Source organism: Meleagris gallopavo, chromosome 22, assembly GCF_905368555.1.
Source record: "Meleagris gallopavo chromosome 22, MGAL_WU_HG_1.1, whole genome shotgun sequence".
NCBI lineage: Eukaryota > Metazoa > Chordata > Aves > Galliformes > Phasianidae > Meleagris > Meleagris gallopavo.
The window spans coordinates 4,771,287-4,842,474 of record NC_139425.1 but is presented as its reverse complement, the minus strand read 5'-3'; the positions used below and the strand labels follow the sequence as shown (position 1 = coordinate 4,842,474).

The following is a 71,188-nucleotide window of genomic DNA, read 5'->3' as shown; positions in this document are numbered from 1 at the left end:
ACCCATCAGTAGATTAATTGAAGTGATGCTAAGTCAGACATGAACATAGCCTGTAATATTTCAAAATATTAAAAACAAATCAAACTATTCCAACTGAGCAACTTGTCAAAAACTGCTCAGAATGACAGAGTTGGATTATTTGGCAGAGTTTGTTTTTCTGTTACAGATATGCAGGTATGGGCTCATGCACACACAACATGCAGTCCAGCATAGCTAGATCCTCTGTACAGGGCTGGCAAACCTGCTTAAGATAGAGAGATGCAGGTGGCATCAAAGAAGGTGAGAGCAGCTGTCACACCATAGGAAGGACTAGACCCCACGGCAGATGAGTTACTTGGGTCAAGCAGTGACAGGAATTGGTGCATACTGAAGCCAGAGGGCTGCTGAGGGAGGTGGTGGAGTTACTGTCCCTGGAGGTGTTTGAGAAATATTGAGATGTGGTACAGAGGGACATGTGTTAGTGAGCATGGTGGGATGGGTTGGGGTTGGACTTGATTGTAGAGGTCTTTTCCAAGCTCTATGACTCTGTGATTCTATTCTGTGATTCTGAGTATCCAGCATATCTAACCACAGTAGATCACATTCCTCCAGCAGTTGTTAGATAATTTTAAAAGATTCCAAGCTGGAATCACTTTGCACGATGCTGTTTCAGACATAAAGATGTCCCAGCATGCAGCACCCTTACCACAGTGACAGCCACACCAATGCCTGCATCAATAAAACTCGTTGGTGTTTACCTTGAAAACTCTCCAGTGTGTCGATTTGCATTGCCTCCTATTTCAGGGCTAGGGGAGATGTGTTCCAACTGCTAGGCCTCAGCCTCGTGAAATATTATATGGTGAAGCTAAATATGTGTTTATTTTAACAATAATGGTTCTACATGAGGGGAACCCCTGATGGACCTATTCAGCAAGGCTGCTGGCTGTGCAGTAGTGAAGAACACAGCCATGCCAGGGCTTTGCTGCACTCATGGGTGAGGTACTGGGGCTGCACCACTTTGTACCAGCAAGGCTGCATCCTACTTTTCATCCCAAACCACATCCTTCTAGCACCATGATCATGATGCCAAAATTTTCCATCAAATTTGCTCAGGTTGTGAATTACCAACTCAGCCCTGGGCCCTTCAAATAGCAGCAGCATGGCTCAGCCCAAGTGCTCACAGAGAAGCTCACTGGCCTCCACTTCCCATCTTGGGATTGCAAATTCCTGCACATGGATTCCCAGTGCTTTGACTGAGTTTGGGCTCCTCTCTTGTCTTCAATACCTAATGCAAAGGGTCTACAAGCTTAAAGTTGAAGCTTGGAGTCAGTCTCACAAGTTACCCCACATTATGTTGAACTCAATCAACCTTTGAGAGGAGTTTTTCAAATCCTAACCAGAGAGAGGCAAACTTCCAAAAGAAGTGAAGTTTGATTTTGCTGTGGGGAGACATCCAAAAAACTTGGGCATCTCTCCAGAGTTTATCTAGCCCAAACAAAACGGGTCTCTAACCTGGAAAGTGAGCAAGTGATCCCAAGATGCCAGCTGGATTTGGAGCAAGAATACTCTCCTGGGTGGTAGTCTTGGACCTGTAGTTTTGGCCTAAGTCAGCAGCCATGAGCCCAAAGGTGATCATTTTGTCACCTCATAAAAATGTCAGTGTGAGCCAAGGCTCTGAACACAGGCAAGATTTCTGAACACAGGAAAGGTTTCATCATTTCCTCGAATGGAAAAACCAGAAGGACACATTTGTTTCCCTCAGGTGACCTCCTGAGGGTCAAGGGCAGCCTGGAGCCAGCCCTGGGCACCACTGCTGCCAGCAACGTGTGGCTGAGTGGGGAACAGCTAAAAGGCTGAAAAACAGCTTCACTAAAAGAGCAAGGATTTGGATTTGTGCGAGGTGGGAAGAGCAAAGTTCCAAAGGCAAGGTGTGGGGGAGCAGCTAAGGGCACATGGTGGTGACACCTCATAGCTCTCCTTTAATCTGATAGAGGGTACATAGGGAGGGAGATGAGTGCTTCTTTTCTTTATTCGTTCATCCCCCAAAGAAATCATCGACCTAAATCATAGCAGATGGGTATTGGGGAAATGGTACAATTTATAGGCTTGGAATAATCTGCCCAGGGAAGCCATGTTGGCTTTTTTTCCAGAGGGGAATTTAAAGAAAGTTCTTCCTTGGGGCTTTGCCAAGCTGTCTGCTCTCTAGCCCAGCCCTGAAGAGAAGGAACAGAATGAGGATGTTTCATTGTCCTACAGTCTGAGGCAGGATCAGATCTCCACAATCACCTACGTGGGACTGTGCCTTTATTTCTCCTTGGATCGCTTCCATTTGCTTCCTTCTTTTCTTGGAGAGCTTAAGCCTGGGAGTTGGGGCCCTGTGCATTTACAGATTATTTCTTTCAAAACTGGAGTTTAGATACTTCTGTTGCTAGAAAGCTGCAGCTTATTGGTGTCAGCTCACCTTGTCCCCAGCCGAGGACTGCTGTATGAAGAACACAACCAGCCTGCAGCACCACTGCAACCAGACAGGATCACAGGCTGTGACAGAAGCGTAATCTAAGTAAAAACACTGGATATGTCTGTTTATGGATCTAATAAATTATGTTGGAATTGTGCAGTTATCAATCCAGGCTGTCCAGTAAACCCAACAACTAATTTGTCAGTTTCTCATCTAGCAATCTGAATCTCTGCTGCAATTGCTCAGCATGCAGATAACAAGGTGCCTTACAAATCTCTTGGTTAAATGTCATTTGTTTCAGTGCCATAACATGCTATGGATCATTGCTCACACACAGTAACCCAATTATATTAACCTGTGCAGCAATATGGTGTAATGACATGACATTAATGTGAGCACTTCAGAGGTTTCCGACAATTTGGTCTTTCTTCCAAAGGTGTTTTCTTTTCTCCTTGAGCAACTTTCTCCTTCTTTCCTCCTTCCCCCAATGCTTAGAGGCAAAGCAACATATCTCTCCAAACCAAACTAAAATCGTTGTAATTTCCCAAATAACTGAATCTCTCTCACAGCTTGGAATGTGCGATTGAGCCGTGTTACGTGTTGGAATCTCTCCAAATCAGAAGTATTGCTGTTCCTTCGGCACTGACATCTCTTTGGCATTTTTATAAGAACACCTTTTAAATACAAAGCCTTACATTTTGTCAGTATTCATCTTGCAGTGGCAGGGGAATACGCAGGGAAGAAATTAAAAAACAAATCTACTTTGAGATGCAATCATTAATATTTTCCAGCAATGGAAGGAAAGCTGGCCAAATGTGCTAGCAAGTGGCCTGGCTGATCTGCCTTCTGTTTGCATTGCTGCCATAGGCACTGAGTAACCAAATAGTGATAAGAAGATCATTTTGAGAAAATCACATCATTCAGGCACCTCAATGGCATAGAAGTGGTTAAAGGTTTGAAATATTGCAGAAAATCCCTTTTGCTCTTTTTTTTTTTTTTTTTAATTTTATTTTATTTTATTTCACTTGCTGTCACAGAAATAACCTCCCTCATGCCATGGGGAGGGCACACCAGTCAGCAGTGCAGAGAGGGCTGCAGGGCTGATGATGGAGGTGGAGGATTTACAGCTCTGTGTCCCGCTGTCACTGTTTCACATCATTACAGTGTATTGGTTGGATACTGATCCTTCGGTGATGCTCTGCTCCCCAAGTGGTTTGCCAGTGAAGGTGACACAAGAGGAGTAATGGGCCCACAGTCTGTGCTCAGAATATGCTCCTAAGTTTCTGTGTATTTATGGCTTTTTTTCAGCTTCTGCAGAGAATGCAAGTAACCCTATCTTAAGCGTCAGACTGAACTTGCTGATATCAGCTAAAGCGAGCCCCTTCCTGTAGGAAGAGTTTTAGTAAGTAAAGAAATAAAGAGGCTCATCTATGTCAAATCTTACCTGACACAAAAATATTTTGATCAGCCCGACACGATTTAGAACAAGCACATCTAAATATTATGGAGAAATACGTGGTGATCAGCTCCAAACACACGGCTGTAATGTACACTTGCTAAATTCTTTCCATTGTGCTGTTAAATGCATCCAGCTGTCCATACGTTAAAGTTAAATATACTGTACTATAAAACTGAACAGAGAGTGGAAACTATTAAAATAAACCTAGCTATTTCCCTGTTCCTCCACTTCTTCCCAATCGAGTATATTTTACTTAGGGAAAGAGGAGAGTTAGAACAACAGTTCCTGGATGTGGTGCATGGCAATGGTGAGGGAGAGGGGAGGGAACAGGAGCAGCCCTATCTGCTGAGCAGAGAGGAATGGGGAAAATGTTCTGATTGATCTCAGGGGAGACAAAGGCTCCTTGTGAGAAGCAAGGAAACCTCTTATGGGCAGTACAGGTTGATGCCTCAAGTCCCAGCATGAGATGAATATCAAACAGAAAACTTCTATCCAGGGCTGGAGCAAGAGGGACGTGATGAAAGAGCAGTAGTCTACTAAGAAAATAGCTAACTTTCATCCCATTTTTCTAAGGTGTTGGGGCTCATGTTGTCTATTTATCTGATGTACAATTTCTATATTCACAATTCTGTGATTCTGTGATTCTGTGATTCTATATTTTGTTTTCCAAAATCAGCAAAAAGCAGACACCAAACACAATGCTCCTGCTGGAGGATAGGTACCATTGGGCTACTTGCCCAGCCAACAATGAAAAGAATGTGAGAGAACTGCTTTCACTGGAGAACAAGTCAAAACCCATATTGCATCTTCTGTTCACTGTTTTGCTGAGAGCAATCCCACACAGAACAGGGAAGGCTCTCCTGGGCTCTCTCCCTGCAGAACAATGAGGTCCCACCTGGGATGTGCCTAGCACTGAAAGGATGAACCCTGCTCCCTATGTTCTGAGACTCTCCATTGGACACCATCACTTCACTTCATGGTGAATTTGCCAGATGTTTAATTATGTGCAATCATGCTGGCTAACATGCTTGCTTGGAATCACATAGGAAAGCAAACCTGGAAAACAGAGAAGGAAAATGTGGCTGTGAGCAACAAAAGGAATTGGCTGCACAACTCTTACAGCATTCCCCTTCCTGTGTGTGTGTGTTTCCAGATGAAGGTTCACACTTAAACACTCTGCCTGGATGAGTGCAAATTGGTTTTGTCCTGCAGCACTTCTCAATGAGTAACAAACATGAAACTGAAAAAAAACAACCACTCAGAAGCAAATTCAACATTACTTTTGCAGCACACCAGATGATGCTCTGTGGTGTTTGAGCTTTATGCCACTGTAGTGTGATGCAAACATTGGCTGCATCATATCTGTACAGTTGTATCAGATATAGGGGAGTGTCAGTACACCATCAGACACATGGTGGAATTAATTGAATTTCAGAAGATATTCAGACTATTACAGACACTTTGGGAACCTTGCTTTCAGGTTGAGATTTCAGTCTGGGGTTCTAAGTCACTCTCTACAAATATCTGAAAAGAGATTGTGGCAAAGTGGGGTTGGCTTCTGCTCCCAGGTAACAGTGATAGGATGAGAGGTGATGGCCTTTAAGTTGTGCCAGGGGAGGTTCAGGTTGGATATTTGGCACAGGCTGCACAAGGAGGTGGTGGAGTCACCATCACAGAATCACAGAATCATAGGGGTTGGAAGGGACCTCCAGAGATCGAGTCCAACCCCCCTGCAAAGCAGGTTTCCTACACCAGGTCACACAAGTAGGTGTCTAGGCAGGTCTTGAAGATCTCCAGAAGAGACACCACAACTCCCTGGGCAGCCTGTTTCAGAGCTCCATCACCCTCACCATAAAGAAGTTCTTGTGCACATTTGTGTGGAACTTCCTATTCTGCAGTTTCTGGCCGTTTCCCCTTGTCCTGTCTTCACACACTGCTGAAAACAGTCTGGCCTCGCCACTCTGCCCCCCAGAGTGATAGATATTTATAGACCTGGATCAGGTCCCCTCTCAGTCTTCTTTTCTCAAGGCTAAACAGACCCAGTTCACTCAGCCTTTCTTCATGGGGGAGATGCTCCAGGCCCTTCACCATCTCTGTGGCCCTCTGCTGGACTCTTTCCAAGAGATCCCTGTCTTTTTTGTACCGGGGAGCCCAGAAGTGGACACAGTACTCCAGATGAGGCCTTACCAGGGCAGAGTAGAGGGGGAGGATCACCTCCCTCGACCTGCTGGCCACGCTCTTTTTAATGCACCCCAGAATGCCATTGGCGTTTTTGGCCACGAGGGCACACTGCCGGCTCATGGCCAACCTGTCGTCCACCAGGACGCCCAGGTCCCTCTCTGCAGAGCTCCTCTGCAGCAGCTCATCCCCCAGCCTGTATTGGTGCATGCAATTATTCCTCCCTAGGTGCAAGACTGTACACTTGCTTTTGTTGAACCTCATCCAGTTTCTTACTGCCCAGCTCTCCAGCCTGTCCAGGTCTCGCTGAATGGCAGCACAGCCTTCAGGCGTGTCAGCCAGTCTTCCCATCTTCATATCATCAGCAAATTTGCCGAGGGTGGCCACTGTCCCCTCATCAAGGTCATTGATGAAGGTGTTGAACAAGACTGGACCCAGCACCGACCCCTGAGGAGCACTGCTAGTTACAGGTCTCCAACAGGACTCTGCACCACCAATAATGACCCTCTGTGCTCTGCCAGTCACCTCCATCTCTGGAGGTGTTCAAGAGCCATGGGGATGTGGCACTGAGGGATGTGGTCAGTGGGCATGGTGGGATGGGTTGGGGTTGGACTTGGTGGATCTCATCCCCAGGTAACAAAAATCAGATGTGGAAGTGGAGTTATGCTCTATTCTCATGGAATCATTTGGCTGTTTTCTTGTTTCCTTTTCATCACAAAATTCCAGAACTGCTTTTTTTGTTGGTTTTGTTTTTTGTCTGAATGTGAACTTTTGCAAAAAAAAAAAAACCAAACCAGCGCAAACCAAAAAACTCCACAACAATCTATCTATAAACAAGATTAAGCATTATGAGAGAATCCATTTGAAGAACTATTTTCGTATCATGAACAGACCATGACTGAAGCCAATGTTCTTCATGTCTAAAGAGGATGAAAATAATCTCTGGGTTGGCTGTCAGTAGGTCAAGAAGCAGCAGGGCTAAAATACAGCAGGATTTAGATGAAGCACAAAGGGCAGCCATACAACATATCTGAACCCTGAAGCACGCCTGCCTGGTGGCTCACTATCCAATACACCAACACTGCAAAGGTCATGGCCTCCAAGGTGCTGGAGACGAAGAGGAGACCATGGAGGAACCTTTAGGGATGCTGGATAAATAGCTGCTGTATGCATGAACATATGGGCACAGAAAGCAGCTCCGCTGTTGAGATTTTGCCAAAAATGAAGGGAAGGTGGAGGGAGATATTTCTCATAGGAGATGTCCAGCATATATCATTGGCACTTTGCTTTGGCATTTTTTAAAATAGATATCCTTCTGTCACACTTACGGATTTGGGGTGCACAGGAATAGCAAACCCAAGTCATGTTAAAATGTCCTGGGATCACACCAGCAGTGATATATCTCAGGTCTCCGATGGCCTCAAATCCTTCTCCCATGTCACACACTTGAGATGGGAGTGCAGTGCACTGCTTGCAGGCGTCAGCTTTCAGGAGGATTTGGTATCAGTCTAAAACTATCAGAAGCAAATTAAAGGTGAACAGAAGTAATGTGTGCAGTGGAGAGTGTAAATGTGTGAGATAAGAGGGCTTTGACGCCAGTCCAAGTCGGTTCCTCCCTTTCCTTCCTCCCTGGTTTAGGAAGGAAAAAAACAGCTTTCAAAAGCTGTTTCTAGTCTTATCTTGTAATCAGGTCTAATTTTCCCTCCTCTTAGAATCATAGAATCTTTTCAGTTGGAAGGAGCATTTAAGGGCCATCTTGTCCAACCCCTGCGCAATGAACAGGGACACCCACAGCTCCATCAGGCGCACCCAGCCTGACCTTGGGTGTCTCTAGGGATGGAGCATCCATCTCATCTCTGGGTAACCTGTGCCAGTGCCTCACCACCCTTATTTAAAAAAAAATAATCTTTATATCCAATGTAAATTTCCCCTCTTTCAGTTTGAAACCATTTCCCCTATCACAGCAGACCCAAGGCACAGTGCTGGCTTGTATCCAGCTTGCCACCCACCAGTACCCCCAAGTCCTTTTTGGCAGTCCTTTTCCTCTTGCTACTGATTCCCCTGCACTCTCTAGTTGATTTTTCTACTAGGAGAGATCTTTGCTTTAAAATCAACAAATGCACTTTGCACTTCCAGAACTGGTTTGGATCCAGTGATATTTAGCAGCTTCATGGACAGGCTTCCAGCACCTTAGGGCTCTGATGATCTCCTGCCCATCCACGTGAGATGCAGCAAGAGCAGGTAGTGCCCACGCCATCCTGTTGGGCTGGGCTTTACAAAGGTATACAAATATGTTTGTTGACCAGTACCCACTAAAAACATGCAGCAATCAGACATCATTTGTTCTCTGATTCTGCTGGCAACCTCATCCCTTGAAGGGTTAATAGCCGTGCTTGCCTTCCCCAGCTTGATGCAATGGATGTATAAGAGATGCAAGAGCCCACTTCATCTTTTTTTTTTTTTTTTTTTTTTTTTTTTTTTGTTAAGGTCTTGCAGCATTTACTAGAATTAAGTAATTTGACAGAGTGGGGATTGTTGGCCTTTGCTCAGCCAGGAGGTAAATGAAAGCCTGGCTCCCTTTTTTTTTCTGCTAAGAGTAGAATGAAGTACTGACAAAGGGCACAATGTGTGCTCACCTCTGTTCATCTCGACTGTTACTCATTTCCCTTGAAACAAGAGGATTCCCCTGCTCAGCTGCCTTGCTAGAGACCCAACCTGCAGGTGTGGGGACAGAAGAGCAGAGCAGCGACGGAAGGAGCAGGAAGAACTTGGGCCATTAATAGCCAGGCCATGGGGGTCATAGAAGAGTGTTCAATGAATTCACAACTGGCATTTCCCAAGTCTGTGTCTGCCCTGTGGGTGATCCTGAACAAACATACACCTATACCTACATCTCGCCTGCATCTACACCTATATCTACATCTGTGCCTACACCTATACTTACACCTATACCTACATCTGTGCCTACACTTACACCTATAGGTATACACCTATAGCTACACTTCCACCAACATCTGCATGCCTCATTTTTTTTCCCATTCCCTCCAGGGTTGTCCGTTTGGTTGCCATGCTAACTCGCATGCTCTACCTACAGGGTGAATCTCTGCAGTCTGAAAAACAAGATGAGACCAGAGCCTAATCTCCAGGGTGATATTTTGGGATGGCTGTGGTGAAGCCCCGCAGGCACGGTGCCCATCTGTAAGCAAATACTTTCAGATTAGATTCCAGGGGAGCCCATGTGATGTCTGCAGGCAGCTCAATACCCCACATCCACTCTGAGCTCTGTTGGCAGAAGCTGGACACTTGCAAAGATATGTTTTTGCCAGTGTAACTTACGATGCCTTCCTTGCTAGAGGTCAACATTTGTAAGGAGATGATTCAGAAGTTTAGTCCCAAAGCAACTACTAAAGATCTGTTAATGACAGTGGAAAATCTGAGAGATAAAGAGACGTGTATGAGTTTTTTTATTTTTCCTGCAGTGGTACTATCCAGAGGGAACTTTCTCCCTCCATAAACACTTAACTTGCTCTCAAGGCCCACTGGCCACCTTCCACCTATTGGCTGATTTGCGCCTGGACTTCAGCAGAGCTGCACTGATCGCCACCAGCTCCAGACTTGGAGCACACTCAGCAGCTTCGCGCTCCATGGGTATTCACATGCTCCAAGCAACTACCAAACCTTCAGTTTACAGCTGCCTTGTAACTGAATATCAACCTTTTTTTAAATTTTTTATTTTTATTTTTTATTCTGCATGAAGTTACGTTTCTGCCTTTTAGCTGGGAAGTCACTTCTGCAGACTCTGTTCCTGCTCCATTCATGCAAAGGGACCAAGAGGGAAGGAAAAGAAGATGCAGCCACTTCAAAACAAAGCAAAAGGAATTAAAACTCCCAAGTGGCTGTGGTGCAGATTCCTGCTGTCCTCCTACACAAGCTGCCTGCCCTTGACGGATGGATTTTATTTATCTGTCTGTTTTGTGGGTGCTTTTTCAGAAAAGCTAAGGGAAGCAAGCTACAAAAAGAAGTGCTGTCACTGGGAAGTTAGTCATTAACCGCCGGGTGTCTCCCTGACATGACAGAGGTGCTGCAGCCTCTCTGAAGTTTACGTGTCTTTACCGAAGGATGTCATGATGTGACAGACACAGGGATTTAAGACAGATCTTTTCCTGCCTAGGGTCTCCTTTGCTTCTGCAGTGTTTACATGGGATCACTGAGCAATATCGAGCTTTCAGTACCAAATGCATCAGTACTGTCCACGTGCATCGCTTGTCAAGAAAGATTAAGTTTGCTCTGCACAGCAGTGCAGAAATACTTCCAGAGCAAAGCAGGATGCCCCAGCAAAGATCTTTCTTTTTTCTTTCCCCACTCTTCTCATTAAAGCTGTAGGTGGCTGATGGAAATAGCTTACCTAGCAGGGAGACAAATGGCCAAGAGCTGATGGGCTGCACGAATTCACCCCGTTATGGTTCTGGATAGAGCAGAAATGTGGTGGCACTTTGCAAGTGCTTAAATGACTTTGTTGAATCAGAATTAGATTTAACACGCAGTCCATCAGGAATATAATTCCCATTATTTTGTACTGCATCTGACCCTGAAGGCATAAGCAAAAATATCCCATCTCAGCCCAGATCCACAGAAGGGTTTTACATCACTGGGAGGAAAGCTGGGATCCCCATCTCATGTAGGAGTTGGACTCGGTGGTTCCTCTGGGTCCCTCCCAACCCAGGATATGCCATGGCTCTATGATCTTGCTGTGGAGCCGTCCTGCAGTGTCACTGCTGCACTGCCCATGCTGGGGCACGCAGCCCTAAGGAGCATCGGGTTCAGGGGTGCTGGAGTGCAGAGACACTGCTACTGAGATCCACATCTCCTCGGTGGGCTCAGGTGAAGAGAAGGCCCTCAGTGTAAAGCTGTGTTACTGCACACCATTCTGAGGAGCTGAAGAACAGACTCAGTGATGTTTTTCTCTGGGCGAGCTCCATTATCTGAAGTAATTTAATCAGAGCAAGTTAATGAAACTAGGCCTCAAAGACTAATCAATAATCAATACCAGAGTGTGCTAATATTGTGTTCCACAGACCTAATACACACGTTTTTTTTCCATGCTTTATTTCATTTTTCTGCACTGTTTTCTCTCCTTACACAGAACAGCCAAGGAGGATCTAGCATCTCCTCCAAACTCCAGTAACATTGGAAAGGTCCTTTTTTGGTAATATTTCAGTGATGATTCACTATGAGTAGCCATATAAAAAATTAACACATGGCATTTCAGAGCAGAGCTAAAAAAAATAAGGAGACCTGAGTTCAGGGACTGAGCTGTGCTGAGCTGCTGCTCTCACCATCAGTTCTTCTTCTGTGAGCAGCCCAGAAGAGAAGCAGCCCACGAGAGAAGCAGTGTTTTGAAGGGAAGGACGAGCACTTTGCACCAACAGGTTGTGCAGAGGGAGTGGAGGAGGCAGAGAGAGTTTGCTGTTTGATGCCCATAATCCTGTTATCTGTAGAGGCATCTCAAGGTGGGAGTGGAAGAAAATGGGAGCAGACAAAAAGACTTTATTTTCTTTATGCCCTTCCCGAAAAGCTAAATCCATCTTTTTTTTCTATGTAATCGTGCTTACACAGAGAGCATGGATTGCATGACAGCAATGACAATCTTGGATACATCACTCATGCAGCAGAGATGGGCACCCAAAACTTTGCTCCTCATCTCCTCAGAGACTGATGACCCCCGGGTACCAGAACCACTAATCAAAGAATCCAGATCATGCTTTGCCTGTAGTCTGCATCTGAAATTCATTCTTCTAGAGCAATTTCATATTTCAAAAAAGTTCCAGCGTTCAGTGTGGGAACCATGGAGCATCTTGGTCCTAATAGCTGTCTTAGACTTAATCAGGAGGAAGAGCTTTTCCCCTACTCCACCTTTACTCTTCACCTCAAGCAGAAGAAGTTCCTCAGCCACAATTGCAAGCTGGTGAAATGCACTTGAAAAGGCAAAGAAAGCCTATATTGCTACACATATAACTTTAACCCACCACTCCTGGTGCACCTGAAGCTCCAACATAAAGCTCCCTGTAGGATGATGCCAACCAATATCAATGCACTTAGCTCAGTGTGATGAGTTCTGGATACGAACAGAAATAATGGAACAAGCCTCCTTGCTTCAGTTACGTAGAATCAATCCCTCCAAAAAAAGCTACCACCAAACTTGACTCATTTTTTTTAAAGAAAAAGGCAATTTTTCACATTTTAATAGCTTTCATTCCATGTCTTAATAAATGCATGTTTGTTGATTTGTGTAAGCATGATGTAGGATTCTGCAAATGAATGTAATCTGCAACAAGGGGATAGCTAACCACTAGCTAACACTTTTGAATAATGAATCCCTACTGTATCAGATGGACGCTATTCATAATAATTCCTTGCTTTTCTCATTTTGTCGTGTACAGTAGCGATTAATCAATTTGCAGTGTTATGTCACCCGCAACAAATTGCTAGCACCAAGACAAATTTATTGCTTTATGATAAAAGAACTTGTTTAGGTAGAAATAAATTAAATTTGGGGGTTGTTATTTGAGTTTGATGTTTACATATATGACCCATGCTGCACAGGCTGGCGGAGCTAAGGGTATCCAATTATTACTCCAGTGTTCTGAGGATAGTTCAAAGAGATACGGAAGCTAATGGCACGTTTGTACAGCTAACTAGTCCTTGAGGACACCAAGTCTCCCTGGGAGCTTTCTGTAACCTGGATGAGGCTCTTCACAAGAATTTGGAAGGGTTGTCAAGTGGAGTTGTGTGTTGGAGGTTTGTTCCACTGAAGATGGCTGGATGTTCTTCATTCTGGGGGTCTAGAGGACAGGCAGCTCCCAGCACAACATATTGCATCTATGGATCTTCTTGTGAGAGTGGTGCTGCTTTGTGGGAATGGACTAAGCAGAAACGTGTCTAGTTTTGCAGGAACAGCTCTGCCCTCCCATAACTGGGCACAGACTCTGGAATGCTTCATAGATGCTTGGTGGAGATGCCCAGCCCAGGGTGAAAAACCTGCTTAGCTTCCAGCAATAAGAATGCTCAGATCATTTTTTATTTTTTATTTTATTTTACTGTTATTTTTTATTTCCTTCAACCTTTGGCAGACTCTGATCTCCTGCTCCCCCATCAATCAGCTTACTCTTCTTCACACTTTCTCCTTCCCACTGCCTCAGAAATCACTTTGACTCTTTCTCCCTGGGTTAAGTACTGTTACTTCTCTTTCTTTGTCCATTTCTTCCACTGTTCACTTTTTCTCATTTCTAGTACTCCTGACCACGCACTTTCTGTAGCACTGGATAATGCCTCTCCCCTCCCTGCTGCTCCCCACTAATGTCCTTGTCAGCCTTCCCCTGAATCATCACTGTACCGTTCCAGAAGATGTTTAACTGAGATTATCCCTCATTGGAATCACAGAGCTGAGAAAAACCAAATGTATCCAATGCTCCAGTTCATCAAGGTGCCCCCAAAGCCCTGAGAAAATAGCCCAAAGGATGGAGAAGAGAGGAGAGGAGAGGAGAGGAGAGGAGAGGAGAGGAGAGGAGAGGAGAGGAGAGGAGAGGAGAGGAGAGGAGAGGAGAGGAGAGGAGAGGAGAGGAGAGGAGAGGAGAGGAGAGGAGAGGAGAGGAGAGGAGAGGAGAGGAGAGGAGAGGAACGTTCCCTCCATTTGTCTCTTTATCTCAGGCATGTATACTATGTGAGCAGTTGTCCCACAGTGAGCACACACACCATTCAGATGTTTTTGTAGACATAGCCTGAAAAAATAATATGCTCCTACAGTTCATGTCAAAGTCTATCATTAAATCCAGACTTCACCACACTTGGAGATTTTCTCCAGACTTGCTGGTGTAACTAGTCTCAAAGGGTTCTAATGTTAGTCAATGGCAGCACGGTAATGATCTATTAATTAACCAGTTTCTATCAACACCCGCCGTGCAGCTTTATTACCTGTGACAGCAACCAGGCTTCGATAGCAATCTGCCCTCAGAATCAGGTGAGGGAGCTTTCATGCTTGCTGAATAGTCATTATCTCCAGCAGTATCTTACAAAATCAGATGGTATTTCATAAAGCTTTCACACCATCAAATATTCCTGAATCAGGGATTAGATAGGGAAAATTCCAAACATGCCAAATAGTGCCTTTTTTTTGTATCTGGTACCAGTATGGGTTTATTAATCAGCTCCCACTGCACTGAAACCTGGTGCTTCCAAACTGACACAGCCATACAAGAACAGAGAGCTGGGGATTGTCTGGAGAAATCGGATTTTTGGTCTGAAGAATCCTAAGCACTATTAAGCACTATTATTATATATTTTCTAATTGCGTGATGGCAGTTTTGCTGTGTCACAACCCAAACTTAACATCATCATGCCAACCACCATACGTCGTACGTGGTATACTTTTATCTGAACTGCACTGTGAGGTATAATGTGGGCAAGCATACTCAAATCAATTTTAGATAACTGCCAATCTTGCACAGCAGCTAATTTCAGCATGGATTGGCCACTGAGTACTTAACCAGCATCCTGGTAGGGCTCCAGCAGCCTGCACCTGGGTGCTGCCCCATCCTGCCAGCTCCTGGGGACTCTTGGACATACCGATAATTCTTGAAAGTGTGGGAGCTATGTTTTTTAATGCTTTTTTTTTTCTTCTTTCCTTTTTAAAGAAGGTAACCATCGTTTTCAAACTGAGAAAATACAGAGGGAGCGCTGGAGTATAGAGGTGGAAAATCACAGCTGATTCACTCAATTAATGGGCAATATTAAGTCCCATAAAATAAGTGAAAAAATACATAAAGTGGGATTATCTTTATGCACGTTAGCACGGGGGGGTGGGGGTGGAAGGCACTGTGCTACTTCTAATGTGAATCAATATTTTGACAAAGCTGATATTTACGCTTGCACATTTCCTCTCCTTTGATGCCCACGTGGGAAGTGGCCTCACAAACACGGGTTGCCAAATGCATATTCATTAGCCTTGCAATTGGCTAATCCAATAAAAGAAAGAAAGAAAGAAAGAAACAGAAAGAAAGAAAGAAAGAAAGCTAAAAAAAAAAAAAATCCATGCCCTGATAGCACGCTTATGGAGTCATTTATTGCAAACATGATCCAAGCAGCTCATTTCGGGTGTGCTACTAAAAGCTTAAAAAATACTGGCACTGCTCAGCCCCAAGCCAAACCCTGTTCAAAGGAAGGGCCTTCAGCCCAAGCCAAATGGAAAAAGGGAATTAGAAGGATGTTACTCATTCATTACTGCCACTTTAATCACTTAGAGGTCCAATTAAGAATAAATCATTAGTATTAAGTTACTTTATCCAAGACTCCTTATAACACACATGGCTGGGTTTGGAGGGCTCTCAGTGGCATGAGCTGAGAAAGGCAGGCAGACGCTGGCTCCCCCCTCCCCTTCCCTTTCCCCCTTGCTATGAAATTGATAAATGAAGGCTGCATTCTAGGTGCAGCAGTAATTTCTGTAGTGCAGTCAAGTGCTAGGTCCCTTGTCTCCCGCGAGCAATGAGGCCGCCGTCCCCTTTAATGCCGCAGCCTCCCCCTGGGCTGCCAAAGGGCCGGCCCAGAGCACGGCCAGTTTCATTTCACCCCACCATGTGGGAACCCTTCCTTCATTAACAGATCCGTCCTTTCCAGAGGCAGGGGCAGAGGGAATGGAAAAGCCGGGAGGGAAAGTGGCAGCCATCCCACCTGGCTCCTGCCCACCGCCACTGCCCGCCTATTGCTGGAGAAACGATGGAGCGGCATCATCCCGGCATCCCCTTCCTCTTCCCATCCTTCTTCTCTCTTTCTTCCCAAGGAAGGAATTTCCCTGGTGGCCCAGACCGCTATCTGAGAAGCATATTTCCTCCTAATCGGTTTTACAGCTCTTTTAAAGTAATATGTCAGATCATTTTCTCCATATACATAGTTAATGAAAGTAACCCTACAAATTCATTTTAAATAGATGGAAGTTGTTATAACCCTGATCTGGAATTTATTACATTCATTACAATCTTGCTGAAGTAGGTAATGTAATGGACTATTACTTTTATTATCTTTTTAATCCCTCAAAATTATTAGGAACTGACTAATATTTGGCATCACCCTGTTAATGTTTAAACAGAAATTGATATCTTCATTCATCTAATAAATGATGAGGTCTTTTTTTTCTTCGCAGAACTAAAGCTGGTGACTTTGTCTTTCAATCTGTACTAGGCCAGGAGTAAAATCGTAAACTGACAATGTCTTAATTTTATGAAATCAGCCCTTTTACCAGGTTATAGGAACACTGCAGAATTACTTCCTGGGGGAAGCCTGGGCTCCTTGGTTTCTATGAGGAATGGGTTAAGGTTTTGCTTCAGCACTCAGCCAGAGTTTTGCTCCTGACCAACAAAGCAAAGCACAGAAATTGTGCTAAATCTTTCCCTCATCATGGCAAACTTTCTTTAAAACTCTGTGCAGTGGCAGTGCTCCTCAGGGGTATCCTCAGATCAGCTTCCTCAAAGCACAGCTTCCCTGCACACAACTTTTGGTTCCATCCCACCTCTTCAATACCAATGGCAGGCAGGTAGCCCCATCTTAATTCATCATTCCTTTCCAAAAATACAGGCATGTCCTTCTCATCTCCCTTGCTCTTTAGTAGTGACACTTGCAAATTCACTGAGAAAAGTTATTTTTGGGCTTCAGGAAGAGGCCATGCATTTCATCATCTATGCTAGATCTGGGAGTATTCCAGGACCTGTTTCAGGGCAGCAGATGGGAATACCAACATGTGGTAGGAGCCAACCAGGGTCTACGCATGCTTTCCTGTGTGAGGCCACCATCATCTATTAGTAGATGCAATATTAGAAGTGTTCCAGCAGGATTTTGCTATTTTCTGTGAATCCCAGTGGGCTGGGAGCAAAGTCACCAGTAACTAGTGGCAGGAGCAGAGTTCAGCCCCATGCAAATGGCTTTTCTCCGTTTCCACCCAGAATCTATCACTTGGACATTGCTTAAAGGTGAAGTCCTTTGCTATGTCAGTAACTATTGGTCACAATTTCCAAAGAAAACTAAGTGGTGAGTTTCCAATTTGGAAAGTTATTTAGATAGAGACTGTAATGTGCAAACAAGTTTCTAAAGGAATTTTCAAAAGCACCTCAACTTTATTTTAAATTGGCAATGATGCAGGTGCTTTGAGTCTTGCAGAGAATCCCTGTTTGTACTTTGACATAACTTTGTAGAGCTTTACAAAGAGGAATCCAAGTCACTTCTAAAATTGCACTACGAATCTGGCCCTTTGGCACTTCAGCAGCGTTACCCAGCATGCAACCTTTGAAAACATCCAAGCTATGTTTTAATGCTTTTAATCTGCACCTCACCTTACAAGTGTTATTAATATTCATTATAGATTAAGGCCAAAATGAAGATAACAAAGAGTTCTTTACAGTTTCCTTTGAGTTAAAACTGGGTTTTGCAGCACAGTGCAAAGGAAAGCAAAGAAGTTTCTTTGGACAGTTGCCCTAAAAAACTGTTCCAGAGATGTGTGTGTATACATGTATATGTATATATATATATAAATATACATTTGTATATATAAAAGACTTTTTTGTTAGCATATAGGTGAAAAAATGCAGAGAGTTGTTAGCATGATGAAAGAACTACAAAGGGGACTCACGGTGTCATTTATTTTCATTTGAGATTAAAAAAAAAAAAAGAACAAAAATATAAAAATTTAGATGTAGCCTTAAAAATGAAATATCTTCTGCATACTGACCCAGCAAAATGAATATTAGGTAATACGTATTCCCTGAAGTAAAGAACTCTGAGACAAAAAAGGAAGGGTTAGTGCGAGCTTTTAGTGAAAATGATGAGAGCATCAGCAGGAAAAGCCTGCTTGTGCTGCATTCCAGGAAGCTTTGGTAATCTGTCAGAAATAACCAATCTGCAAAGGATTACCTGCAATATTCACATATTTAAATACCAAGTTGTGCTCTGTATTCTGAGAGGAGATGAGGTCAGAGATGTAGTTGGGCTCTTTCTCTTGGTTACAATGGACCGATGGCAGTTTTTACCAGCTAAGGGTCTGTTCTGAACATCATCAGGTTTTGAACTCGAATGTCCTCTCAAAGATCAATTACCATTTTAATCTTGTAACGCTGAACCTGCTGCAGGTACCTGACCAGAATAATCACTGAGCCGTGCCCCTCTCTGAGCCACAACCTGTTCCCAGCTCACAGACCAGACGCCCACAAAAAGATGCAGCAGAAGGATGCTATTCAGTAGGACTTCAGAACTCCTACATCAATAAATAAAAAAAAACATTTGCTTTTTGCCTTCCTACTAATTGTGAATGAGCAAATAGCCAAATGGTTTTGGTAGCTGGTTCACAGCTCTCTCAGTCACACACGAATACCGATACTTTCTTGCTTTGCGTGAATGCTGTCTGTGTTTTATGATCTGCTGCTGAGGCAGAGGCAAAGAATCCCTTTTATCATATTCCAAATACTGCTTTAATAAGACTGAAACTCTCCCTCTTTCTCTCCTTATAGCCCTACAGCAAATAAATGGAGGTGTCAGCCCAACACCCTTGTAGGTTTAAACTGAATGGAAGTGTCCTTTTGAAAAGCTTGTTCTGTCTGACAGTCCTGAATGTGCTCCTATTGCAGTTCCTTTGAACACCCATCTTTTCTGTGTTGGTACTCTGCTGACATGGCTTTTCGTTTAGTTAAAGATTAACAGAATGCTACAGAATGACAGGACTTTGTGATAACTTAATTGCACAAAACATAGTTGTTCCTATGCAAATCGGAGGATAATTGGGCACTTAGAAATTACTCCCCCTGTATAAAGATGGCAAAGTGGATTTTGGACACACATAGGGAATAATAATCTATTACCTTTTATTATATTTGGAAAAACATAGTTCATAGCTTTTATGATGAGCGTTAGACATGCGTTTAATAGCATGAGGATATTCGATTATGTACTTTAAATATAAAGTCTGGAAGCTCTAAAGTCTCCTTAGCTTTAAGTATACTTTAACAGCTGACATTGAAATTAACATAACAATGTGGGAGCTTTGCAGTATGATCATAACCTGTGAATCATAACGAATATTCCTCTCAAAGGTCCCAGGGTATTTGCAAACGAAAGAGAACACGGAGGACACTCTTTTAAATGAGAAAACACAGCAGAAGCTTCCTGAAATTGTTTCTTTGTTATAATTATCTTTGGGTAAGAGTAAGTATAAGATTACAGCATCATCTAAACAAACATCATAAACCAGATAGAAAAATGATATTATAACTGCAGAAGGGACAATCCCAGGGCAATTGATGCAACCCAGAGTAAAGGTCTGGGGCAAAGAGCAGAGTGTAGAAAAGAAGGGTAAAAAGAAAAGTGATGTGTGATGGCTGTGGAACTGGTGGTACTATTTACGAAACTACTGAAGACTCACCTCTAACAATAGCGAGGCACCATAAACTGAGGTCCGTCAGCTAAGCCCAGTCTCACGTTGAAAGGGCAATTACAGTGCACCACATCCTTCTCCCTCAGTGTTTCGCTCCAGATGCTCAACACTTTAGGAATTCTAAAGCACAACAAAATGGAAATGGTATTGGAACAGAAAGAGCCTCCCGAAATGAACTGTACGCAGCCCGTTGTGTTGGCATGATTGATACTGGAGCATGTAGGTGTAATGAAACTGATGCTGTCTCTTCTGCACCTGTGATTTATTGAGTACAAATTTAAGATGAGAAAAGGCCCCATACCAGGAGCTGCATCTTCCCCCTCAAAGAGGGTATGGTCATCCATCACCAGCCATTGCAAAAGGCCCAATAGTGAGCGGCTCATCAGATGAGCCAATAGTCTCTTTGTTGGGATTCCTAACAAGTGTTGGATCAGCAAAAGTCTATTTAGGCTGGTGGACCTTTCAGGACCAATTTGTAGTGGGTCACTGATTCTGCTAGTGTATTATCTTCTTTACTACTAGTACCAGTTGGGCAAGCAGCAAAGATTAATGATTTTAGCTGCTGACTGTTTGTGGCAATCTACTGCTTCTGAACCAAAGATTAAGATTTTTTTGTGCTTTACTCGAAAGGACACACCTTTTATCCAGGATCCTCTTTTATTTGCTGAGTTCTGTACAAATAATAATAATAATAAAAAATAATGGGCACCCGAGCTGCATTTTTTAATGGCAATAAAAGGGATTTTTGCTGGTGTATAGTGCATCAAGAGAGCTTTGCAAGGGAATAATAAAACTCAAAGCCGAGAATAAGTTTCAGTCTTCTTGGGCTGGAGAATATGGCACAGCACAGCTCTTTTCTCCATCCCACAATGCACTTTGCTGGGAAAGAGAAAAAGAAGTGGGGCTCTCCCCAGCAAGAAATAATTTGTTTTCCTATGTTAATCTTTCATAATTTTTCACAGCGGAAAAACTCATATTGATGGATTTAGTGATAGTGCAAAATGAGGGCAGCCTGGAGCTGCTGGGATGCTGAGTGCATTTGGTCACTTTTTCAGCCAGTTCCTCTGTAAAAGTACTCAGAAATGACATTGCTGTGACTGCGCCATCCCCAAGGCTACCAAAGCTGGCAGTCCTGTTTCCCATGGGAGTACTGACCAGCAAACAGAGATCCTGAGCTCAGAAGGTGGTGCAGGACATGGGACATTTCCAAAGAAATGCCAGTGGCTCCTTGTAAAGACACAGGACGTTGCACTGCTTAGCTCAGAAGGGACAAACCACTGCTGAAGAGATCAGAAATGGAAATCCGATGACTTAAGTAACTCAGCTGTTGGAAGAACAGACCCAAGCAGGATAAAATAACTCAAACTACTGTGCTTCTGAAGGCCTTGCTGCAAGTGTTCGTTATTAGTGTTATGTGTACTAGAAACTTTCCAGGGGCCAAGGCAGAGGTTGCAGCCCTGCCACAGGCAAAGGTCAGCAGAAAGACAGCTGCTGGTGGTTGGGAAATGGCTCAGGAACCAGCACAGCTCCTGCAAGGATCTGACAGGGTCTCATTTTTGCACAGGGCTTCAATTGCAGCCATGCAAGGCCCGTGGGTGAGCTCGGGACGTCCTGTGTGTGCTCCTGAAGCTTTCACACCCCCAAGAGGTCGAAGATGTTGTGCCCAGTGTTTCCAAAGGAAAGCCCAGGGCTTTCTTTCTGTTGAAAACTGGGGACAAAACATCCAAGTGTGTGAAAAATGCGCTCATCAAGGATCTAATTTTTAAAGGGAAGAATTCTATAAATGACCTAATAAAAAAGTGATCTAATTGTTTCCACAACTGCTTCCTAAATTACCAGGGCCTTTTCTCCTCGCTTGTCATTGTTCACGGAGTCATAAATCACAACCCAGGAGATCACTCAGCTCTTGACAATTTGCAGCCATACTCCCGCGTCCGCATTCAGCCGGGCTGCGACCGCTGACGAGCTGTGCCTTGAGCAGTTGACAGGTGCAAAATAGCACAAGCGACAAGGATACCATCAAGTCAAGAGGTTTTTACTCGTTTTTTTAGATGCTGATCTTCTGCTCTTCTTACGAGCACTGTCAAAAAACATGGGTACTCCAAGGTTTGGTGCTTTGAAATCAGGTTATGAAATATAATATGAATTTTCTTCTGTGCTGTTTATTGAAATGTGGTTTTGATGGTGTAAGGCAGGAAAGGTGTCTCATTTAAAATAACGTTTATTCGAAAAAAGTCTTCTGTGTGTTTCATGCAGGATGTCTTCTCACTTCAATCTCTGAAGCAGACTTTCGTCAAACATGAGAGAGGGAGGAAGATGAAATCTCAGGAAAATTATAGAATCACACAACCATAGAATCAGTTAGATTGGAAAAGACCTCTAACATCATCAAGTCCAACCATCTACCTTCCACCAGTATTGCCCACTAAACCACATCACTTGGTGCCACACCTCTACATTCCTTGAACAGCTGCAGGGACAGGGTCTCCATCACCTCCCTGTGCAGCTTGTGCCAATGCCTGACCACTCTTGCAGGGAAGAAGTTTTTCCTAATATCCGACTGACCTTCCAGAAAAAGAAAAAAGAGAAAGAAAAATTGCAACACATTGCGTTTGGTTCTTTTTTTGGTGGCCATCTCTCCAGCACTGTCTGTGGTAGCATTTCCCTGGGAGAAAGGAGCTGGAGTGGGGCTCCTCTGGGTGGGAGTGAAGGGATTGCTCCTGCCCGTGCTCATGGGGTATCCTGCAATGCTCCTGGGCACTGTGAAGCAAACAGCAGTGCTGGCAGCACAGGCAGGCTGAGGATGATGATGTATGTGTTTTAAATCCCAGCTAGGCAAACAACAGTAGGTGTTTCTCAGATTTGATCCACCAGATGACAAACGCCCTTCGCTCTTTTGTTCCCTCAGAGAAATCGAGCTTGCCCGTTGTGCAGCTGTATTTCATTCCCTGGCCAGCGTGGCAGACGTGTTTTGACATTGCTCAGTGAACCGGGGCCATTTTTAAGCACGCAGCTATGGAAAGTAGGCTGCATCTAATACTGTGAAACCCCACACTAAAGTCACTCTTTCTTCATCTGGATGGCAGGAAATATCCTTCCCAGCCCCTTTCACAAATAATCCCCCAGTTTATAAAGTTCAGACTCATTCCTCCAGACACTTTCTTGGAATTAATGCTGTTAAACAAAACAGCTCAATGCTAGAAGTTAAGCTGAACTCATAACTTCTGGCAAGTTCTCTTGTCGGTTAATTTTGGGATGGTCATCCCATTGCTGCAGTTTCTCTCTTTAAGAAAGCTCTCTCATTTCCAGGGAAAGTAACAAAACCGGTTTCTTCAGTGAATCATTGGAAGGTGACCTAACCTTGGTCCAGAAGGAGCGGACACCTGCAGAAAGCTGCGACTTTTCTGGCCCAAACAGAAGACACGAAAAAATGAATTTACTATCTGGACGTGAGAATGGGGATGGGCAGTGTTATGGTGAACTTCTCATGGTGGGAAGAATGGTGAAAATAAAAAAAAAAGAGCCTGTAGAGACCCAACTGGGGCATGAGAGGTGTAAATGTTGCTGCAGGGCAATCTGTTCAAAGCCGGGTCCTCCTGCTTAGTGCAGGTTGTGCAGAAAAAATAGAATGCCCCAGATGTAGAGACTCTTTGTGAAGAGGGCAGATCAGCAACCACTGGAGACTTTCTTTCCTTTTCACTCTAAGTATTTTGCTGTGTCCAAGTTCAGACTTGGATGTTACTTTTTTTTCCCTGCTGAATTTGAAGGCAAAGTGCACAGCTGGCCTAAACTCTGGATTTCTGCATGCCACATCGATCTGCTTGAAAGGAAAATTGTATCTCCACTGATGACACGGAATAGCCGGAGCCAAGAAAAGGGCATTGCATGCGGTGCAGCTGGCCAGGAGCTGCTCAGCAAAGCATGGCTCGGCAGTGAGCCAACAAGGCAGGCACAGAAATGCCAAGTGACATGACCAAGGCCACACAAGAGGTTGGAAGCACAGCAAGAGAACTGAGATTAAGGGAGATTTACATTGGATAGAAGGAAAAATTTTTGGCAGTAAGGGCAGTGAGGCACTAGCACAGGTTGCCCAGAGATGAGGTGGTGCCCCATCCCTGCAGACTGCCAAGGTCAGGCTGGATGGGGCTGTGAGCACTGATGGAGCTGTGGTGTCCCTGTTCAGTGCAGGGGAGTTGGACCACACGGCCTTTAAGAATCCAACTGAAAAGATTCTGTGATTCTATGATTTTTCCCCTCTGACTCCATCAGTTGCTCAAACTTTTGGAGCGCAGTGCTTGCAGAAACCAACCAGAGTTTCGGTGGTTTAAGGTCAGGCCCAATCACAGCAAAACCCAGGGGCAAAATGTGTTTTTCCTCTCCCTTCCCTCCAGCAAACACATCTCTCAATGCTTTCTGTGGGGAAGGTCAGTCCTTCACTGGAGTACCCTGAATTCAGAGAAGCTTCTGGGAGCACGCTGAGCAAATGGGTTGTTTTGAAAGGACAAGTTAGCTCTATAATTTGCCTTCACAATGTGTTCTGCACTCTAATTACAAATGCAAACACAGTAATTGAGAACAGCATCATAAAACTCTGAAGGAAGCCATAAGTGATATAATACACGGACATGTTTACCATTTGGTGCAGCAGGATGCCTCGGTGATGTTTTCCCCATGTTTAAACAGGGTGGAGATTTGCTTTTCTTTCATAAAGTTAATTTCACAACAGCAATTCTCCCCTCAGCTTCCCCGCTCCTGAGTTTGGGCCAATTTAAATCCAGCTTTTGGTAAACAGTTCCTCTCTTTTCTCAACTGGGAAAAACCTATTTTCTTTTTAGTGGTAAGAAAAGGTTAATTAAAGCTATTCCAAAGGGAATAAAAAAAGGGAAAACTGCAGTGTGCCCTCCACCTATGCTGCCCCATCCCACCTGAAGACACTCTGCAGAGCTGGGAGCTGTGCTGCTGGGGTCGTGTTCCCCTCCCCTGGTCCCCTCCTTGTCCCTCCCAGCTCCCCAAGCTGCCTGGATGGTGCAGGCAATAGCAGCTCTTGCCCTGCTCTATCCATGCCACATGAACTCTGCCATTTGCTGGGGGATGGGGAAGAGGTCAAAGCTCCAGTGGTTGCCGGTAGGGCAAAGGTGAGTAGTTCAGATCCACAAATGCTATATGAAATCAGGCAGGCTGAGGGCTTTCAGCATGCAAGGAGAGCAGGAAATAAACATGGTGCAGTCCCACGTTCCTGTTTTCCCTGCCTTTTTTCCCTTTTTCCCCATGCTGCCAGATCATCTCACACATCACCCTTCCTACAACAAACCACAGTTCTGCTCCAGCAAATATACGGGCTGTGGTTCTTGAGTCTCCTGGACACAACACAGCAAACAGAAGGGGAGTGGAAAAATGGAAGTGATATCAGCCCTGTGCAGGTGCAGTGGGAGGCTGGGCAGTGGGGGAGCAGACAGGGGGGATGCTCGATTTCCAGAGGTGCTGAGTGCCTGCAATGCATTGTGACAGGCTATCCATCAAACCCATCACCTCTTGGGAAACCTGATTACCCCAGTGGAAGCCCTCATTATGAGCATTTAACTGGTTCCTACTGGTATCAGCAGCTCGGTTTAGGAATGGGTCACTAGGATTGGGGTGGACAAATCCTTTGGGAGAAATAGGTCCAAGGGCATAGAAACAGGTGTAGGAATTGATGGAGGTGTCTAGCAAATTAATCAATTAAAAGAAAAAAGGATATTCTATTTTTAAAAAGTTGAACCAATAAAAACGGCTCACACTTGGCTGGTTAGAGCTGTGCATCAGGTGACTTGAACAGATGTCTCCAGCTGGGAAATCTTGGATGAAATTCTCTACCTTCTCCCTTATTATAAGCCAGTTATTAAAGAAGTACATTCGAGGTATAGAAACATGTGTTAATTCTAGCCAGGAAAATAAAAGAAAACAGAAACCATGCATAAGAGAGAGGTCACAGAGTTGTAATCACAGCTTTAAAGGGGTGAAGCCCTTGATGTGGATGTTGATAGCTATTAAAAAACTGCAAGTACAGAGTGAAGGTTGCGCATCAACAAGGCACTTGTACTGCAAGGCAGTATTAAAGGAGGCTGTCTCAGAGACTGGGATTTGGTTATTTATGTGCAAACAGTCATTAATTTTGTGTGTGTGCGTATATTTGTTCACTGCAATTTGATATATATATGTGTGTGTGTGTATATATATGAGTGAACAGGACTTTGCATGGCTGTGCACTGCTGCAGGAGCTGCTTCTTTCCTGCTTAGCAGTGCTGGGAGTGCTGGTATGTGTTCTGCACCTGCTAATGTGTGTAGATTTGAGGGGAACAAGAGGAAACCAGCTCCTTTGCTATAGGAAATCCAGCATACCACATTGGATTGCTGTTAGCAGAGACATAGGAATGAAGCATCCTTCGCTGACCACCTTTCCTACCGGAGCACCTGGCCCTGCCCCTCTCCTTGCTGCATGTTTCTGTGTTTTCCCTCTCTCCTGCCAGGGTGATGTGGGCACAGCTTATGGACGTAAGGATGACCCATACAGCATCCAGGCCATGTGGCTGCAGAGCGTTTTGCTCAGGAAGCACCAGGTGAGGATTTATTATGTGTAAAAGGAGGAGGTTGGGAGCTGTTGTCTTCCCCCTGTCTGGGCAGCAGCTAAAGAAGCGTTCCTCAGCCTGGCAAGGAAAGCAAGCAAACCTATTTCTTCAATATTTGTCTTTATCTTACTTCTTTTTCCTTCCCGTATTTAGGGCTTAAAAACATTTCAGGAGGAAGGTGGAGGTTTGCAGAAACCACTTTGTTTCCAGTTCTGCTTGCCTTTCTCTCCCAGAAACACACAAAAGAACCTTAATTTCACTGAATAACAGCTTTCTAGTAAATAGGTCTTTGCTTTTCTTCTGCACCTGGATGTGTGCAGAGGGGCCGGCGTCGCAAGATTGCTGCGTTTCCTTGGGTGAATAAAGAGCTTCATTCCCAAAGGGCGCAATAAACCCCATCCTTCCTCCTCTGATCAGCAGCAGCGCGGAAGCTGCAAACCTGACCAGTACATCAAAAAGGAGCTTGAAAAATACTTTGAGCAAAAAAATGCTAACGGTGCATCCTTCCCCTGTAACTGCACCGATATTAAATCAGGAAACAGTACAGAACGACCACAAAACATATATACAGGGGCTGTCAAAGCAGAAAGAAAACAAAATCCCTAATGGGGACTAAAGGTGCAAAGAGCAGAAGGAAGAATATGCAGTATGGGCTTTATGATTATATTTAAATCCTTAGGCAGCAAGTGCCAGAAAGGGAATTCCAAAAAAGAAATCTATGTATAAGCAGGTTTGGGCGCTTTTTGTTTTTTGTTTTTTGTTTTTTGTTTTTTGTTTTTTTGTGCTGGACTTTGTGCAATGAAAGGGGATTACATGTCGTGGAAGAAGCACAGGTCCCTGAGGTGTCAGAGGAGCCCTGAGCTGGAAGGATGGTCCCTGATCCTACAAGGGCCACATGCTCAGCTCGGTGGTAAGGAGCTCTGCTGGAGCTGTGGTGCTCTGTTGAAAAGATGCTCATGTGGGGCTGGATTTCCTCACGTACAACTGAGGCCATGTCTTCCTTCCCTCATTCTGGAGCATCTGAAATCTGTTCATCCAGAGAGTGTCCTGCTGAGATGCTTGGAAAAAAAACAGGCAACAGGGGCCACAAAGGTGGGCTGACCTTTACTGGAAGGTTTTCTGGCTGCTCACTGCTCTCTGCCATTTCTCCCCTTTCTATGTCCATTGCAAGGAAGCAAAAGACTTTTCTCACCCAGAAATCTGTGTACTGCTTCTACATCCAGGAAAGAAGCAAGATAAGCAGGAGAGAAAATTTCCCTAAGTGAGATGTAGTCAAGTTCTGAAGTATATGAGAAACCTTTGTATGCCGCCAAATGCCATTGCAGGACACAGATGCAGTGATTATAGTCCAACAGCTTCTGCTGGCTCCTTCAGACTTGAAAGGCAACTTCTGATCGCTCAGAGAGGTTTTGGTGCTGCTTATTTGCTAAATGCTCCTGGAGGGGCTCGGATGATGAATTCAGCATGGCAGGGTTCAACAGGGAGCAGGGCTGAGGGAGGCTGAGGAGGAAAGCAGGCCCTAGAAAGGTCTGAACAGGAGATTTTGTGCTTCTGGATCAGTATTTTTCTTGTTATACACAAGGGTGCCAGTAAATAATAGAGCAGCAAGGAGAGTAATTTGGGAGTATGTGTTAGAAGCAGTTAGAAGGGGCTGCGATGGGACAGCACTGTTTGGAAACGATGAGGGAGAGACAAACTCCCTCGGGGAAAGATAGAAATAAATAAATCGGATCTCCTCATTCATAGCACGACGAGCCTTAGGCTGAAAGAAGGCAGAGAACGGAGCCGCTCGCTGCCGCCCTCCCTCACGGGCCGTTAAAGAAGGAGAAACGGCTCCGGTTGTCCCGAGGCGTCCCCTGCCCTCCCATCCGCGCTCAGGCCCCGAGCAAACTGCAGAGGGTGCCAGCGAGGAGTTCGCTCCGTTCTGTGCGAGCGCTCCGCAGGGCGGCAGGGATTCACGCGGCGCCCCGCAGCCGCAGCCCGCACTGCCCGCATCCCGCAGCATCGCGGGACCCCGCGGGGCCGCGTCCGCCTTTGGACGGGGCTGCGCGGAGGCAGAGCGGTGCCGAAGCGCGGCGTCGCGCGGTGCCCCTCGGCTCGCTCTGCTCTTTCAGCCCTCCTCGAACCCCCGCTTCTCAAGGAACTCCGTGCCCCCCAAGCCCGTCCCGATCCCTCCAGCCTCCTCGGAGCTGCTCCGACGGCGGACGCAGTTTTAAGGAAACGCCTTCCGATCAACGCCCTCGATCACGCCGTCACCTATAGTGGCACCTTGCCAGGTGTGCTTATTCTGAGAGACACCCCTTCCCCTTTCTGAAACCGTCCCAAACCCCAAATTCTCCTCTCTGTTACACCGCCCTCCCATCCCAGACAGGGATTTAATGCCGGGGAAAAACAACTTCCCCCCCTCATCACCCCCCAGCTCTCAACCTACCCTTCTGCGGTGCTGCTCCGCTTCCTTCCCACAGCTTCGCCTGTAAAAACGTGTCTAAAGTTATTGGGACCGGCCCCGCTTAACGGGCTCGGGTCAAAATCTGAAGAGACCCCACTGAACCTCGCACAGATCCGTATCTCATTTTATACCGCAAAGCTACCGTGCAGATTTTGTCCGGAGTGTGTTGCACGCTTTACTTCAGTAGGAAAGAGAAAGAGAGAGGAAACAAAGACTTACGATTACCATTAGTAATTTAATCCTAAATTCGTGGGCCATTCCCATCAGCCCGAACAAGCAAACATCAACACTTTTCTTTCTCATGCACACGGATCTGCGATAGATGATTAACCAGGTCCCTCGCTGCTTGCACAGGGGAAAAATATCCTGACAAACGGCACGGTGCCTGCTGGCAGCTCGCGAAATTAAAAACCAAGCGAAGGGAGGTAAGGATTAGGACAGGGATGCCCTTCTGCTCCGCCAGCGCTGGCTGCCGGCCGCGGGTGATGTCGGTTTGTGGGTTCGTTTGTTAACAAAAGTACCATTTCAGACAACGCATCCCACTGATATAGGGTGAAAAAGAATGCTGGGGGAAATGTAGCAGTCAGAGACCAAAACCGAGGTGCGCTTCTCAACATGGAAAATACATAAATGACAGACTTCTTATCAGTTACCAAAATCTGCTTTCTAGGAACTGGGGATTAGGAGTCCACCGTAATACGATTCCCTTCTTGAACGTGAAATCCATAATTCGGGCAGAACTCTGCGGAACCAAACGCACGTAGTGCCTGTAGGCATCGGTTTAAGGGCGAGATTTCTCATTTCGGCGGCTCGGGACCCGCAGTGCTCTGCGCGGACACGCGGGATGAGCCGATCTGAAATGACACCATCGTACGGTTTGAACTCACCCTGATTTTGACCGAGAGTTTCCCAGAGGGAGGAAAGAGAGAAGGGACAACGGAAAGAAACCGTCAGAAAACAAAACCAAAAACAAAAACAAAAACGGAACTTAGAAAGAAAAATACAGTTAAACCCACTGGACGGACAGCTTTTGGGTGTAGGGAGTGAGTCGCGATTGAACAAACATTGCTCGGGATGGAGGCGAGCGGTGCTCAGGCGCTGGGATGCCGGGCAGGTGGGGCCGCTCCGCGCCGTGCGCTCCTTCCGCGGGTGCGGAGCGGGAGCGGCAGGGAGGGGACGGCAGCGCTGCTCGCAGGATCCGCGGCCGCCGGGACGCCGCTCGCTCCGCGGAGGCGTTCCGGGTGCGGGCGGCCGCGCAGGGCCGGGGATGCGGAGCTCCCCCTGCGCGCTGCTCCGCGGTTCGGCTGCGGGTCTCCGCTGCAGAAAACTCTGCCTGGGCTGCCACGCTGGGCTGCTCGGCTCACAGATCCTCTTCTGCTACGGCAAAGCTATTTCTTCCCAGTCGTCACTAAGATATATATATATATATATATTTCTAAAAGAGATTTGGACGGAGGGAGATCCCCCAGCACGCAAATCCTAAGGAGATCAATCTTTGACGATTGAATTAAAAGCTCTACAATAAAAAAGATCGGCCTTTCACTGGGAATTCGGGGCACAAAGCTCTTCGTGTTTCAGCCAGCCGCAAGTTTTGAGGGATGTGTTTTCTAGAGGGGAGTGAGGGATGGAAGAGCAAATAACTGGACCCTCACAGTGTCCTGAAATTTTATGACAATGCTGATGGACACGCAGAACCAATCTGTAATTCACAGCTTAAAAGATTAAGAAAAGAGACAGAGTGCGTATGGACAGGGAGATAATCAGATCAGTGCTTCCTCCACCTTTCAGTAGCTCCACCTTGTGAATATACCTCAGTAATTATGATAGAAAAAGTATTATCCGTCTCGTGGCACATTTCGCAGGGCTGCATCCTCGCTTCCCAGGCGCTCGCCGCCGTTCCCTTTCCCTCTGTTGCGGGACCGATTCCCCCCCGCACCGCCACCGATCACGTTTATCGTGCAGGTAGAAATAAAGCTCTCGACGAGCACCCTCCAGGACCTCAGAAATACGAGCTGCTGCTTCCCCTGAGGAAGCCGCTGGGTCCACCCGAGCTTACCGGGAGGCAGCCGGGGGCGGGACGGGGACCGCGGAGCTTCTGCCCCGCTTCGACCTCTCTCCAGTCTCGGAGGGGCATCGAGCTCAGCTCTTTGTGCCTCGGGGCTCATCGTTCTCAGCGAAAAATAAATAAATAATAATAATAAGGACGATTTCCCGAATTTGGCAACGATGGGAACCCAACAGCGCGGTTCTCGCTGCGCTCCACGCGGGATGTTTCCACGCGTGTCCCCACGGCCGCGTTCGGAGCGGGCGGTGCGGAGGGGAGGGCTGCCCTCTCACGGAGCTCAGCCCTTCCCCAGCCGGGTTTGGGTCCAGAGAGGCTCTCTGACCCCCAGAAACATCACGCGTGGGGAGTCCGGCGAGTATGGAGCGCACCGGCTTTCACCGATGCCAGGTTTTTTTGTACATCCTCTCCTCACATAGAGAGGAAAACTGCAGCGAGGCAGCGACGAGCAGAACCCGGACAGCCTGTAACGCCGCGGGGCATTCCAAACAACCCCCCGGTGCTCTCCCCGCATCCCACTCCCACGGGCACTCCCGGGACTTGTTGGCAGGGCGGGTTCCCTGCGCGGTTCCCTGCGCGGCCGCGGCGACCATCGAGGCTGAGAGCTTCACCCCGACGGAGCACACGGATCTGTGGGGAGAGAGCAGAACTTTCCACTGGGCGCTTTAACGGCACGTTTTTCTGTCCCGGTACCTGAAGGGTATTTCAGAAATTCATTTCTGAAAAACGGAAAGATCTTAAAGTCTAGGGGTTTGCTTTGTTTGTTTTGTTTTGGGTAAATAACTGAGAGGGAGGGGATGTGAGGGTGCTGTGAGTCGGGTCCTCCCGTCCCCGTCCCCGTCCTCCACCCCCCCTTTTTTTTTTTCCGGGTGTTTTTTACCCCGTGAAACGGAGCTGTCATTCTCCAAACCGTCACTTGGTGTCGCACTTTCTGTCTGTTTGAGCGTAAAAGCAGCGTAAAAAGAAGCCTTAATCTCCCCTAATCGTTACAAAATGTTCAGGAAAAAAAAAAAAAAAAAATCCTGTTACCGGACCAAAAAGGAAAAGAAAAGCAAAAGAAACCAAAAAAGCCTCACAAGCCGAGTGCTCCTTTGCATGCAGTCACTGACTCAGAGCTCAGCAGAAGAAAGCAAACGCGGACCCCTCAGAACAGCAGTGTGACTCTGTTTTCTCCCTTCTCCCCCCCAATATTTGCGATTGTCTGTATTAATGCCCGCGCTTTACTTTACGGTGAGATTTGCTTCCCGTAACCGGGAGGGTTTCCCCGGCTGCCTGCGGACCGCTGACAGCCCCCCCCTCCCTAACCCCCCCCTCCCCAACCCCTCCGCGCCGGTGCTTCCCCGACCCCGTCTCCTGCGCATCCCCCGCACCTCCCGCAGCCCCGCACTCTGCACCCGCATTTTTCCACGGTTCCTTCGCACTGGGGACGCTCCCGTGAAGTTGGAAGGGGCGACGTGTGTGAGCGGGATGGGTGGGGGGTTGAGGGGAGGTTGTGGGGGGGGAGAAAGCCGAGTGCCTTGAAATTTGCTACGGGACGGCAGCGGGCAAAAAGAGACTTTGTTATATTTAGAACAAAGGGACGGGCAGGATGTCCCCGAGCCCTCCTCCTTTCTGGACTGCAGAAAAAGAATAGGAAGGGGGGGGGATTGGGGGGGGAGAGGTTGGGTGGGTGGGTGGGTGTAGGGGGGGGGGAATAAATAAATAAAAGAGGCGGCGGTGCTGCGGGAGGGGGGAGCGCCCGGAGGAGCGGGGCGAGGAGCGGGGCCGCTCAGCTGGCGCTGCGGAGCTGTCACGCCGCGGTCCGCCCCCGCCGCACCGCCCAACCCCGCCGCCCCCGCCGCACCGCCCGGCCCCGCCGCACCGCACCGCCCGGCCCGGCCCCGCCGCCGTGCTGCCATTGGCGCGGCCGCCGCCGGCCCCGGCCCCCGCCGCGCTCTCGGCGGGCACGGCCGTATAAGAAGCCAAGGGGGGCTGCGCTGCGAATCACAGCTGCACAACGAGCGCTGGAGGCGGCAGCTACATCGGAGACCTGGGTTTTCTCGTCCCCCCTCTCCTCCTTTTTTTTTTTTTTTTTTTTTTTTTTCCCTCCTCCCTTCCTCCTTCCCCTCCTTCCTCCCCCTCTTCCCTCCCCTTCCCTTTGCGCGGCGAGAGCCAGAGAAAACTCCCGTGCAAAGCCCGGTCGCCGCCGCACAGCCGGTGCGCTCCCGGAGCGGAAAGTTGCGGCACGCTCCGGCGCTCCGCTACCGCGGGGAGAAAGCTCAGGACTTACAAAACCCACCCGGAGGCGCGGGCTTAGACCTTCTGCACCGTTCTTCTCGCTTCCCGCACGGCCCCGAAGGCAGCATCTTTGTTTTGTTTTGCTTTTGCCCTCCTGCCGCTGCTCCTTTCTCCTCTCCGTGGGCGTCTGAGTGCCCGGAGCCGCCGGCGGTGCGCTGCCAGCGCTGATACCCAAAGCCGGGAGGCGTCGGGTGGCTCCGGGAGCCGGCTCGTCCCTGGCTTTGTCGCTGCGGTCCGAAGAAGCCCCAGAAGCCGGGAGAAGGAGGAGGCGGCGGTGGTGGAGGGGGGAGCGGAGGAAAGGAAGCGAGAGGCGAAGCGGAGGCAAAGTTTCTTTGGAATAGGGAGCGCGGCCAGCCCTCTACCAGGCTGCGCGCTGGGGCCAGGTCTCCAGCCCCCTCCGCCCGGAGAGGAGCCCGCAAGACAGCGATGGCCGGAGAGCTGAGCATCGGAGCCGAGCTGCCCACCAGCCCCCTGGCCATGGAGTACGTCAACGACTTCGACCTGATGAAGTTCGACGTGAAGAAGGAGCCCCTGGGCAGGAACGACCGCTCGGGCAGGCACTGCACTCGCCTGCAGCCCGCCGGCTCCGTGTCCTCCACCCCCATCAGCACCCCCTGCAGCTCCGTGCCCTCCTCGCCCAGCTTCAGCCCCACCGAACAGAAGACCCACTTGGAGGACCTGTACTGGATGGCCAACAGCTACCAGCAGATGAACCCCGAGGCGCTGAACCTCACCCCGGAGGATGCGGTCGAAGCCCTCATCGGCTCCCACCAAGTGTCCCAGCAGCTGCAAGGCTTCGAGAGCTTCCGGGCCCATCACCACCACCATCACCATCACCACCAGCACCACCACCAGTACCCCGCTGTCACCCACGAAGACCTGGCGGGCAGCGGGCACCCTCACCACCACCATCACCACCACCATCAGGCCTCTCCCACCCCTTCCACCTCGTCCAGCTCCTCTCAGCAGCTCCAGACCTCTCACCAGCAGCATCCCCCATCCAGCAGCGTGGAGGACCGGTTCTCGGATGACCAGCTGGTCTCCATGTCCGTGAGGGAGCTCAACAGGCACCTCCGAGGCTTCACCAAAGACGAGGTGATCCGCCTCAAGCAGAAGAGGAGGACCTTGAAGAACAGGGGCTACGCTCAGTCCTGCAGGTATAAACGCGTCCAGCAGAAGCACCACCTGGAGAACGAAAAGACCCAACTCATTCAGCAGGTGGAACAGCTCAAGCAAGAAGTGACCCGGCTGGCCAGAGAGCGAGACGCCTACAAGCTCAAGTGTGAGAAACTTGCCAGCAATGGCTTCAGAGAGGCCGGCTCCACCAGTGACAACCCGTCTTCCCCCGAGTTCTTCATGTGAGTGCTTAATAAAGTAATTAAAAAAAAAAAAAAAAAAAAAAGGCCAACAAAAAAAAAAAACCCAAGAAAAAGAACCCCACCCGACCCCTGACCCCCATCACCTTCCCCCCCCTCCCCCGCTCCCATCCTCCTCTGACATCTTCATCCATCTGTCTGCTTGACTAGAGAGAAAGAAGGAGAGAAACATAGAGACTTGATTTTTTTGCAGCATCCAGTCTTCTAGATTAGCTGTGGGAAAAGTAGGCTGGGGGTGGGGACGGGAGAGGTAAAGTGCAACTTTTCGACTTTGGTTTGCGAGTTAGAGAGAGGGACAGGAGAAAAGGACAAGCGAAGCGTTTTATAGATCGCTTGCTTGCAGAACGAGATGGACTTTAAGAGAATAATGACAGAAAAGGACAATGAACGAGCCATCTATAACACACTGCCTGCTTGGGAGGAGAGAGGACACATACAGCACCATCTCATGCACAATTTCCCCACTTGGAAAAAAAGAGAATAATTAAAAAGGACAATATATGCAAACTCTTCATATATTGCCTGCTTTGAGAAAAAAAGTTACAGGACTCAGATGGGACATTCAATCTAAGAAAGGAAAGAAAGAAAGGAGAAAAAAAAAAAACAACAACAACAACAAAACTCATCAGTTTTATTGCCTGCTTGATTATATAGAAAAATACGAAAATCTGCATTAAAAATATTAATCCTGCATGCTGGACATGTATGGTAATAATTTCTATTTTGTACCATTTTCTTGTTTAACTTTAGCATGTTGATCATCGATCATAGATTTCTGTTGTTTTGTTTCATCGGTAAGGAAAGCATCACGAGTTATCCGAAGTTTTTTACTGCTTGTGCAGTTTTGTTTGTTGGTTTTTTGCTCTCTTATTTTCTTTTATGGTCGTCGGCTTGTAAATATCTGCTACTTCAAACCGCACAGGAAAAGAAAACAGAACATAAAGCAAAGTAACATTTCAGCAGGCTGGTTGTACGGTTTGGTTGGTATTAAAGAGATAATTAAGGAGAAAAAAAAAAAAGTTACGGGCATTTTGCATTTAGAAAAAAAGAGAGGAGAAAAAAAAAAGCAACTTTGTATATCTGGTGCACTTTTAAGTTGTGTTTTTTTGTTTTTTTTTTTGTTTTGTTTTTGGTTTTTTTTTTTTTTAGTTTTCATTTTGGTTGTTGTTTGTTGGGGCAGAAGAAAGGGAAAAAAAAAAATAATAACAAAACCCGAACGCTTGGATGGCATTGACAAACCCAGAGTGAATGGTGAAGGTTGAAGGGGGGGTTGGGGGGGGGGGGTTTGAAGGGGGCTCTGCGCGGTCACTGCGCGCCCCGAGGCGGCTCCGCTCCGCTCCGCTCCGCACCGCGCACTGCGGGCGCTCCCTGGCGCTGTCAAGCTGGGTTTCCCAATGGTTTGGAAACGGCAACGAGGAGGCGACACCGCCGCTTTGAAGCGTATTTTGTAATCTGCTTCTCCGCTTCCTTATGCAGCGAGTGAAAGTTTTAGCCGAAATTTAATTTGCAGCTTGTTTCTTAGCGGTAGTTTGGAGTCTTATGGGTGTTTTTATGACTTTTTTTTTTTTTTTTTTTTTTTTTTTTTTTCCTCCTGCAGGTCAGTAAAAGGATTTACGTTGCACTGACAAAAATACCAAAATGAAAACTTATTTTTTAGTTTCCTTTTAGGATAGCTGGCACTGCTGGCCGGATGCATTTTAAGTTTGTATTAGTTTATAAATTAACAGTAATAACAAGATTGTAATGAACAGCATGGTGCTTGCAGTTTTAAATATTGTGGATATTAGTCATGCATCAGAAAACGATCTTTGGTTTTTACTGATTCAACTGTGTTGAAATCAAAACATTGCAGCAGCGGAAAAAAATAATTGTTTTTATTTCATGTAAAGTTCTGAAGGGATCAATTTCAAATCCTGCTTATGATATGAAAAATATTAAAAAAAAAACCTGGTCTATTGTAGTTTTATTCAGACTGGTTTCTGTTTTTGGTTATTAAAATTGTTTCCTATTTTGCTTATTAAAATCATTGAAATGGCATTTCTTGGAGGGATCCGCTTCTCTGCCGTCTCGTGTTCCGAAAAAAAGCAAGGAAAAAAAAAAAAAAAAGAGAGGTGATGACAAACTTACGGACGTGAAGCTCCCCTCGGAGCGCCGTCCGGCCCAAACAGCTCCGCTCCCCCCCCTTCCAAACCCCCCCGCTCCCAGCGCTGCGATGCCCGCAGGTTTCGCTGCCCCGAGGTCCGACCCGGCCGTGGCAAAGCGGGGCCGCCCCCACCCGCAGCGTTGGGCAGCGGAGCTCAGCACGTCGGCCCGCGGTCCTCCGGCCTGGGCGGCCCCGCTGCAGGGCACTGCGAGCGCTCCTGCTCTTCTTTCTTGTTTTCTTGCTTTCTTTTTGCATTAAAAAAGGAAAGGATTTGGCCAAATCTGCCCTTCCCCCTCCCCTCCCCATTCGCCCCCCTCCCAGTCCTTTGGGATTCACTTTCCTCCTCTCCATCTGCACACTTTATTTATTCTGACGCTCTTCCTTTTATTATTATTACTATTATTATTTTATTATTATCTTTTTAAGCGCGAGCGACGGGCGCTTTGCAAGACTTTAGATGTGAATGGAGAAGGAGACCGACCTCCCCCCGCCGCCCCCAGCACCCTTAGCAGCTCTTAGGGCAGATAATGGCCCTGTCCTCGCATCGCACTGGGGTGAGGTGTCTTTGGGGAACGGCCGCCTAAGGATAGAGTGTGGGGAAAAAAAACAAAAAACAACAGCGACTACGGTCCCCTAAAACCCACATCCCTTCTTAAATCTCATCCCTGCCCGCTCGGAGCTGGAGGGGCTGGCCGGGGGCCGGTCCCGTCTCCATGGGTCGGGCCTGGAGGAGCTGTTCTGTACGGGAATGGGACTTTGTGGAGGGAGAGGATGAGATCCTGGCTGCGCCTGCCTGGCTGTGCCTGCCTTCCTCCCCTCTTGCCAGCGAATGCTATGGCTGCAGAAAGCCTGAGAGGAATATTGTTTGTGGGAACTGCCACCGCATATTAATGTCCCCTCATGCATGCATTGAATAAATCACTGGGGCTAATTGAACAACAACAACAACAACAAAATAGGGAAATAGGCCTTAGAAAAGCCCTCCGGATTCCCACCGCTGAGCAGTGGCAGCGCGGGGGCAGCCCTGTTACCCGGTCCCCATCGCACCGCCGGTGCATTTGCAGCACCCGCTGCCGCTCCTCAGATTTAACGGAGCCCATTGGAAAGAAAAGAAACCGCAGCCAAAGCCCACAGAGGGCACAGCCGGGGCCGGTGGCTCCGGGCCACTCGAGGCTGCTCCCACTGCCCCGTACCATGTGTGGGGATCTGGGGCTTCTGATGGACCATGGGGCTGAGAATCGCCGGTGCCTGTCTGCAGTGCTGCCCGGGCCGGGGCTCTGTAGCAGTGGGGAGCGGCTGTCCGGGGGGGTCAGGGTGGGTAGGGCCTCTCTGAGTCTCTCCAGTGAGGGAGCTCCAGCAGCAAAGGGTGACCACCTGCATCCCAGCTGTTCCGCGCGTTGCCATCCCCGTGTTACGGCTTTGATCTCTCGCTGTTCATCATTGACCTCTAAAGTGCTGCTGACACTGGAGTCGGGGATGCAGAGCAGCTTCATGAATCGACAGGGCCGTCCCAGGTGCGGGTTGCCCGTGGGATTCTCCCCTATGGGGATGCTCGTTTTCCACCTGCAGAGCTGTGGAAGATCTGCGGGGAGAGAAGCATCTCTGCTCCCAACCTTTCTTCTTTGCCCCGCTCTGGACACACTGCTTTACCAGCCCCTGCTTTGCCCTTCTGAGCCCCTTCTTCCTCCACACATCTCAGTCCCGGCACCTTTACCCCCCCGAGGCTCGGAAGAGACTTCAAGCAGGCATGGAGAGCTGCAGTAGTGCCCATGGAGGGCACAGCTCAGAGAGGAGCACCTCCTGCTCCAGAGATCTGCCAGCCCTCCTTACCCATGAGACACTCCAGACTGAAGATGCTGCAAAAAAAGAAAAGAAAAGAAAAGAAAAGAAAAGAAAAGAAAAGAAAAGAAAAGAAAAGAAAAGAAAAGAAAAGAAAAGAAAAGAAAAGACCACTCCTCGGCCCCATCCGCTCCTTGTAGCCCCGGGGGCGAGGTGACAACGGGACAGGACAGGACCCCGAGCTGGACTCGAGGCGGTCCGTGCAGCCCCGGCCCTGGGAGGTGCTGAGGGCCCCGGGATATGCGGGGACAGCCGCTCCCCAGGCGCTCCCGCAGCTCCGCTCGCACTGCAGAGGCAGCCCGAAGCCCGGCGGCTCGGCGCAGCCCGAGGATGGATGGGGAGAGCGGCGGGGAGAGCTCGGGGTTTGCATCCCGGATCTGTCCTCCGGACGACGGTTCAACGGTGATCTCGTGTAGTGCAGGAGGACGATTCCCTTCAGTGCAAATCTTATTATTTTGTTTGATCTCGCAGTTTTGCAAGAGCTATTGCTAACAGCTGTGGAGAGATTTGCATCCCCCCTCCGGGGCAGAGGTGACTACTGGCTACGGCTGCTCCCAGAAGTAAACGAGGCACTCGAATAGGAAACACAATTGGCAGCAGCCCCCCTCCCCCATTTACTGACACCGAACTCTCGGGCTGTCCCTGCCAGCCCCACGGACAGCTTTAAATCGTCCCTTCCCTCCTGCACTCCAGGAGAACGTACAAAACTGATCGTCCCTAATTCCAAAACAGAGAAATCTAAGACCGAAAAAGACTTCTGGGACCGGTGACAGCTGCATCAGCCCAAGACTTTCCAGAGATGCTGAATGCCGGTGCCGCAGAGCACAGGAGTGGGCAGGAGAGATGCGTGATGAGGATGAGCCAGGGCTGGCGAGATAACGGTTCCCAGCTGTTTTAGGCTTTAGGTTGCTTTTTTTTTTTTTTTTCCTATCCTTTCCGTTTTCTTTTCCCCCTCCAGCTGGCGCAGTGCCCGCCCGGCTCTCGCAGCCCTCTCGCTGCCGCTGATTGACAGGCCGAGGTCAGGGATCGCTCTCCGGCGCTGCTGGTGTCGGGTTTCGGGGACTCCAGATAAAGCAGCTCCAAAGCTGGGCGACCCCTGCGGCCCCGCCGGGCCAGGTGAGCATCTCTCGGCTCTCAGCGCTGCCCGGCAGTTTTTTCTTTTTAATTCTCTCCATCCCCCCGCCCTCCCCCCCCACCCAATTTTCCCCTTCCCTTCCCTTCCTTTTCCCCTTTTCTTCATTTTTCCATTTTATTTTATTTATTTTATTTTATTTATTTTATTTTATTTTATTTTATTTTATTTTATTTTATTTTTTCTTCCTCCTTATTTGGACAAGCTTCAGTTACATTTCCCTTCCCTTCCCTTCCCTTCCCTTCCCTTCCCTTCCCTTCCCTTCCCTTCCCTTCCCTTCCCTTCCCTTCCCTTCCCTTCCCTTCCCTTCCCTTCCCTTCCCTTCCCTTCCCTTCCCTTCCCTTCCCTTCCCTTTTATTCCTCTTTATTTTCTCACTGTTACAGTAAGTCTGAAGTTACACACACACAGGCACACACTGCACTCTAAATAACTCATTGCATAATGCTTCATGGTGTGTTCTGTGCTGTACCATGCAGTGCTCTGTTAGGATCCCAAACTGGACTTTTGCTTTATGTAAGAAGGAGAAGAAGAAGCAGAAGAGGAAAAAAAAGAAGAAAGAAAAAGTTTCAGTACTTTAGTTGACTTAAATGGTGACTCTTAGCAGCGAATTTTTGAGCACAGCATAAAGTGCTGCAAAACGTTTTCTTGCTGTTGAATCCAGGACTCCAAATTTATACCTGTGAGCCACCCCTGCCCATCATGGTGCATGGAAGTGTTAGAAAATACACTGTGGTGTATTTGAGAGCTGTGGTACAGCAAATCCTTAGCCTTAAACAGAATTGCTCCAGTGGGGACTTCGTGCATTCATAGGTCTATCAGGATAAGGCTGCAATAAATGTATTGCAGCAAGGAGGGAAAATGGCATTTCATGCAAAGAAAGCGGAGCGTTTCCTACCCCACAGAGGTTGCCATTAGGTTTTTAAGACAGTTATCCTCTCCCATATTTTATTTCCCCTTTTAAAGTTCCACTGTTTGTCTTAAGGCACAATGCAGAACACTGCATTTCCACTTTATACATGTGTTCTTTTAAAAGGTTTGTTTAGATAAGGAAACCAATGCTAACTGTTCTCACTTGAAAGAAATTAAATATATAGAATGCTAAGCCGCTGCTAAAATATATAAAAAAGACTTAAATTAATAATAAGAACTTGTTCTGAGGCAAAATTCAATTTTACTTCCTATTATGCAATCCTTGCATGTAAAGTTGCTTTAATGCAAAATAGCAGCTCATCAAAAATTCTGTTTTATTGGTATCAAAAATTTATGATATCCTGAGGCATGAGGGGCAGAGAGCAAGGGAGGAAAGCCGTGTCCTTTCACCAAGTTTGGCTCTTTGTTTAAAGAAACCTCTCAAACTTCTTTCTCCCTTCTGCCATGCTCTGGGAGGCAGCGGGTGAAGGTTTATTCCAAATATCCCAAATAGCAATGGCACTGCATGGATACAACACATCATTCTGTGAGCTGCAGATCCCAACACAGTGTGGGGAGCTGGGAAGACGTGTCTGCACACATACAGTGATGGGCTTCTTTCTAAACTTGGGTGTTTTCATTCAGCATTGCAGTGATGCAGACATATTGCAAATGCGTCGCATAGCTGGTGCCTGTCTGTGATGGCTGAATCCTGCAGCCTCCCACCAGCAAAGCAGATCTGATTCTGCTCTTCCCACTAATGAGGCACTTCCAGGAAGGCTTTATAATGGATATTAAATACTCACTTGCAAAGGTGTGGTGTGCAGTGTGATTTTTTTTTTTTCCAAAGTGTTGCAAGAAATCAGCGCCAAGCGTCTGAAAGCTGCAGGCATGGAATTAAACAGTATTTGATGCCTCTCCTGTAGGGCTGGTGGAAACGATGGAGGTGGCCCCAGTGTGAGTGTCCTTGGGCAGCTGGGGAAACTGAGGCACAGAGTCCCATGGGGATCTGGTCCCACAGTGCCATCACAGCGGCAGCACTGTGTTGTCACTCATAGCAACGGGTGCTGAGCGCATGTCCTTGTCAGTCTGTGTGTTAATGGGGCCCATCTCATCTGGTGGTAGTGGAGCAGAAACTTCCCTGCTGGGTCAGGGGACTTGTTCAGGAGAGAAGTTACAGAGGGCAATAAACCTGCACCTTGGACTTCTGCTAACTGCTTCTTCCTTGCTCTGTGCTATGGTGCAGCTATTGCCTAAAGCCTTTGCAAACACGAGGAAGGGAACACACACTACACCACAAGCACGTCTCTGAGCCAACGCAGGCCCTTACAGCTCTCTGGATCTCCATTTCCCCACTCTTTAAGGTGGCCAAAACTGTAGGGAAAAGGGTTTTGAGTCCCAAATCTCTCTGTGTGATTCTAAAGGAGTGTTTTTCCTCAGGGTGGGCTCTGTGTTGCACAGCATCCAGCTCCGCGTGTTGTGTTAGAGCAGTGCTAACATCAGCTCCAGCACTGAGCAGTCCCGTGGAGATGCTGAAGCAGAGAAGCACAAGGTGTGTTCATACATCTGAGCTATAGGACTGTTAGGTTCTCCTAGACACAGGCTGTCCCTGTTTTCACCATCAGCCACGGATCAGGTATTTCTTTCTGGGTGCTGCAGGGATAAGGCTGAGCTAAAGGAGCACACCCTGATCTCAGGTATGGGGGAAGCAAAAATCCATGAGCTGCAGTGGTGGTCTGAGGTGTGACAGGTTAACCCACTCCTCAAAGGGACAAAGGGGGTAGCGAGGATGTCAGTGGGAAATGATCTGGGCCACGTATTTCCAGATGCTTGCTTTTCCCATGACAGCCACCCAAAAGAGCAGGATTTCTATTAACGCTATCTTTTAAAAGAAACAGAGAACCATAGAATTGTTAAGGTTGGAAAAGATCTCTAAGACCATCTAGTCCAACCATCCACCTAGCACCAATACCACCCACTGGCCCTGTCCCTAAGTATCAAATCTCCACAGTTCTTGAACACCAAAGAGGCCCTTCTCCATAATCTGTTTTCAATTGAACACTACAGTAAATACACGAAGACTACTGGATCACATTGTTTACAGATGAAGCAGTTTAAAGGTGAAGTTATATCTCGTTTAAATCTTCTGTGCTTTGAAATGAAAGGCATTTCTGGAGCAGCTGCTGGAAAACAAGAACGCCAGAAAAAAAGAAAAAAGGAAGAAGATAAAACATGGCACTGTGAGGGTTAAGCAAGGTCCTAGGATCCAAGTAAATATTTATAAGAGTGCTCAAAGAGGGGGGAAAAATCTCAATATAACCAAAATATAAATCACAGTGCTTTATGTTAGCTGTCAAATTATTCTAGCCCCTGCATTCCAGTACTTGCTCTACTGGTAATGTCACATACAACATGTGGGCTTATGCCTTGGTGCAGGTTTGGCAGGTAATTAAATTCAGTGGTACGGAGGTTTATATAGACTCCCTCCGATCCCCTGGAAGACAAACAACCTGTTAGCTGCAAGCAGAGAGGGTGCAAGGAGGGATGGGAGAGGATCCGGAGCAGGGCAGAGCAGGGGTCTGGGGCTGCCTCTGAGCAGGTTAACTCCTTGGTGCCTCTGTGTCCTTCGCAGGGAAATGCAGCAGAGGCTGAGGCAGCAGCCAGGCATTGGCCAGAGGAAAATAATAATAATAAAAGCAAGCCCTGAGGGCAGGTAGCCCTCGGGTCAGGTTTGCCTGCATTCTTGACCTGGGGGAGACTGTTTGTTCAGGATGTCAACTGGGTGGTTGGGTCTTTGCCCCAGCTCTGTGTGTTGCAGACTGCAGCCATGACACAGGGACTTACTCCTGCTTCCAACCTGAGGTGGTCCCAGAGGTGCCCAGCTCTTTCCCTGCTTGCCTGCGAATGATGGCCAGAGCCTGCATCTCCCTTGGCCTCCCAGAGGGCAGTCATCTCATAGCCCAGGGTGAAACTCATTCAGAGAAAAGAACCAGAACCAAAATCCAGGGCTCAGCCCCAGTCTGCTTTCTTCTTCTCCTGGGACTTCCTTGCTTAAGCAGGTGGGAAGGGGAAGGGAGGTGCTGAGCTACCCCTCCTATTCCACCCTTTGCAGTCAGATATTCTCTCCCATCTCCCTGAGCTCTTCTCACCCGGATGCAGCAATGTGTCCTTGGCTGGGCACAGGGCTGCAGGTTCTGTGCTGGGACATGGCTGCAATGTTGGTGTCAGAAGCAACACCGTCCCCCTGAACCATGGAATCAGCACGGCACCGAGCAGTTTGTCAGCCCTCCCTCCATCCACAGAGATGGGGACAAAGAGTAATCCTTTCCTGTGCAGGTTACGTTTCACTACCTGTCTGTGAAAACTTCCAGAAGGAAAGTCAAGCTGTAGAGGGGATGTCCATCCATGAGGATAACCCCATTATGAACATTGTTCTGCAGGGATTGGTGAACAAGCACCAGCTGCTCAGACATCCATTTGCTTAGAGGTGAGAGCAACCATTCATCTCACAACCTCTTATGTTGATTTCTGTCTACCTCCTTTCCTATCTCCTCATCACACACTGGACCTGGGAGCCAGGCTTTCCTGAGTTATCCCACTTTCCTGCTATTCAGCCTGGAACATGCTGGGCTTGATTCTGATAGCATGGACAAAAAAAAAACAAAAACACACCAAAAATGCTAAGCAAGCGGAGATTAACTTCTGGAATTACTTAGGTCCATTGAAGTGCCCCAATCAAACAGTGATTTGTCTATCTGATAGGAGTTCTGATAAAGTTTTCAGCAATTTGCAGTAACTCAATGTGAAAGGGGAAGAAGCAGAAGGCTTCCAAGCAACATGCTGCAGATGGGGAGTTTTGGAGGAAGGCAGAGAAGCCCTCGTTAGACATCTGCCAGCCTGCATGGAAGGCTCTGGTGATTTCCCTCCTCTGAGGAGTTCCCCCATGCAAAGACATCCTCCTGCTGCTGCTAAAGCCAACCGGAGGACAGAGAAAATCCCTGGAGAGCAGGAAAATAGTTTCCAAAACAAGTTCTTGCCACGACAAGTGGCAGGGATTGAAAGAAAGAAAGATCCCAAGGAAAGACACTGTTGCCTCCCCCATAAGGACTTTGCCCCCATGTCAGAATTATGCAAGCTAGAGCACAGTGCAATGCTCGGTATATTCAAGATAGTTGTCAAGAGCAAAGTATAAACATTTCCAGCAAATGCACTTAATAGAAGCTTGTTTGCCAAGTGCTGCAGCCTCCTTTCTTGGTTATGACAAGGAAAAAGCCTTTTTGATTAATTGGGGAAAAATAGCCCTTCCCCTTCAATTGAAAAAAACCCAAATCTGCTGGATGTGAGGCTATTTCCAGCCTTCTGCTTCGTGACGATCTGCTCTAGCAGCACTGTATCCAGAGCTCAACACAGTCCTCCACCATGCACTCATTTCTACAAATGCTCCCAGTGGGAGCGCAGCCCAGATCCCACATGGGCCTGAGCTGATCCAGCTAATGAGTGAGCCTGAGCTGAGATCCAAAAGGGATGCAGAATGGAGCAGGACTCCCCGTTGTGCACCAAACACAGCTGCATTCCTGGGAGGATGGAATCTGTGGGAATTTGGCTGTTGGACTTTGTTGGGAATGAAGTTTCACTCCAGTGTGCAGTGGGGGTGAGGTGCCTTCTGCTAGGAGACAGTTGCACACGGGGAAGAGAGGCTTTGCAGCAGCAATTAAGCTATAATCAGTATCTGCCTTTGCTTGAATCACTTTGCTCCACCCTGAACATGCAGTACAGCAGGGCTGGGAGCTCCTCCAGCCAAGAACTTGGGACTCCAGGGAAGGGGTGTGTTTGTTCCTCCGCTGAACTAACAGCTTCGTTCCAAAAGCAACCTTGCTTGTCTTGAGCTACTGTCGCCAGTTCAATATGCCTCCAGCAGAAAACAGAAGCTTCCTGTGAATGAAAATCATCATCTTTCTGAATCTGTTTTAATTAACTAATGTGCCCTATAGATTTGTGCTTTTCCCTTGAAATCTCTGTTGGCTTCTTTAATTGCCACTCTCACCAGCATATCTTAATTCCCCCTCCCCAGACTGCAATTGCCTTTTCCCAGGGCTCTCTCGCTGAGAACGCCCATGAGAGCTTTCCTTGTAGCCAAGCACAGGAGGAGCTGCTTCCACTGCAGAACCCACAACCAGATGCACATCTACAGAAACCCTCCCTGCCTGCAGCCCCCCGTGATCCCACCCAACGGAGCTGCTGGCTCTGAGCTCTCTCACCCAGCTTCCTACTCAGAGCAGGTTTGCTGCCAGCATTAGATCAGCTCAGCCGTGATGCTGCCTTGAGAAGTCCCAAAAACATCTGGGAGCAGAGACCTCACCACTACTCTGGGTATCTGTTTTGCCCTTGTTCTGCTAACTCTATCCCTAGGAATTCACCCATCTTCAAAGCAGCTCTCTCCCACCAGTAGAACGATGACTTCACGATGTTTTACAGTGTGCCACACCCCCTGTCAGTTGGGGACCTGAGTCCTAGATACAAGCCAGAAGTTGAACACCTATAATGGGAACTAGGAACACTCAGTCTTCTGTTTAGATCTTCAAAACCCCCACCAGACTGTTCCTTAAACCGACCATCTGGAGGCACCTGCAGAGCAGTTCTTCAGGGCCCAAAGTTCTGCTCCGAGACAGCCAGAAGCAGCTCGCTGCCCAATTCCAGCTGTGGCCTCATGGACATACTTGAAAGTAAGGTATTCTGTCTCTCCGGGATGAAAGCTCATGTGTTCTCAGAGCATTCCATAAGCCCCACTCAATGTGCAGTGTGATTTATGTACTGAGTGGATGTGTCACGCTCTACTCATTCATTCTTACATGTGTGTTTGTAAGTACTTTCCCCCTCTGTGGCCCGAGTTATTCTTCCCAAAGCAGAACAGCTTTGACAGAGCAGGAAAGCAATGGTGCCAGGCATCTCTGGCAGTGTGTGCTTGCACCCTTGGGTGCAGAAACAAATCCAATCCCTTCCTCTTTCTCCCCAGGCAGGCAGTCAGAGCTGGGACCTCTGTTTGAAAGGAGAACTTTGGATGTACAACTGCATCCTGCATGTGTCAGGGAGGCAGATGCCCAGGTAGTGCTGGATGGGCTGGATAATCCCAAAGATACAATGGTTTAAATTATTGCTTTATTTCATAGAATGACAGAATCATTGAGGTTGGAAAACATCTGTAAGAGCACCAAGTCCAACCCCAGCCCACCCCACCATGCCTACTGATTGTGTTCTTCAGTGCCACATCCCTACAGCTCTTGAACACCTCCAGGGGTGGTGACTCCTAACTCTTGCTTGTTGCCTGGATGGTGGCTGGGCTCATGGAATAGCCATGAGCTTTAAAGTGAAAATGCCCACGTCCTCATATTTTAGCCACTAATTAAAAGCCTCAAGGTTGATTTGGTTGCCATCAAGTCCACACACACACACACACACACACACACACACACACACACACACACACACACACCACACAGACAAAGGATCCAAAACTGCAAATCAGAGGAAAATGAGGTTCCAGACCCAAAACAGAGGGCAGTTTTTTTTTGGTAAAAAACACAGCTAACATGATTGGTGATTGGAGCAACTCACGTAGGGCTGTAAATGGATATTCCATTGCTTGGAAATTGTAGGGAAAGACTGGATATTTTTCCAAGATTCATTTTAATCAAATTAGGAATTAATCTAGACATGTCCTACGCTCCATTATACATATTAAATCAGATTAGATGGTCACAGTGGTTTCTTCTGGTCTTACAATCAATGAAAAAATGTAATTGTGGCGATAGTGAAACAGTGAAGAAATATACCACTGAATAAGCTGGGAAGCTAACGGACGTATGAAAATATTATGAATTTTAGAGCTTATATAATAGATTGCATTCACTTCAGCAAGAATTCCTCCATTGTTGTTTTTTTTTCTTTCCACATTTAATTTAAAGAGGCAATATCCTTTTAAGCATTCATTCTGCAGCAGGGTAGATTAAATTTAAAATAGAAAAGTGCTGCAGAATAGATTTAGGGATGTTCAGGGCTGGAGGACAACTTAATGAAGCAGAAACTGAAATACCATACGTCTCCAATAGCTTTAATTTATACAAATATTATCTTTGTGTCTTTCATAACATGATGCAGAGGAGCTGAGAGTACAGTGTAATTCCTTTGCTTTTCGAGACAATTTTATCCATTTTAGTACCTGGGTTTGAAACCAGCCCAATTCAAACCAAAAGAGCTATAAAGATTTTTGCTCTAATTGCTGAAACAGGCTTGCACATATAAAATCAGTTTAACGGCTGGAAAAGGCTGCATGGTGTATAAATAGGGATGGGTTCCAGACCACCTCGAGCCCGGCTCTGGCACGGTGACTTGGAGCCATGGGTGCTGCCATGCACAGGCTGCTCGAGATCAGGACACCAATCAATCAGGAAACCCCCCTGACACAGGTGCATAGGACCATACTCAGGTGTGCATTTGCTATTTTTCAGCTTTTCTTCTTATTAGAAGGTAGGTGGGACTGTCCCACACGGCAGGAACTGCACCCAGTTGGGTCCACTATGCCTGATGCTGTCTGTCCCCTTGGTGGCCCTATTCCCCACAGCACGTCTCCCCTTTCCTCTCAGCCTTTCTGCGTGAATGTAAAAGTTGTCAATGCTTTCAGGTTCAAAGCTGTCTCTTTCGGTCAGTGTGACTTCCCAGATCTCAGCATATGTCTTCATCCACTCTTTAGGATAACAGAGCTGCTTCTGCTTCCAGCTTGCTGTGTGATCTTGGTTAAGTCAGCCTCTCATCGAATTAGTTTTCTTCTCTGGGAGGCAAAATATCATTTACTAACCTCTGAAAAGGGCTTTGAAACTTAAATAGGAGGTATCTCATGTTTAGCACTTATTTATTCACAGATGTTTGGATCTGCTCAAGACTTGCAGAACGGGGCTTTTCTCTTTTCACTCAGTATATCAGAAGTGGAGAGAAAAAAAGAGAACGATAAAACGCTGCTGGAAGACATCTTCATTCTGAATAAAAGCAGAGTTCGTTAGTGAAGAGGGTTCATCATTTCTTCATTCCTCACAACATGCATTTTCATGATTGGTTACAAGTCTGGCATTGCTTCTCCCTTCATATGCTGCCAACAGTTTTCTGTGATCTTAATTCTTCCCCCTCTGTGGAAACCTAAGGAAAAAAAAAAACCCGTATATTAGTCTGCAAGCATTTGATTGACACACAGATTAATGTTACACAATTAAGGAGTGTTATCAGGTGAGTGCTTCAAAAATCACAATATTTCACAGGCAGGCAGGCTTCTTGACACGATGGTAAGTAGAAATACTTTATAAAAATTATTTAGAATCACCATCTATCATCATGAGAAACCTTGTGTTGTGCTAAAATAATTGACAGCTTGATAGCTGTGAAATGTTCCCAATCCAATAAAATACAACATAGTTTTTCCAATAACAACACTTACACACAAGGATTTACAATGGTTACCAATTTATTACAAAGATGATGGAGTTCTAATTTGTGAGCAACTTGAATGTATCTCAACTCTGTGATCAGTGTCCTTCAAACTATTGCTAATCCAGTCATTTCTTTCATGAATAAACGAGCTATGAATATGCATATTAGATGTAGCACAGCATGGGCTGCTCTGCCACCTTACATCCAGAAGGTCATGGACATAAATTTTCTCAGATGCTAAATATTCCCTCTACCTCAGCTAGGTATCGAGCAGCTCCCCACTTTTCTAATGCTGTTTAAAGGAGGTGTAATTGGGTAGAAACCCTCACGAACTCACTCCCTGGTGGGTTGTGTGGGAGAAAGTGGAGCTTGAATTAAAAGGATGGGATTGGAAATGAAGCCGGCAGGCACTCATCACAGCTCATCCATCAGTGAGCATGAATCTAATGGCTCTGGGTCCTAACGGTTCCTTTTCAGCAGCACCATGCAGTACCTCAGCTGGGCTCAGGAGACTGGCAGCACTCATCTCACTGATCTACCTAAGCTGGGCTCAAAGGAGATCCTCTCCTGCATCCTCTGCTCAGCGATCTTCAAATAAAGCCCCAGACTGTTGAATCAGACAGGCCTCTTGGAACTGCCGGAGGAGGCAGTTAGGAACTTCTTCCTTCCCTTCCCTTCCCTTCCCTTCCCTTCCCTTCCCTTCCCTTCCCTTCCCTTCCCTTCCCTTCCCTTCCCTTCCCTTCCCTTCCCTTCCCTTCCCTTCCTTCCCTTCCCTTCCCTTCCCTTCCCTTCCCTTCCCTTCCCTTCCCTTCCCTTCCCTTCCCTTCCCTTCCCTTCCCTTCCCTTCCCTTCCCTTCCCTATGCAGACACCATGCAGAGTGTGGGCTTCTCCTCTACCCAGGAGAACTAAAGAGCAGATCTGGAAGATGAAACACCTGTTCTGTTCACTCATTTCCCTCATGTCCTTGGAGTTAAGCAAGCTAATTCAGATCTTGTTAACCAGAGGTGTAAGCCGCAGAGAGACTCTGACATTGGCGGAGGGTAAAGAAATCAGGCTTCTGCTGATGTTTAAACAACCAGACAAAACGCCATGGATGTTCCTGCCTCAGAACTCTTCTTGTGGCTACAGGAGCACCAACAGCAGCAGTAAGATCTGTGGCTTTTCACACACATTTTGCTTAAAAGAGAAATACCTTGGACTGTCACTTGTAGGCAAACGTTTCCTTTCAGCAACCAACCCAATATTTCCAGCAAGTATCAAGTACCAGCGATTTCCTTTTCCCACCCTGCCCCCCAAATTAACAAGAGAGAAAGAACATAATATCCTAGAGTAACAATTAACCTTCAGCATGCTTCCTTGTCACGCAGTGTATGCAGATTCAGGAGAAAGCAAAGCTCAGATGAATGCACACTGAAGTACTGTCCTTTCCGAATCCTACTAGAGGACAGAGGTTTATAAAGGAGATCATGCAGAAACTGGGCCCAATTCTGCCATAGGCTCTTGTGAGGCATGGGGTGAATGTTGTTGCTTTCCCAGGTCTCACCGGCTTGGACATTCGACAGAAATTTACCTAGCCACTGGGTTATTGAATACTTGTTTATAACTACACATAAACAACTGGATAACTCAGTGTAATTATATATACATGTATATATCTGTGCACAGTTATAACAAAAATAACTACAATTGTTTGCAACTGCCTAACGTTTTTCATGAGGTCAGCTCGATGGACTTCGAAAACTCCAATTTGGATGTAGAAAATGCGACTGGGGGTTTTCCAGCAGTAACTTGAGGAGGGAACAAGGGTAGAATGTCTGCTTCCCACCCAGCACGGCATAACTTTGTTCCCCAGCAGTGAAAATTCACTGCTCAGACTGTAGCAGTTCTTGTCAGAGGATGCTTCTGTAGTCAGAGCTACATGTTTTTGTTTCCACTGTTGTGTGTAATTGTTCCAAGAAGAGAGATATTACTGTATGTTATTAAATTATTTACATGGTATGCAGGATTGGATGATGATTTCCAGAGGAAAGAAGCCCAACAGCCGTCAGGAGCAATTCAACGTATCTACTGATCTTAAATCCAGGCAGTGGGCTGGTTCCACCTCCACATGAAATAAATCTGGGCAGGTCAGGTTGGCTTTCCCCCCACTCCCATTTTAAACCCAACCTGGTTTAGTCCGCTTCACTCAAATAGTTCCTTTCACATGCTGCTGGCAAGAGCATCAAAACGCTCGCTGGGCTTGTATTACAGCTGACAAATCACGGTAATTTGTGATCAGAGCTACTGCAGTTTTTCAGAGCAACCGGTGCAGCCACAGGGGCTGAGCATGACTGGCTGCCCTGCAACAATTACCTGCTGGAGTTTCTGAGCACTGCCAAGTAATTTGGGTTAACAGCTCTTTTCTTTATAGAGGCACCTTGCAAGACAGGGCTGGTCCCACAGTGCATCAGCTTGGGATTGGGCCCAGAGAGAGGAGGAGCATTACCCAGATTAAATTGGCCACACATGTCTATGATGTCAAGAAGATGGTTATTGTCAACAAGAACCAAAGAAGGCCAATTTAACAGCACTCTGAGCATAGAATCATAGAATAGTAGAATCACAGAATCATAGAATCATAGAAACATAGATCATAGAAGCAACGGAAAAAAGCCATCTTAGAATGGCTTGGGTTGGAAGGGACCTTGAAGATCATCCATTGACCAAGAATGTTTCGTCAGTGGAGGAGGTTAGCCTTTGAAATTAAAAGGAATAGGAGGGTCCAAACTAAAAGGAATAGGAGGAACCTCAAACTAAAAAACGGCTTTCAGACTACAAGAGAGGAGATTTAGATTGGATATAAGGAAAAAGTTACTTACAATAAAGGTAGTGAAGCACTGGCACAGGTTGCCCAGAGATGAGGTGGTGCCCCATCCCTGCAGACTGCCAAGGTCAGGCTGGATGGGGCTGTGAGCACTGATGAGCTGTGGGTGTCCCTGTGCACTGCAGGGAGGTTGGGTCAGATAATCTATAAAGGTTCTTTCCAACTCAAACAGATTCTATGACCCTGTCCTGCTGTCTGTCTGCACAGGCACCTGCTGTGCTCCACTGGTGGATGTGAGTGGTCACAATTCCCTGTGCGGGGGATGACACAAGCTGCCCTCCAGCATGTGCAGCTTTCACCTCTGCCATCATTTTAGAGCTGGCAAAATCACACATTTCTTTTAAATTTCTTGAGACATCAGTGCTGGAGAAACCTGAATCATCTACCTATAATGAATAGAGCAACTTTCAGCATCATTTCGAGGTACAAGCATTAGCTCTATTCAGAAGTTTCAAAGCCTCTTTTTCTAAATTTAACCACATTTCAAAATTACTGGAGGACAACCAGTCACAGTCTGGATTCCTCATTTGATTTTGCCCTCTCTTTTTAAGAGTTCCTTTATTTGTCTATAGTGGAGGAGAGAGTACTTTCAATGTGATGTATTTTGATTCTTCCCATTTTACAATCTCGGTTTTCAGCTCGCAGCTCCTGGTCTCTTCAAGAAGAGTTTCCAATACTTTAACGAACTGATCTATTGTCTGCTGGACTGCATCTTCAAAGGCTGCCTCACTTCAGGGGAACGGGGCTGGCAGCTCTATTCCAGGAATTTTGCTGCAGGACACAAAGATCTTTTGTGGGCACTTTGCTCTTTTTCTTTCTAGGATTCCTTACTCTGAAATGGAAGTAACTTAAGAGAAAAAGGAAAAGTACAGGAGTGCTCTTTGTGTATTTAGCTAGCTAACTGTCTTGATTTTATGAACAGTCTCATGATACTTGGTATTTTTCTTAAAACTTTAGACCTTGGAGTCATGTGTATAATGCAATCTCAGCATTAATTGAGAGCCTTCCAGACTGCATGGATGGAGGAAAGCCTGAAAAGCATGAACCTGGGGAGCAGAAAAGAAGAGCCTCGAGTCTGCTTTTCATCAAACTCCCATTTTTTGAGCTGAAATCCCAATTCCTGGAGGAACAGGAAAGTGTGGAGACAAGATGGCAGAGTCCCTTGGCTCAACATTGAGCTATGATAACTCCTCCACTGAAACACATCCTTAGGAACTCAACTCTCTGTTTTGATTGTGTTAGGCTAATTGGAGTCAGAGGCCATTCAAACTTACAATAGGAAATGAGATTTGGGGAAGACTGACTCCCAGGAGACAGGATTAAAAGGGGTTTCCTTGAAACCCAGTCTGTCTCTCGCAGACTGTGAAAGGTCTCGGTGCACCAATTTTAATCTAAAAATAAAATCCTAGGCCAAGAAATTAAGCAGAAGAAAAACATTGTCACTAACTCAGCTGAGAAGAAAGGAATTGTAGGGATTCTTGAAACTGGAGGTCAGCACCCAAATTTATCATATCTGAGGGTTTACAAAATTAATGACTATGAGCATCTTTTGAGAGCATCTGTGATGATGCAGTGGCACAGCTGTCCAGGGAGGTGGTGGGGTCACCATCCCTGGAGGTGTTCAAGAACTGTGGGGATGTGGTACTGAGTGATGTGACCAGTGGGCATGGTGGGGTGGGTTGGGGTTGGACTTGGTGATCTTAGAGGTCTTTTCCAACCTTGATGAATCTGTGATTCTATGTTCCAAGCCACCAACAAGCTCGTGGCAATGGCAGTGCTGCCAATTTCTCCTCCCATAGTTGGGATTTCAGGTCAAGGATTTTGGGGTCAAATACAAATACAAAAATTACAATAAAGGTAGTGAAGCACTGGCACAGGTTGCCCAGAGATGAGGTGGTGCCCCATCCCTGCAGACTGCCAAGGTCAGGCTGGATGGGGCTGTGAGCACTGATGAGCTGTGGGTGTCCCTGTGCACTGCAGGGAGGTTGGGTCAGATAATCTATAAAGGTTCTTTCCAACTCAAACAGATTCTATGACCCTGTCCTGCTGTCTGTCTGCACAGGCACCTGCTGTGCTCCACTGGTGGATGTGAGTGGTCACAATTCCCTGTGCGGGGGATGACACAAGCTGCCCTCCAGCATGTGCAGCTTTCACCTCTGCCATCATTTTAGAGCTGGCAAAATCACACATTTCTTTTAAATTTCTTGAGACATCAGTGCTGGAGAAACCTGAATCATCTACCTATAATGAATAGAGCAACTTTCAGCATCATTTCGAGGTACAAGCATTAGCTCTATTCAGAAGTTTCAAAGCCTCTTTTTCTAAATTTAACCACATTTCAAAATTACTGGAGGACAACCAGTCACAGTCTGGATTCCTCATTTGATTTTGCCCTCTCTTTTTAAGAGTTCCTTTATTTGTCTATAGTGGAGGAGAGAGTACTTTCAATGTGATGTATTTTGATTCTTCCCATTTTACAATCTCGGTTTTCAGCTCGCAGCTCCTGGTCTCTTCAAGAAGAGTTTCCAATACTTTAACGAACTGATCTATTGTCTGCTGGACTGCATCTTCAAAGGCTGCCTCACTTCAGGGGAACGGGGCTGGCAGCTCTATTCCAGGAATTTTGCTGCAGGACACAAAGATCTTTTGTGGGCACTTTGCTCTTTTTCTTTCTAGGATTCCTTACTCTGAAATGGAAGTAACTTAAGAGAAAAAGGAAAAGTACAGGAGTGCTCTTTGTGTATTTAGCTAGCTAACTGTCTTGATTTTATGAACAGTCTCATGATACTTGGTATTTTTCTTAAAACTTTAGACCTTGGAGTCATGTGTATAATGCAATCTCAGCATTAATTGAGAGCCTTCCAGACTGCATGGATGGAGGAAAGCCTGAAAAGCATGAACCTGGGGAGCAGAAAAGAAGAGCCTCGAGTCTGCTTTTCATCAAACTCCCATTTTTTGAGCTGAAATCCCAATTCCTGGAGGAACAGGAAAGTGTGGAGACAAGATGGCAGAGTCCCTTGGCTCAACATTGAGCTATGATAACTCCTCCACTGAAACACATCCTTAGGAACTCAACTCTCTGTTTTGATTGTGTTAGGCTAATTGGAGTCAGAGGCCATTCAAACTTACAATAGGAAATGAGATTTGGGGAAGACTGACTCCCAGGAGACAGGATTAAAAGGGGTTTCCTTGAAACCCAGTCTGTCTCTCGCAGACTGTGAAAGGTCTCGGTGCACCAATTTTAATCTAAAAATAAAATCCTAGGCCAAGAAATTAAGCAGAAGAAAAACATTGTCACTAACTCAGCTGAGAAGAAAGGAATTGTAGGGATTCTTGAAACTGGAGGTCAGCACCCAAATTTATCATATCTGAGGGTTTACAAAATTAATGACTATGAGCATCTTTTGAGAGCATCTGTGATGATGCAGTGGCACAGCTGTCCAGGGAGGTGGTGGGGTCACCATCCCTGGAGGTGTTCAAGAACTGTGGGGATGTGGTACTGAGTGATGTGACCAGTGGGCATGGTGGGGTGGGTTGGGGTTGGACTTGGTGATCTTAGAGGTCTTTTCCAACCTTGATGAATCTGTGATTCTATGTTCCAAGCCACCAACAAGCTCGTGGCAATGGCAGTGCTGCCAATTTCTCCTCCCATAGTTGGGATTTCAGGTCAAGGATTTTGGGGTCAGTCCAGAAGAGCCTTTCCTTACTGCTCCCAGAGGGAAGTTGAGTGGATAATCCAGATCGCAGAACAGGCCTTGCTCAGCTCGGTACATTTTCCCGTGTCGTAACAGACGGTTGATAACAAAATAAACCTGCATAAGCAAGTCAGCCCATGGCAAAAAGAGTAATCCACTTAAGTTGGGTGGTTTCTGTGGTGCAATGCAGCGCAGCGCTGCTTCCCCTCTGGCAGTCCTTGCTAGAATCTAAGGCTTGTTGTAAGTAAAACAAGTTTGTGAGGCTCAGACAAGAGACCACTTTGTAAAGCAACTTGTGCCTGCATGACTTGAAAGAGCAAGAAGAAAGCACACTTAGGACACGTTATTACAGGAGCTGGCAGCAGGTAAAGGCCTCTTTTCCAGTTTTAGCTGGTTTGTCAGTAATACGGCTGCAGCGCCATAGCAGTGAATTAGTCAGTGAATTAGGACTCTATTAAAACTGGCAGCAGGAGATGCTCTCAGGGAAACCCTTCTGCCGAGTTGTGACCCTCCATCGGAGCACACTGAGCCATCGTGAAGCACACACAGATGCTGGCTGTGCCATTGGGAAGCCCTGGCAGCCAGACCTGCAGAGCCTGACCTACTTTGGAGCAGGGATGTCAGAGTTTACATTCTTCCTCCCTACCTTTACACGCCACTTGTTACACAGGCCTCCAACACCACTCATTATAGGGGTGTCAGCAGCCCAGCTGAAATGCACTGCACCGAGATCAAAGCAGCATGCAAACATCCCATATTCAGTCTATTTACCAGAGATCAAATAACATCTATAAAGCATATGGCCTTTCTTTTTTAAATCACTCATCCTACATTGAGCAGCTGCTTATCTCATACTGTGGAGATCTTCCTCACAGTAACACAGAGCTAAGTAAGTAAGGTCTGCCTGTGCTACAATGGCTTTAATTTGCACCAGGGGAGGTTCAGGTTGGATATCAGCAAAAATTTATTCTCCCAAAGAGTGGTGATGCACTGGCACAGAATGCCCAGGGAGGTTGGGGAGGTGTTCAAGAGCTGTGGAGATGTAGCACTGAGAGACACAGTTAGTGGCATGGAGGGATAGGTTGGACTTGGTGATCTCATTGATCTTTTCCAACCTTAATAATTCTATCTCCTTGCAGCAACCAGCCAACTCTTGCTTATCAAAGCCCTTCAAAAAAATCCTAGCGCTAGCTTTCAAATGTACTAGCTTTTTGATTAGGAGACCCTTGATTAAGAAAAGCACCCAACTCTCCTAAGCTTCTCACTCTAAATTGAGGGACGCTTGGGCATCCTGGCTTGCCTGGGCACAGCTGCTCATCATTTCCTCCAGCACTGCTCTGTGGACATCAGCTGTGTTCCCCCAGTAGGCAGGACAAAATGAGGGATTTCTCTCTCTTTTCACTGTTTGCTTGCTGTAGCACTTGCAGGCTGTGCCTTGGGCTGAAGATAGTCTGCAAGGCTCCTTTGGAGAGTTCCTTCTCTTGCAAGTCTTCAGAGAAGAGGCTGTAATCAGTATATTAAGCAGTTGCTGGTGGAGGATCATAGCAGACTTTGTCAGGTGAGAAAGGTTGTGTTGTGCTCTGGGAAATTTAAGAAGTGAGGGATAATTTTTGGTAATCACTTTACATAGGCATCTACCAGGGAGAGAGGGTAGCTATGCTAGTAAAATACTGGCATTGTATGTAGTAGTTGGCCTCTGGCTTTTTCATAGGCTTCCCATGTAGCTTCTGACAAAATAATTTGTAGAAATTGTTTTTTTAACATCCTTTAGGTAAGTAAAATTCTGAGGAAAGAGCTCTGGAGCTTTGTCATATGTTCACATCTCAATTTGCTCTCTGCAGATAGGATGGCAATGGTATTACTTTCACTCAACTGTCTTCTCCCAGACACAAAGCAGAGTGCTAGCACCTCTGAGGATGGGGCTGCACTCTTCAATGAAGAATGAGAACTGGGTGAAGTCTGTATGTGCCATCTTTCATGCCTTCCTGGCCCTTGCTTCTGCATGGCAGGACTGTGCCTGGGCAGCCCCCACACAGAGGATGGGGCTGCCTGGCCATGGGGCTGCTGGCTCCAAGAGGAACTGTGATGCATGCCCAACCAGCAAAGCTGGTGGTGTTGGGGTGAGATCTTGCCCAACAAGGATTCTGTGTATCGTTGGTCCTTGTATGTCCTTAGCAGGGTAAGGAGAAACTCAATAGGTCTGGGAGGTGTTTGTGCGTTTAGTTTTTCTGATTCCATTCAGGCTGAAATAACTTGACAGTGTTCTTTGATGGGTGGGTGGGAGAAGGTGAAGCCTTGTGAAAAATCTGTACTAAACACATCAGGTTGTTCATTTTAGCATATCAATTTATTGAGATTTTGGTGTAAATTCTGTAGCAATTATCCCCAAGGACTTCAACAGTTTGATCCCTTCTTTTTTCTTTTTTTTTTTTTTTCCAAAGCAGTGCATGCTTTAATTAATAGCTTTTATATTTTAGACTAGCCAAAGCAAACTTCTTTAACCGGAAAAATGTATATATTGACACACCTTTAAGGCAGTAAACTTTTCTGCATGTTAATATTGAAAAGCTCCTCATTAATTAGGCAGTCACACTCACACAAATCTTCTGATAGAATAAGTGCATTGAAAGTTTTAGATCACTTGGGACAAGTTCTGCCTGGAGCAAAGCTGCAAAGTTAATGCTCTGTATTAACTCTGGCAATCAACCCCCAAAATGGCTGCATCCCTCAAGGCCAGTCGTTCCATTTGATCAGGTTGCAAAGCAAATTAGCATTCTCTTTGCCCTGGCTCTGATGCTTCCTATTCTTTTCATGAATGATTTATTGGTCTCCCCTGCCCAGGATATGCTTGTTTTATCATCTACCTTTTTAGTGATGTTTTCCCCAATGAAAGGCATCCCCTGTGGTTTTGGTGCTAACTGGAACTTGTGCCGGATGCTGCTCTAGCTTACACTGAGCAGCAGCATTTCCTACGTGACGGCAGGAATTTGCTCCAATGAATGCTGACTTTCTCATTCATCTTTCTCGAAATTCTGTTGTCTGTATTTGGATAAAACTGTCTTCAAAGTTGCATGCTCAGGCTCCAAAAAAAGCCCTGCGTTTGCAGGGCCGTGCCAGCCAACCCCTGATGAAGTGACTTGCAGCAGCTGGTTCTCTGGAAGAAAATCTTGCAAAAGCTTGAGAAGAGCCAAGGAGTGAGGCAAGAAGTCCCGCATGGGGCGTTTTTCATGTACTCTGAACCATGGAGGTGCTGTAGGGCAGAAATGTTCCTTGGCCCCTCAGCCTCCAGCATTAGCAGTGATGGAAAAGGTGTACCTGGGCTCTCTTGCAGATGAAGTTTCTTGGCTGTGAAAATCTGAGTCAGGAGCAAGTGGGGAAAAGCAGGAGAAAAAAAGTCTCATCCAGTACTGGATTCACCAGATTCAAGAACGGAGTTGTTTTCCTTGGTTCTGCATTTTAGGTATAGCAAACAGCTGAAACAAGCTGTTGTTCTGGAGGTTCTTCAGCGACTTCTTCAAAACAACATTAGAGATTTTTAAAAAGAATGCATAAAAATAAGATTGGGATGATGCTTTTGCCTTGTTCCTTGCATCTCTGTGCTGGTTTGAACAGTTTCTTGAGGGACCGAGTCCTCCCCACTATCTATTTCTCACTTCCTTTTTCCTGGAACCTCCTTGTCAGCAAAACCCTGCCTGACTTCCAGGAAAACCCTCCTACAAGGTGACAGGGAGTCATTCATTCTGGGAAGGAAGACTCTGGCTTTAGCCAGACCTTCCTGAGCGCAATCTATCTATTAGTTTTGGTTTAGTCCTTCTTTTTCCCTTGTAGAATTGTTGGTGATTACCTGAATTGATTCTAATGAGCTCCACAGACTTGAAGGTATTAGGTACCAGTCTGAATTTCAACTCTCTATTCAAAGTGAAAACAAACTTGATCAGCTATCATTTGTCTACTGTGTCTATGAACACTGATTTTCATGAGTTATTTCTTATTTTCATCTGTGCAATCAAGTTTCTTCTGATGTCCAGAGAACAGTGACATGGGAACCGGTCTCATTAGCACTCATGGGAGATGCTGGTACAGCCTGGGAAGAGAATGTGCAGCTTCTGACTTCTTAAATTTTAATGATACAGTTTATAGGGCTTTGATCCTCTAAGTTATCTTTACTTACTTGAAGGCTCATGAAAGTCAATGGGACCTATTTACCATCTAGGAAGTTAAATGCAGGAGTCAGTCTGTGCAAGATCTACAGCTGAGAAACCAATATTGCCTTGCACAAATGTAACTATTTCTAAATATTAGTTAAATGGAGAGATTATATTCTTTTCACCAAATATTGAAGGCAAATGGATTCTCTGTGCCCACCACAAATGTTCCGCATGGGCTGGGAGGAGATTTTGGCAGTAGAGTTGAATACTTACTGTTTAAGTTTTGAACTGCTCTAGACGTTTCTCCTGATGGTTAAGTTTCTCTTTAATATTCTTGAGGACAGATCAATAATGCCATAATGTAGCTATAATTGTTACTGAAATGCCTCTGGCTGTTTTCTGAGGTTTTAGGGATAGCTCAACAGCAGCTGACGTGGCTGAAAGCAATGCAGGAATGGAAGAAATACTCCTTGTCAGTTGGAGTCACACTGCAGACATCTTTCTGTTATCCATTAACAGTGGTAGAGGAGAAGCTGTTAAACAAGTCAAACCAGCACACTGATCCCAAACCAGCCAGCAAGTTCCTCTGTCCAGCAAAACTTTGCAGATAGAGGATTGGTCTTTGCAGCATCATTCTCATTCTATTCCTAATCCAGTTTCATGACTGAAATGTATGGGAGTCTTTGGTCTGAAAAAGTTGATTCACTGAACTTTCCATGCTAGCAGATGACCAAGACTGAAAGCCTGAATATTTTAGTTTTGGTAATGCTATGATTTGCTGTGGATGGGCTCATTAACGCACACACAAAAAAATAACAAAACATTTGGTTGCCTTAATGAAGGGTGACTTTTCTATCATTGCCTGGAAATATGTACCATTGTATTAGAAGTTATCATAAAAAATAATTAAAACCAAATTGTTGGTGTCAACGTTGACAGCCCTTAGTCACATCGCCAACCAGCACTGCACTACCAGGATGAGGTAGGAGTGCTCTGAGCCCCAGGTATGGTGCTGAGTGTCCTACAGGCTTAGCAGAAGATGCTGAGACAGCCCTGGCTTTCCTGGAGCAACGCCCTGGAACCACGCTGCCTGAAAGTGAAGGATAGTGTTCCTGTGCTCTGACCTGGAGCCTGGTGATCTCACTCCTTCATTTTCTCAAGGCCTGGCCCTGATTCTTTCTGCAAGTGATGTGTAGAATAACTGGTTAAAAAGGGCTGCATGGAAAGGTAAAAATCCAGGAATATGGGGTTCTTACTTTCAACATTAAAAAAAAAAAAAAAGTCAGAGAGCTGGGTGGTTCTCTTGACTCTCTGCTCAGCTACCAACCCCCAGCTAATGATAAATGCGTCAGCTCAGCTTCATTGGGTGTCTGCTTGCCCGTGCCCCTGCGTGTTCTGTGCCTGTCTCTGCTTGCCCCTGTGCTGGAAGCAGAGTGCTCAGAGGCACAGGGCCCTTCAAGCTTTACTTGAAACTCGGCTTGGAGCTTCAAAGCTGATTTTAAGTACAGGACGTTGCACTGTGCTTGGCCTGGGGTGGTCAAAGTTTCTGTTGGATAGTGGGGTACTGGGTGCAGCCAGAAGAGAACTGTCAAGGAAACAGGACGCTAAAACCATGTTCTAGGAGTAGGTATGCCCCATCAGCAGTTCCCGTGTGCTGCTCTCAGAAGCTGTTTCCTTCTACTGACAAGGTTTCTCTGCTGCAGTCCTCCAGAAGTTTGGTCTCTAAAGTGCAAAGCAACTGCAGTTACCTGCTGTTGGTGAGCACAGTACCTGGAGATGTGTCCTGATGCTTGCTAGGGAAGTACAAAGCAACAGCAAAGCTGCTGGAAAAGCTCTGAAAGAGTGGTGATGCAGTGGCACAGCTGCCCTGGGAGGTGGTGGAACCACTGTCCCTGGAGATGTTCAAGAACCGTGAGGATGTGGCACTGATGGATGTGGGCAGTACTGGTGGTAGGTGGATGGTTGGACTTGTTTGCCTTAGAGACCTTTTCCAACCCAATGATCCTGTGATCTCCTGAAGCATGACACTGCAGCTTGGAGCTCCCAGGGTCTCTATTCTGGCAATTTGCTTCTCAAGAACAGCAAGCAGAGAATCACAAATGTTTCCTCCCAAAGTATTTTGGAAAGAAACACAACGTTTTCACTTTTTCCATTCTTTTTGAAGAAACTTTCCAGCTGCTCACTTAAAAACAAACACAACCCCAAGCAGAAAGCATCCAGCTTCCGGCTATTTCCAGTGTTTTCAAATTATTCTTTCAGTTTGGGGATTATTTTTTGATGTTGCTGAAAACCAAGCTGTTTAGATATTTGCTTTTTTTTTTTTTTTTTTTTTTTTTTTAATAGTTTCAGCAAAGCACATTGAAAAGGCTTGGCTTCAGCTGAGTGTGGTTTGGGAAAATTTAAAATTCTCAAACATTTTGCAGGAGGAGAAATCCCTTTCTATGCAGCTCTGCCAGCTCTCTTGCTGTCATCAAGCTGACTGTTTTCCTGCTTCTTTTCCTTCTTTCCTCCTTCTTATGTTTGCATTGTTTTTTGAACTTCTCAGAGCAGAGATTTTTTACCTCCCTTTACAATTGCTGAGCACCCTCTATGTTTGGGGTATGCAACACATAATTTATGATAATGGATTTGAAAATGTGTATTTAAGTCCAAGGGCTATTTGAGTTTCCCCATTCAATTTCATAGAATAATTGCCAGGCAAATCTATGCGGAGCTCTAATTCTCAGTCTCTTCTGAGAGTAATTTCTTTAGGGTTCAAGCACAGTGCTAAATGATTTTTCTTCTAGAAGTTTGTAGAGACATTTTTCTTGGTCATCCCTCAGGACACAGCAGTGCATTGACTGGTTCTTTGGTTTGTGGAAGCTCCATGTAAAAGCACTTCAAAAACCTGGATCGTTGAACTTGGGTTAAAATGGCCAGCAGCACCAGTTAGATGTCCGGGCTTGACTCAAAGCACTCAAGCCTAGAAATACAAGTATTTATCACAAAAGGAACTTCATTTTCTTAGCAGGGCTTCCTGATTGCCTCTGGTAATGCTGTTTTGGGGACAAGAACGATGGCATGACCCTCAGATCCTTCTCCATCTGGCCCTTGCTGAAAAGCAGGAAGTACTGAAGTGCCTGAAAATGTAATTAATACTAGTAAAACTTCAATCAGTGTTTTCAGTAGTGCATCTGAAAGTGTTTCAGTTATGCCAGGTAATAAAACCTCCTGGAGTCTCTTAATTGTCATTTTACTGGAGGTGGAGCTGCTGGTGCCACCCCATCACAGCATGCTGGGATTTTGCAGCCTGGGCTCTCAATGCTCTGAGTGGGGCAACCTGCAGCAAACCCATCATCTTCAACATGCTTACAGTAGGTTAACAGATAAATACATTTTTTTAATTAAAAAAAAATATCCATGTAACTCATAAGAAACTGTAGTTAATAATAGTATTTCAGTCTGGGCTCTGGTTTGTCAGTATTTCCTTGTGCCTTAATAACTGAATTAAAGTGTCCCACTGCAGCACGTAGGAGTACTCTTTCCAAGTCTGGTTCTGCAGTGCAATCCCATGCACGTGGCTGCTTGTGGCTCGGTGCACGGCTATCTGTTTCTCCCTATGAGCTCTTGGACCTGTCACCCAATTTCAACCCATTTCTTACCATGGTCAGAGACACTAATTGCCTATGAGTTTTGCAAAAGTAGGTGCCTGTGTTCAGAAAAGTGATTTTGTCAGTGCTTCTCCTGAAGCTGCTGTATGAGCTCATCTCCTATGAGACATCAGAAAAGCGACTCAGCCAATTGAGCTATACATCCAAGGGCTACGCCAGCTCTTCTCCCCATGGGTCTGTTCCTGAGCATGATTCACCTCCCTCAAGCACTCCTACACACTCAGCCACTTTCCCTGCTCTTGCCACAAGCACTGCTTGGCATGATGATTTTCTGTGGCTGCGTAGATACCTTCATGATCTTCTCTTTTTGGTGTTCTGTTTATCTCTGTAAAACAGGCATAACCTCTTCACTTTATTCTTCTCTGCTATGATTTTATACCATCCAGTTCTTCCTAATACTCAGTACTCTTTATTAAATATTTAAATGCTTTAAGTATATTCACTGTATAAATGTTTCCTTTTTCATTATCCCATTTGTTTTTTTTTTGTCAGCAAATGTCCCTAGAACATGGCCACTGCTGCTTAAATGCTTCCTTACGCGTTATTGCTTGATCAATTTATGTTCCACTTAGAGCCCAGTTCTGCAGCTTTGCTTCTGTGCACATGATTTTTTTTCTGAAGGCCTTTGGATTCTCTTCGTTTAGGGCCTTCTGACTGGGAAGTGTCCTCATCAACAAGTGACACAAGATGTCAACCCTCTAATTCTACAGGGATGATTCACTCCATGTTCCTCTTATCGGTTTGTTCATTTTTTTTCCTCTCCAGAAGAAATGGGCTGGAGGGCAAAGGTGCATTCTAGTTCATCGTAGCACTGTAGAATCATTAAGGTTGGAAAAGACCATTAAGATCAGTGAGGCCAGCCCATCCCCACAGTGCCCACTAACCACATCCCTCTGTGCCGCACCTACCCTGAGCTGGTGCAGAGCTGTGGGTCGGCCTGCTGGGGATGCAGAGGTTAAGCCAGCGTGGGTAATGCTTCCTCTTATTTTGTTCCTCACGTGTTTTTTATCCTGCAGATTGAGGCAAAGTCATTCTGAAGTCTCCCACACCCTCCTTCTCATCTTTGCTCCCTGCCGTCTCAGATCCTCTAAGCCTTTCATTGGTCAGAAAGCCACTTCCACCTTCCATCGTCCCTCTCACCTCTTTTGCACAAGGCTGTGACCTCCAGCCCCCCTGGCTTCCACCCCTCACTAGACTTTGGTTGTGCCTGATGTTGAAATCTCCTCTGTGTGCAGACGCTGCGAGTTCCCCTTTCCAGGTTGTCATGGTTCTTGTGTTGTTGTAAGAAAACAACCGATCGTGTTCTTACCGCAAATCACTGTGAGACCATTTAGGGCAGCTCAGCCTCCTTATCTGAGATCAGATCAAGGCCAGAACGAAAAAACCTGTGCCACAAACTCCGGGGAGCCTGGATCCAATTCTGCATATTATGGCAAGATGAGAAGCACCAGGGAGATGCAAGCTTTGATTCCACCACCTCTGTCTGCAGTGCACACAGTCTTAGTCATGCTCCTGAAGTTCTCAATGCCCTTAATGAGATCTTCAGTAAAAGCCATTAATATGCCCTTGAAAAAGAGCAGGAGATGGTGACTCTCATGAGTGTTTTATGTCTCTTGAAGAGTGGTCAATTTTTAGCTTAAGTGACCAAAATAAATAGCTGGCCACGCTACAAAAAAAGGTAAATAACTGCAAATAGGGCCTTCTCATCTGGCCCTAGAGAAAATCTCTTCTTGTCTCTAAAAGAAGAATCAGTTTAACCTTGCACACATACACAGAAACAGTGGTGCGAATGAAACAAGAACACAGAAAACATCCAGGGAAATTTTTAATATTCTTTGTTGCGTACAAAGTTCTCTTTTGCATTTGCAGAACTGAACACCCAAGAGATAGGGTTGCAAGCATGTCCTAAGCATCTGCATGCAAAGACCCATTTCTCCTTGTAGCCGCTCTCCCAGAACAGTGTGTCTGCTGTTAGTGAAGCTGACTTGTTTTCTGCTCCCTCTGCTCTGGCATCTTTAGGGCTGCTCATCTTCCCATGTGCCAGTTCCTCTGCTGGTGTTCTCAGGAGCTTATACCACACAGCTCATTATCTTCTGCCAAAGCAGTGATTTACTTGCAGGGGTGTTCCCATTGCAACATCCCATTGCAATCCCCCATCGCAGAACGGCGCGATTAGAATACAAATGCTTAAAGGGTGGCTGTGACTCTGCAGGCGCAATGCTGGGTTGGGCTTGGCAGGCTTACAGGCAGCAAGCTGGGGTGGGTGCGGATTTCTGCCTGAATAATTAATCCATCCCTAGAAGCTTTATTTGGGGCTTGGGTGTCAGTGCAGATTTAGCTGGTTTTGAATATTTCCTGTAACTTGCACATCTTCTTATTGCAGGTGATCGCTTCCTGTGCTTTCTGGAACGATAACACCTTCCACTCGCTGGCACACTGCAGCCCTGTGAGCACGTTAAGCCTCTTATCCCGTTCCAGAGTATTTTCAACCCTCCAGCAAAGTGTTTGCAATCTTGTTACCTCGTGTGGTTTGATCTTCCAACACCCAGCTGGGGTGAATGAACTCACCTTGTAACAGCTCCTCGTTAAGGGAAAACAGCATATATACATTGATGAGGCAGGGCAACGAGGATCGGCAACACTATAGACACATTTAAGATGTAGATCCTAGATTCCAGCAATCACGTGGTTTGCTGAACCATTTCCATCCCAGCAGCCCGTCCTGTACCTACAAGTTATCCAAGCAGGGTGGAAAGCACGAGGCAAGAGGAGACACCACGGCGGCAGACCTGGATAAATGCGGTGGCACCAGAGGCTGCATTACAGTTGCAACATTTGGTGACGAGTTAAGAAAGAAAGGGAATAAAGCAAGCGGAGCACGTAGGAAGCATGCTATGGTAGGCAGGTGACACCCCAGTGCTGGGGAAAAGCACGTGCAGACGGTGTGTAGGTTCATGTGCAATTAGGGAGGACGTGGTCATGCACCACAACTGTGAGTGCAGTTGCAATTAGTATGGCAAAAGTATGTGCCTGAAGTTTCCAAGTACAAAAATGCCATTAATACTGCTGTTTAGGAAAAGGAAAAGGACGTTAAACTGCAGCGGTTCCTGGTTCTTGGCAGGAACGGTAGAATTTTGTCACAGCACAAATTTGTGAATTCCCTGAAGATGTTATTGCTCAAGCACAAACAGCCGAGAGGTGATCCCTGCTGCTTTGGCAAAGCCACTGCTTTCTGTAGACTCTGCACTGTAAAAATAAACTGAATGGAGTAGTTCTTTCCCTTTGGATTTTCTCACTCAGGAAACACCTATGCCCAAATCCTTAGCTGGTGTAAATCTGCAAAGCTCCTTTGACTTCAGTAATGTGATGCCAAGTTCCTCCGTCAAAGAGTGTGACCTGTTATTTTGACTGAGCCTGTAAATGGCCAGTTCTGTTTTTGGACTGATTGTTAGGAAGCTAATCCTCCAATTTGCACGTGCACAGTCTGAGCGCTCCCATGTGAGTGTTTCCCTGAGCAGAACTGCAGCCAACACAAAGTGAGTGGGCCAGCAGCTAGGTGTGTAATCTGAAGCATGCAAACGTGGAGGCTGAGTTTAGCTTTCCCCCGAACGCAGCCCTTTTAATCTCCTTTGTGTGTTGGTTGTTTTGTTGTTGTTGTTGTTGTTGTTTTTTCCCATCTCCTTACACGCAAAAACCACACGCACAGTCCCTCAAAACCCACACTTGCAAAAACAGCTGTAAGTGAACCCAAGACAATGCAGCGCATTGTGGAGGAGCAGTCACTCAAATCTCCCCCTGCATTCCCCACCCCATGCCCGCACATGCTGGGAGTCAATCAGCGCCAATGGAGCGTGGGGAAAACACCCACCCCCGAAACTGCTGCAGCAGTCCCGCTCCCTCACATCCCGTTGGACATCTGTGGTTTCAGTGCTTCTTCACTCCAAAATGACACTTCAAACTGAAGTTTTAAGGAAAAAAACCAATTCTTTTTTCTTTTTTTTTTTCTCCTGGGTATTTTTTCATCCTCGTTGCATTCTCCCAGAGAAAAGTTGTTTATGTAGGGAGATTGAGATTAAGCCTGCCAAAAATTGAGCCTAGGTGGAAGTTCATGTGCAGACACCTTCCAGTGTGGTCACAGGCTTTGAGTTACCCAGCCCTGAAATGATGGGATGATGGGATGATTCCCGTCCAGAGGTTTAAGAACATATAGCATTAAGTTCTTTATTAGAAAAAATGGTGCAGGATTTTAACTTAAATTATTTGAGTCATTCCTGAGAATAGCTGTGCAAATTTCGAGTGAGCTGAATGCTTCATGGGCAGTGCCTCCACCTGCAAGTCCTATTACTGGCCTCTGTGCATGGGACTGGCTCACTGCTCAGTACTCCCAGTGCTGTATTTTCTATCGTCATGATGCAATGACACAAAGAGTCAGGAACCAATGGAAAATACCTGTGAGATCGGGTGTGCCCGCTAAGTGCTTTTAAATGCTCTGAAGATGTGCTATAATTGCTGGTGGAAGTGGGACTCTGTGCCAGTCTGTTGGGAAATGGCTGCGAGAGCAGGGCAGACATGAGGCTGTGTACGAGCATAACTAGTGCGGCAGCACAGGGTGCATTCTCATGAGAAAGCATTAGGAGTTAAGGTAGGAGGTACAACATCCTTGGGCAGCCTGTAAACAGCAGGCCTTAAACAGCAGGCCTACATACGCAGCTATGCTCTGTGGATATGTGGGGGGCTGATAAGCGGATGAGCTCAGTGGCAGGGGTGAATGCTGGCTGAGCATTGGTTAAAGCTAGGCAGCCCACCTAGACGCCCACCTTGTGCTCCAATAGTAGGTGAACACATGTGTAGTAGAATCATATATAAACTCTGTGTGTGCAGCAATAAAATGAAGCTTGATCACTCATATTGAGTACTGTCGTGCTTCCCCGCTTGAGAACAATCTGATTAGGACGCTATCCGCGGCAATTGGCGCCCGAACATCGAAGGACCTGATGGAAGATTGATTTGGGAGCGGACGGACAAGCGCACCGGCATCGCAGCGGCCGAGCCGGGGGGCGGCATCGCCTAGACCGACCAAAAGGGGTCTGCACGGGATCCGGAGGGCACGGAACGGAGCTCCGATGACAGTGGACGCTGCGTGCGGTGAGACGCGGATTGCAGTGCACCATGGAAAGTGAGGTAGCCCTAGATTTTTTAAGATGCTTCTTAGAGAAGCGAGGGGTAGAGTCTGTGACTCTAAAGCAATTGCCTGGGTTGCTAGCCTATGGTAAAGGGGAAGAGTTCTTTGCTCGTTCTCAGGATATTCTAGGAGAGAAGGAATGGCACAAGTTAGGGGATGTCCTTTGGTATAAGGTAATTGATGACAACAAAGGGGCTAAAAAACTAATGAAGCCCTGGAGAGATGTGATAACTTGTATCAGGAGGTATAGGTTAGAACGGCAGGAAGCTGCCTCAGCTTTGCGCCAGTTAGAAAGTCTGCCCGAAGACGCTAGGCGCTTAAAGGTCGGGGGGGACTACGTTCCGATACCCTCCTCGGGAGGACCAGCTCCGCTCCGCACTTACGGCCTCTCGCAGGCAGGGGCTTCAGCGATCCCGTCTGCCCCCCCCAGGGACGATATAGAGGAAGAAAGTGAGGATGAGGGGCTGGAAAAACTGGATTGTGAGGTTAAAATATTAACAGAGCGGTCACGTAATCTGGAAATCTGTATGCGGGTCCTGTCCTACCGATAGCGCCTGTTGCTCCACCGACTCATCCGGCAGCGCCGCCCGACTGAACTGCGGAGAAATCGTTTCGCGCGCCCGCACCGCTCTGCCGGATGGGGGGTGAGCAGTCGGAACTATGGGGAGTTCACTAACAAAGGAGCAGCAAGTACATCTTGAAGCCTTACAGTTAGTTTTAACGTTTCAGAATCAGCCTGTATCTACCTCAGCATTAGTTACTTTTCTCAAATGGTTAAGCAGAAATATCCCTGAATTTCTGAAAACTGCATTCTCTTTTTGTGGTGAACTTTGGGACGAAATTGGCGCAAAACTCCGGGAGGCTTCTATTGCTAAAGATAGAACGACTGCTAAACTTTTATCTGTTTGGCACCAGATAATGGAAGGGCTTAAACAAATTCGACAAGGAAGACTTTCTTCCGACTATTCGCCATCGCCCTCCCTCCCACCCCCGCCGCTGCCCCTCCGTGCAGCAAGCAGCCCTGGTCCGGATTCGATCAGCGGCTCCGACCCCGCCCCTGACCGTGGGGAAGAGAAACTCCGACCCCCCCCATCGCCGCTGCCCTCGGTTCCGCCTCCGGCGCTCATCCCGCTCCCGCCCTCCGCTCCGCCCCTGACGCTCGCCGCGGCGCTCCTACCCTCCGCCTCGCCGTGACGCTGATGTCCTGCGCTCCGCCCCTGACGCTCGCTGCGCCGCTCCCACCTCTGACCCGCCGAGGAGCTTCATCAGTACCTCCTATAACCTTGCATCATTCAGATGATGACCCTATTTGGATTCCTGCTCGCAGTGTTCACCCTTGGCGCAGAAGCACTACCTGAACCACACCAAATCAACCCGCGGCAACACATGTGGGTCACCTGCGCTAAATCAGCAGGCCGGACCAACTTCTGCTTAGCGCTTGTTTCTGCCACTGATCCCTTCCAAACTTGTTTTGAAGGGATGCTGTTTCTCAGTGATTCTAACTTTTCTGCTTACTCCACAGGACATGCATGACATCCACTCTAAACACACGGGTAGCTTTAGTTGTCCTTATACCAAGGGCTGTTGCTGGGAGTAGGTATTATAACTATTAGTATAGTATAGTTATTGGTACTGTAAAACGCTTACTTGAGGAAAAAAAAAGAAGGAAAAAAAAAAAAAAGGGAAGAAAAAGATGTGAAACAATGAGAAAGTCTGAAACCAAGTTTGAAACGACCATGAACTCATAATGATTGGGATTGTGTGCTTCTTATTGCTTTGTAACTTGTTGTATTGCAAATAGCAACAGTAGTAATGGTGGTTGTGTGTTTTTTTAATTTTTATTTTAATAACAGATTGAATGTTATAGTAACGGGATTTAATGTTACCAATGCTGGAATCTATGGAAATAGCTATTTTAATGTATTAGTAGCACTAAGACAAAACCTGGAAAGGAATCCCAGGCAAAGGGATGACCCTATATTATAGAATGGTTAACTCTCTTTCATCCCATTAATCAGGAATTTAAAATATGATTATGCAGCACCTGAGACAAAGGCGCACGCTAAGAATGTTAACCTTGATAGTTTATTCTGCAAGCAGCTGTTCCATTTGGCCTCTGTATCACGCACTGGCCATGCAGATGCAGTGTACAAATGGAAAATACCCTTTGGACCCTGAGAAGAATAAAAGCAAGAGAGAATCTGGGGTGGGTGAGAGAGGAAAAGTGCACCTTGAAGCAGGGGACGCCCTGCTCGCACTGCCTATCGCATTCGCCACCACCATGTTTTTTATCTCTCTCTTTCGGCAGATTGTTGGTTCTCGAGGGTCTGTAAATAATAATGCCCATAGTTCTATCTGGCATGCAAAAGTTGCCCAACTATGAATTCTCTATTAGCCAGAGGTATAACCATGAACACTCTAAAAGCATCTGTTGTACAAATCTTAGTGGTCTTTCAAAATCAATATATCAGAATACATTAAAGTTGAAGATCTCTTTCAAGGCAGTGAGAGATTAACACAGAACGGGTCCCTCCAGGATTTATTTCCAGGTTACAGAAAGTTGGGCTGCAGACCAAACACGTGTTTGTTCTTTTTAGGTTAATGGTATTTCTTGTCATGATACTATGTTTGCCTTGTTTCCTTTCTCACACTTACAGTATTGTCAATTGAGGCCTTGATTGAGTTATAATGATTGTATTATTAATATAATCAGTGTTCTATAGCATGGTAGAAGTTGTCGGTATCTTCAGTGACAATCTCAATGTACTGCGTCCCCTTCTAAAGGGCACCGATCCTGCCGCCTGCGTTTCGGTGACAACAGAGCAGCAGCATCTTACTGAAA

At 46.5% G+C, this 71,188-nt stretch overlaps 2 protein-coding genes and 1 pseudogene across 2 annotated transcripts in view; 2 read left to right on the top strand and 1 right to left on the bottom strand.

The window, feature by feature from the left end:
• Positions 1-19,666: 19,666 nt before the first annotated feature.
• On the bottom strand, positions 19,667-32,580 carry LOC146542950 (uncharacterized; annotated as a pseudogene).
• Positions 32,581-32,764: 184 nt separating this feature from the next.
• MAFB (MAF bZIP transcription factor B) lies at positions 32,765-36,345 on the top strand. The gene is made up of 2 exons (XM_085241480.1): positions 32,765-34,290; positions 34,502-36,345. The coding sequence occupies exons 1-2, from the start codon at positions 33,359-33,361 to the stop codon at positions 34,560-34,562; spliced, it is 993 nt and encodes a 330-aa protein (XP_085097606.1). The 5' UTR covers positions 32,765-33,358; the 3' UTR covers positions 34,563-36,345.
• A 34,725-nt stretch (positions 36,346-71,070) lies between these two features.
• LOC146542949 (syncytin-A-like) overlaps positions 71,071-71,188 on the top strand; it is a 1,957-nt gene continuing 1,839 nt past the window's right edge. The window contains 1 exon segment of the mRNA XM_085241851.1: positions 71,071-71,188. This exon segment is cut by the window's right edge and continues 182 nt beyond it. Within this exon segment, the coding sequence (XP_085097977.1) occupies positions 71,071-71,188 (118 nt within the window).

Bases quoted from the DNA above. Each gene is read 5' to 3' on its own strand.
- MAFB (XM_085241480.1), top strand. From the start codon at position 33,359: ATGGCCGGAGAGCTGAGCATCGGAGCCGAGCTGCCCACCAGCCCCCTG. The intron at 34,291-34,501 runs GTGAGTGCTTAA...ATTTTTTTGCAG, and splicing joins TCTTCCCCCGAGTTCTTCAT to CATCCAGTCTTCTAGATTAG.